This window comes from Sorex araneus, chromosome 1, assembly GCF_027595985.1.
Source record: "Sorex araneus isolate mSorAra2 chromosome 1, mSorAra2.pri, whole genome shotgun sequence".
Taxonomy (NCBI): Eukaryota; Metazoa; Chordata; class Mammalia; order Eulipotyphla; family Soricidae; genus Sorex; species Sorex araneus.
This window is the reverse complement of record NC_073302.1, coordinates 284,131,922-284,204,010: the sequence shown is the minus strand read 5'-3', so window position 1 is coordinate 284,204,010 and position 72,089 is coordinate 284,131,922.

Genomic DNA, 72,089 nt, shown 5'->3' with positions numbered 1-72,089 from the left:
CTACTTTTAATTGAAACAAAATTTAGATACCAAGTATGCGAAAGCATGGTACTGACAATTCTTTTAAAGGAAAGTTAAAAAAAAAAAGAATCAAATGGCCCTGTGAGAGGCGTTTCTATTAAAAACCAAACCCCAAGCCGCGTGCCAGAGTGCTAGTGCAGCAGGTAGACTCGGCATCCCATACGGTCCCCAAAGCACTACCACGAGGAATTCCTGGTGATAGCCAGGAGTAAGCACCAAGCACCACGTGATGTGGCCAAAAAACCAAAACAAACAAAAACCAAAAACTAAGCAAAAGAAAAGCCATGTCATGTACAACATACACCTGGTATTAAGCATCAAGCACATCTGCTAAAACATCACTGGAAGTTTAAGGAACATGCTGTAGACTTCAGAATCCAACCCTCAGTACTACTAGTCAAAGCACCATGGCTACAGAATAATAGGGCTTCCGCCTTGCATGCAGTACCAGCATTCTGGTCCCCAGTACCCTACATGGTTCCCCAAGCATCAGAAGTGACCCCTGAACAGAGCTATAAGTTATTCCTGAGCACTGCCAAAAAGGCCCACACAAAAAAACAGCTATTGAAATATCTGTACGGGAGACCTTCATGTAGATAATCTCCACCATTTTGGCAAATAGTCCCAACTCTTTTAAAACTTACCAGCTTAAACCACCTGTTTGTGACAGGGTTTTAACAATTTCACAAACATGTAGAGCTACTGGTACATGGTCACTCTTTCAATTTGAAGGCACAAATCCGAAATTTAGGCTACTTAATCATTCAAGGAGACACCACCTTGAATGCTTCAATTGGCACTACACTTGCTTCCATACCATGATGCCCTGGCAACTAGACCAAAATGAATGGGTGCATTTACCTGAAACCAAAATGGCTTTATTGGCATCAAGTACAACCTAGATATAATTTTTAAGTTATTTGAGAAGCTGGGAATAAAAGTCGGTGGCAGAACAGATACCTTGCCTGCATGTGTGCAAGTTTGATCCAAACTGTAACATGTGTTCATTATCCACTGAAAAGCAAAAAAAAGTGACAAACTAGGAAAAAAAAAAAAAGATCTCAACTGCCGAGGTTCAGTCACTCACATGATAAATTATCAATTCAAGTACCATCACTGAATTTTTATATTAAAACTCAAACCAGTCTAATTCAAGAAATTCACACATATTTGAACACATCAGAACACACCACACAATCACTCCCATAGCTTTGGAGTTCTGTCCAAAGGCTGCACACTGTTTTCCACGGCTGCGCTGTATCTCTGCGTGTAAGACACAAACGTTTAAGCCATACTTTCAAATAGATTAACCTGTCTTTCGTTCCCCAATTACTAAGATGTGTGGATCATTTTCATTTTCGGGGGGGAAAAAAAAAGTCAACACAATACCTTATGCTTTTTATTTCCACATGTTCATTCTGAACAATTTAAAAAGCAGTTTTAAATGTACAACTTTATTTACATTAAATGCTCTAAAAAACCTCAAATGTCTTGTCAACTACAAATATATAAGCAGGTATCTCTGCTGTATGTTACAGTTAGAAGAAAATTAGCCCTAAACCAATTTTTCTAGTTCAGTATTCTTTACAGCAAAATACACCCGGATTAACTTAACAAAGTGGAAAACCGCTTTGGCTCAGCTTTTAAGCAGAATAAGCGTCAAGACAAAGAAAAGGCTGCCCTGTCTCAACTAAGCATGACCTTAGCCACTGTCAAACACCAACATGGAGCTCTAAATTCTCCATGTCTCTCAACCTTTTCTGGCCCTAAAGACCTTCTCTCATCACGGCTTCCCATTTATGATTTCCACTTGAAATATCCTGGGATCCATAAGGAATATCCAGTTGAGAAACAGTGTTCTACCTTGATAAACCTACCAGGATTTGTAAACTACCAACACAGCAGTATTTCACTTGAAACTGAAATAACATCAGAATGAACTTTAAATGCGACTCGATTGTCCTCCAGGTTGTGGCAGCTTCAATTCAGGAATCCTGCAGAAATCTTCCAAGTACAGGGGAAAATCCAAAGTCTGGTTTGCCTGCTGAACAAGACTGCCTGCAAAACGAAGACCTGAAAACTTAGTCAAACAAAATAACATAAATACACCAGAACTTCACAGGCAGTTTTGAAAACCTCAAGTGTTTCCCATAAACCACAGGCTAGATATTTCACATGCATAACAAAACACAAAGGTCTTTTCCTGAAAACAGCTTTAAGGCCATCATATCTGTAGCGACAGTACCTAAGTCTTAAGCAATTTCAAGGCTAAAACACTAAAGGTCAGAGCTATTTTTTCCCAGAGTGAGACAATCATTAGCCACAATCAACGTGCTTAATTTTTCATCTCAAAATGGTTGAATTTAAAAAGCGAAAAAAAAAAAAAAAAAAAAACACAGAAAAACCCCACCTCATTTATACAGCGTGGTAGTGATGCTTGGAAAGCTAGTCAGATGTAAGAAAATAACGCAGTATTGGCCACAAATTTTAAAGCCAGAAATAAACCAGCACAATTTCTAATGAACCTTCCCCACTGGAATGTCAGGCTCTCTTCCACCAAAGGAACTAGTAACGTGTTTACTAAACAGACATTTCTGCTGGCAGCCCGACTGCATCCTAACTACAAGCACTGCTGTCGGGCATCTATGGAAAGCTAACCATTTATTTACTTTCACTTTGTTATTCAAAGTTACTTAGCACATTTTGGCATATTAATAAAAATCAAGCTTTCTTGTCACTGTCCTACCTTTGACAGTGGTTAGTTTCCTAAAAGTTTAGAATAAAATCATTTGGCTTAGGGAGACACTGGCTAACATATAAAACACGGAACCTGAGATTCTACAAGCCATGAAAAAAATTAAGGGATCTGGGGCTGGAGTGACAGTGCAGAGGGTAGGGCGTTTGCTTCACACACAGCCCACCCAGGTTTGATTCCCAGCATCCCATATAGTCCCCAGAGCTCCGCCAGGAGTGATTCCTAAGTGTAGAGCCAGGAGTAACACCTGTGCATTGTAGGTGTGGCCCCCCCCCAAAAAAGAAAAAAAAAATTAAGGAACCTTTAGAAAACCTGAATGTTCTGAACTGTCATTAACCCAAACCACTTTTTAGATTGTGTTCCACTCAAAGGAAAAGGCCAAATCTTTATTCCAGAAATGATTACCTCATGTAACTTCAAAACTGTGGAGCTCTTACCTTTTTACTCAGTTTCACGAACATGCCTCTTATTCTTTAAGGGATTAAAAAAAAAAAAAATCTAGTCAGATTTTACAGTATATTTAAAAAATTTCTAAACTTCACAGTCAATGTGTAGAAGTAACAGAAATTTCATACTTAACCAGCAACTTTCCTCTGAAACACAGCTTGGTCCAATACTGTATATTTCAATTGGTCTTTAAAGGATCACTCCCTTAATCAAAGCAGCTTTCTTTCTACATAAACAGAACAGGCTACAGATAAGAACCATTAAAGGCAAGGCAAAACTGTTAGCAATGCTGGCAGGGGCTGCAGAGTACAGGGGCAGGGCGCGTCGTCACACCACTCACCAGGTCTGATCCAGGGCGCCCTGTCGTTCTTCTGCACACCACCAGAGGCGGAGTCCTGAGTTGGGCCACTGGGTGTAGCTCCCCCAACCCCAAACAGCTCCTTCTTACATGCCACACCTCAGTGACTTGTCACATCAATCAGAATCAAAAATCATTGTTATCCAAGTTTGGAAAGCATAGAACAAGAAGTCAGACTTACTCTACTTCCACCCAAGTGGAAGTCTACTTTCGGCATGAGAGAAGTGTACCACATACATGTACTTATCGTTCCATTAGCACCAGCATGTACTGCTTCCTTTTAAGTTTTTAACTTCCACAGGCTAAAGAAGACTCTACGGACCACCAATTCAGGCATAATTAACAATTACAAAAACTGTATTTAACCAGTTACCCATTTGCTAATTGAGCTGTAATACACTGCAAAATACCAAACAGAAACAAGATAATCCCCCCAAATTTTCATTTTTAAAAATACAAAACAGAAAACCCCCTTTACACATTAAGTAAATTTAAATGCGCAAGTAAAATTTACTTTTAGATCAAATAAAACATTCTGAACAGACTCAATAAAGCAAAATGGCAGGCCCTAACTTTATAGATCACACGGATCAGTCCGATCAACTCATTACTTGATAACCCAGTAAGTGCACAAAAAAGTGTAACAGAGTCTCAAGAACATACAATCTCAGACGTAGAATGTTTTAGGATAAAAAGGACACACTTGGAATTCATGTGAGTAACCTTGCGCTGAGAAGGTTTTCCGGACTCGGCGTCTCTGGAATACTTAGGGGAGGCGGTCGGCATCTTCAGTACCATTTTCAGTTATCTTCTGGTCACAATCCCCACCAAACTCAACAGGCCGGGACAAGTGCAATACCATACAGAAACACAGCATTGCAACCGGTCCCGACCTGTGTAGAAAGGGGTTTGATTTTCCCTTACTTTTCTACAGACTTTTCACTACCACAGTCAGTTTTGCATGGATTTGCACAGCAGAATATCACACAGCTGGATGCAAACCTGCAAAACTAACCATAGAGCAGTGTTCAGTAACGGGGCAGTTTGACTGGGAGACAGGTCGAGGCCGGAGTTCTACAGCTAGCAGTACTTTAAGTGCTCATAATGCAGTAGATAACGAAACACTACCTGCACTATAAGCACTTTAGTGCTACAGAAGCTGTGACATCAGACACACCAGGCAGATTCTACATCACAATAAAAGCACACAAATTAGTTAAAAGAACCATTTGAAGGAAATAACAGGCCACCATCAGTTTTGCATAGATTTGCACAACTACATTCTTCTTGTAGTGCAACTATGCAAAACTAACAGAGGACTGCAAACAAAACTATTATAAACCTATATACTTGCTTGACTTGAATTATTGGATGAAAACATAACTTCTTATGCCAGAAGGAGCACTTAGGGCAGTAGATGCTAATCTACTTCACTATCTGCACTAGATGCACCTTAGAACAAAAAGCACTCAACACCAGCAGGCCTGCACGTGAAGGCACACCTTGGCTCCCCGAGGCAGCTGTCACCATAATGCTACAAGTGCCTTCACTGCAGTAGATGCACATATCACTACCTGCACTGTAAGCACTTTGACATTATTCTGACTGGTCACAATCTTCAGTTTTACAAGGTTGAGTTTCTCTGTATTCCTGCTAAATTTGAAATAAATAATTAGAAACCCCTACTTCATTAATGCCCAGGAAACACACAAAATTCTGCATAATCCAGACAAGGAAGGAGAAAATGAGTGTATCTCAAACCTGTTGAGTTCCATTATTAGCATAAACACATTTTGACCTCTCTTCATCCAAGGCCATCAGAGCCACCAATATTCCAATACTTCTAAACAAAGTGGTTGCTCTTTTAAAAAGGCATGCTGAAAATTCAAAATCAAACTGCGTGCAAATGAGAAAAATCAAAAGCAATTGAACTCATACCTTTAGAGAAATCTTCCCATCCACGTGGCAAAACACTCATTTCTTCTGGTGTCCAATTAGCAAATACCCAGCAAATTAATAAAAGTACCGTCCAGAATACACTGTGTGTATTGGCTGGCGGTAGCACTTACATTAAAAACAATATGAAATCTTCAAATTTTACTCTAGATTCACCCTTATCAGCCAAGCTTAAAAGCAGTTCTGAGAGTCACGTGCTGTGAATCGTTTTAGTTTCCAAAGACGTCTAAAGTTTGCTATAGCTTTTAGCAAAGTTAAAACACATACATATATGTGTATATATCTAAATATATACACCCCATACCGAGTTACTTTTCTGAAAGAGGTAAAAAATGTACAAAGTATTAAAAAGAGCCTATTTTGCACTTTGGAAGCCCAATTCCATTGATTTAAAAGATGAATGCGAAGAGAAACTTGTTTTAAAGAAGTCGGTAAAAAGAATTAGAATCCACTTACCCAACTGGGGCGGGCTCCGGGGGCCGCGAGGAGTCTAAGAAAAGCTGTGGATGCAGTTGGGTCCACGTGTCTGGCTGGCAGGGGTGGGGGGTGGGGGGCAGGGAGAGCAACAAACACGTTTGGCTGAGCATTAGGATCATCCTTCAAGTCCAGGCTGAAAAATGTGCTCTTTTCCCACCCCCTCCAAGGCCGATCAATACCACCCGTGTTGCAAACCCGAGGATTCCTGCAGCCAGGCCACTACTGGGGGGGCTGGGAAGGGCCAACAATGCACGGGGGTGGGGGTAGGGGGGTTCCGACGGGAACAGGCATAAAGTTGGGTGGTGGTGGGGGAGGGGAAAAAAAAAAGTAAAAACCGCCCAAGTGGTTTTCGGGTCTGGCTTAAAAAGCTCCCGAGACAGCGGCGCGGGACCCCCGCAGGACCCCGCCGACAGCGCGGGGACTCGGGGCCGCCGCCCCTCCCCCCGCCGAGACCTCGTGGCCGCGCGCCGGCATAAAGAGTTGTTTCCCCAACTGACGTGGTCCGCGCCGGCACGCGGCCGCGCGGGGCCCGCGCCGCCTCGCCGTGGCCCCCCGGGCCGGCGCCCACGAGGTACCTGCGCCGGGGGCCGCCCCCCACCCCTCCACCCGCCGGGAACCCCGGCCCCGAAGGCGCCCAAGCGCCCGCCTCGCTCCCTCCCGGGGCCCGGGCCGGCAGCACATGTCGCACAAGGGGGCGCGCGGCGCGGCGCTTCCCCGCGCGGCCGCCAGGGGGCGGCGGCGGCGGCTCCTGGGAGCGCGGGGCCTTGCCGGACGCGGCGGCGCCCCCGCCCCCCGCCCGCTGCCACACTCCCCGTTTCCCGGCGGCGGCCGCGCGCCGCGAACCGGCGGAGCCCGTGGCCCGGGCGCAGCGGCGGCGGCGGCGGCCGCCCCTCTCCCTTTGTGTCCCCCCGCCGGCTCCCCCCGAGGGGGCGGGGGCTCGGCGGCCGCGGTGGCCCGTCGCACGCGGCCCGCGGCCTAGCGCCGGAACAATCGGCGGCGGCGGCGCGCAGTCGCCGCCATGTCCCCCGCCCTCGGCCCCGCGCGCGGCCCGCCCCGCAGGAACATGGCGGCGCGGCGGCCGCCCCGCCGCCCGGCCCGCGCCCCGCGCCGCCCCCCGACGCGCCCCCGCCGGCGGCGCGGCCCGCCCGGGCCTGCGGGAAGGCGCGCGCCGAGGGCGGCCGCCCGCGGGGCCCGGGAAGTTGGGCGCGGGGCGCGCGGGGCCGGCGCCCACGCGGGGGGGGAACAAAGCCCACGCGGGGCCGCGGGCGGGACGGGAGGGCGGCGGGGGCGGGGAGGCGGCGCCCAGGCCGCGCCGGGCCCGGCGCCCCCCGCGCCCACACAAAGTTTGGGGGGGCCCCCGCGGGCTCCCGCCGGCGCGCAGGTACCTCGTGGGCGCGCCCCCTCCCGGCCCGCGGCCTGCCCCATGTGCCGCCGCCGCCGCTTTGTTCTGGCGCCGCTCGAACTCTCGCCCCCGGGACAAACTTTCCCGGGCCGGCCGGGGGCCGCGGGGAGGCCCCCCGCCCGACCCCCGAGTCCCGGCCCCCGAGCCGCGGGACCCCGCGCGTCCCGGCCCCGGGGGCCCATTGTGTGCGCGGCGCGCGCGGGCGCCCCGGCCAGCCCCGGGCTGGGGTCCGTGCGGGTCCCGGGCGCGGCCGCCGCCCCCCTGGCCGCCCGGCCCCGGCCCCGGCGCGCGCCCCCCGCCCCCCCGCCCCCGCGGGCCCGCCGCGTGCGAGCCGGCGCCTCGCCGCGGGCCCCCCGCCGGCGCGGCCCCCCGGGCCCCCGGAGACCCGCCCCGGCGCCCCCCGGGCCGCCCGGGCCCGCACACAACAGGTTTCCCTCCGGCGGCGGAGGGGCGGCCCGACTCACCGGCACGAGTAGCCGCCACCATCTTCCGCCGCGCCCGCCTCGCCCACCCGCCGCCGCGCCGCGACGACCCCGGGCGCCCCCCCCTCCCCGGGCCGGGGCGGGGGGTGCGGCCGGGCCGCCCCGCCGACGGGCCGCGCCGCGGGGGTGGGGGCGCGCGGGGCCGGGCGCGGCGCGGCGCGGCGCGGCGGGGGTCGGCGGGCGGCCCCGCGGGCCTGGCCCGAGGGCGCGAAGTGGCGCGAAGGCGCAGGCCGGCCGGCCGGCGGCGGAACCTCGAAGGACCATGTGGGTGAATGAAGGGCGGCGGCTCCCGCCTCAACGTAAATACGGACAAGCCCCACTCCCTCATTAGCATAAAAAACAAAGTACTTCCGACCTCCCCGCCCGCCCGCCAATCACCGCAGGCCCCGCCCCCGCGGCGGCTCGGCCCGGGCGGCCCGAAGAGCGGGAGCCGGGAGCCGCTCGCGGGCGCCGCGCCGCCCTGCCCCGGCGGCGCTCTCTCTCCCCCCCCCACCCCAACCCCAGCTCCCGCCCCCCGCCCCCTCGCCGCCCGCCCGCCCGCCCGCCCGCGCCGGGACCCCTCGCGCCACGCCTCCCGCCACGCCCTCCGTTAAGCAGCTCCGTCGGCGCGCGTGTGAGCCCCCCGCGCGCGCCGCACACCCTCCTGGAAGCGCACGCTTCCTGCGGCGGCCGGAGAGCGCCCCGGAGGGCTGCCCCGGAGCTGGGCGCGGCCGCCGTGGGGGACTTTTCCCGGCCCCGCGTGCGACTCCGGGGCGGGGGGCCAGCGAGCTGGGTGGGTGGGTCTGGGTGGGGGGGAGGTTGGGGGGCGCGGTGGGGCTCCGCCGCCCGTGCCCACGGCAGCCAAAGCCAAGTCAGATCCCGGGAGTCACGCTCGACGTTGCGGCGGGATGAGTCAGTGCCAGGATGGGGCGAGACAGCGAAACGCACGCAGCGGGGCAACGTGTTTCCTCCCGCCGGCCGCGTGTGCGCCCCGGCGCGGGGCCGAGCCCACGTTTCGCGGCTGCCCTGCCTCACCCTCGCCCTCCCCACCCCGCACCCCCTCCCCTGCAATTTACCAAGAACTCTTGGCGCCTGGGTAGAAATAGTAGATTCCGGAAAGAAACTCAGAAACAACCACAAAGCTGAAAGAGAGAGAGAGAGAGAAAGGAGCCCACGCAGGAGCACCTCCTTCTGTACTTCGTGGTTTAGCAAATTCCAGAATTCTCAGAAACCTAACTGTTCAGAAGAAGAGGGGATTGCAGAGCATGTTCTCCGAATACAGCCCATTTTAATTTGCTTTACAATCAGCCAGTATTTATTGGAAAGCACACCCCACTGTTTCGCGACCTTACAAGTCAACTATATATATATATATATATGTATATATATGAAATACCCATATTACCAGAAGATGTCTGCAAATATCCAAAGACTTTCCACATTCAAATCTCGACACCAGAATTATTTGCTATCTTTTTTACTAATTCGAAGCTGTGCTTCAATGGAATGAGCAAACTCGTGGTGCGGTAAAAACTAAAGCACCAACTCTTGTTTTTGCTCCTTTTTTTACATCAAGGGGCTATTTTCAGAGATTTCTGCTTTACACACCAAGAGATGACCAAATCCTTCAGTTAGGATAATCTTTGTCTTTTAGTCGTATATAAATCATGCAGAAGGGAAAACTTGTTTCGATCAGATACATTGATTGATGAAGAATTCCTTTTTCTTTAAACTTTATCTTCTGCTTTAAAGCGGAGTGGCTGGGGGGAGGGGTGCTGTGAGTAGGAGTTCCTCTCTGAATCATGGGAAATCCCACCTATATACCTTAAGGTTTCTTACCAGGAGAAAGTTCTTTATCTCAGGGTTTTTTTCCAAATACAGTGTACACTGCAATACTCTTTAGTTTTTTTTAAGCTGTTTTCTAGCATCTAACAGTATTTCTGTGGAGTTCTGTCATGCAAGGATCTATTTACTCTAACTACAAACTGAGGCTTTTAGTTTTCAGTGCATACTTTTTTGTGTTTTTTTTCTTCTTTTTTTTAACTGCAATCGGGATTTTTAAAGATGTAAATTGATTTCAACTTACTTGGAAATCCCAGAAAGTTTCACAATTAGTAGATTGCATTTTATTTTTAAGAGGCTTTCTCACATTTCCTCTCAAAATTAATAAACAAATGGTTATAAGTGTAATAAGAATAACTGAAATAGTTTCATTCCTAATAAATTGGAAGGTTTGTCAAATTTATAGGTTTTTAAAATCACATTAACTGACTTGAAACTCATCTCCAATTTTAGGAGCTACAGCTAGGCTTATTTTATAACTAAAAATTTTGTGATTATAATTTTGAAGACCAGAAAAGCATCTGAACAGTAAACAAATGCCTTCTGTAACTACGGAATGTAAAATTACAGCTATCTGAAATGCCCAAGCGGATGACCTGCTTTCCAAGTTTGGATAAAACACGCAGTATTATTTCACACAATTCATAAGGTTTTGGGGAGAATGAGATGTTCAGTTCAACATCAGAACATTCCCATAGAACTATTTATATATAACAAGTACTAAATAACTTTATTTTTCACTTTCACCCAAATGCTTCAGAGCCTATGGGTATACATATCATGAGTTGAAAACCAGTTAAAAGCGCGGAGTTGATTCATAACTTTCAGGATTTCATTCGCGCTGGTTTGCTATTTGACTATCCATGTTGATGAACAGAGCTGAGTTCAACTTTTAAAAGGCGAATTCAGTTAAAATATTCTTGTTTTGTAGCATAACTATGGGACTTTAAGAAATCAGTGAAGCAATTACATTCATGTTATAGACATGAAAACTTAAGAACAATGCAGAAACCGAAGGCAAATACAGTAATCAATATTATTTTGAAACTGTACTATATGTAATTCAAATACTAATTTGAAGATAGCCTGTAAGTTTGCTGTTGCAATTAAGTATATTTCATATTTGGGCAATTTGGCATTTTAACAGATTGCTACGGTTACTTATTGTTTTCTGGCAGTATTTAAATAGTATGGAAAAGGGAAATACGGTTTAAAATTTTTGACTTTGAAAAATCAGCTCATTATAAATTAAGAACATTCTTTTTAAAATGCAGCAAATTGTAAATGAAAAATTAATTATGAAAATTTGGGGGGTTTTACAAGATATATTTGTGTTTGAAAAATGTAAAAGCTGATATTACAATGTATGACACTTTATTGTATCAGACACTTAAAATTTTAAAAATATTCGGTCTAAATCAAGTCATCTATTAAATACTGGTTATTTTTGTGGTAGTGTTTGAAGTGAAAACAAGAAACAAGACAATATGTGCTAATGAAAATTTCCAGAGTTACAGAATATTACTCAGAAATCACCTGAAGGATTCACATCTCAGGTTTTAATTTTATTTGTTCCTTTCAAAGTTTAGTCAAATAATTCATCTGATGTCAGGTTATTTTATTTCCTTCGTCAATAATTTGGAACATATAAAATTTTGTATATGTTATTTGAGAAGTATTCATAACATGAATGTATGGATTATTTGCTGCATTTGCCATTCCAGAGGCATTATTACTGAGAGTAAATATATGTAAAATACTTGTAAACAGAAAGATTATAATAATTTAATGTGATATTTTCATCTATGGTTTTGAAATTAAGGAATTATAAGTTATGGAGCAAAAGATGTATCAAAGTGCTCCTTTGTTTAAGAAGCAATTTGAAGAAAGTGCTTTATGTATCTTTAAAATTGTCACTGTGATACTCTTAGATGGACAAGAAATGGTTGTCAAATTAAGAAAATCAGACATACTAGTACTGTTTGTCACGATACGACATTTTCTACACTTAAATTCAGTGTGCACTCTTTTTATCAATACTTACAGGAAACAAATCCAATACATCATTAAACATTTCAAAGTGATGTACCACCATGATACATGATTTTTTTTACTTATTTTCACAAGGATGCAACATCAAAATTACAAGGAAATTGTTTTAATTTTCTTGTTCTTAACTCAGTGATTCTCGATCTGACTGTACATCACAGTCCCCCCGGAGAACCTTTAAAACATGCCAAAGTCCAGCCCAAACTTGCAGGCATTTGAATATGATTGTTAAGAAATGAGACCTCAATATAATTTTTGTAAAAATTTCCAGGTCGTACTTAGTTAAATTGGAGCTAACAAACTCTAGCACTTGAATTTTGCTTTAGAAAATTTAGATTAATCAGTCCTATAAATTATTAGTCTTAGTAAGTATTATTCTGGGTGCATCCAAAATGCAAGTGGATGTTACACAGAGAAATTATGAGAAACTGACCCAGAATATTCCAAATCTTTCCATCAAAGTTTGGGAATAATGGTGAGAGGCAGAGAGAGAGGGAGAGAGAAACAGAGAGAGAGAGTGAGAGAGAGAGAGAGTGAGGAGAGAGAGAGAGAGGAGAGAGAGGGAAAATAAAATGGAAAGAAAGAAAAACATCCATAAATGTTTTGACAAACACATGTACTAATTATAGCTTATAAATTCATAAGCACATTGGATATTTTATACTGCTGCTTTACTTTTGTAATTTGTATTGCAGTTTAATTGAAGTTAAATAAAATCTTAACAATCAGAAGTTGCACCAATATGGATTCTGTTGTATTTGAAAAATAGCAATTCCTTATAGTGAATACTTAGATTTATTTTCTCCCCTTGTTTTGTGAGAAAGGAGAGCCATTGGGTTGTCTAAAATTTGAAAGAAATAGTAATTAGAAGGCAATAAGAAGAAGACAGTTGTGGGTAGGAGAAATGTTAATGCTCTTAGTCAATTTTATTTCATTTCTTTAAGAGTTGATGTTAAATATAGACTTTAACTCATTTATATTATAAGAAAAAATGTTGATTCTGCCTACAATCTAGGTTTATAATGTTAATAGTTCCTAAATATAACTTAGGATATTGATTCCATAACTACCTCTCTAAGATTTGTTAAAACAACACAATATCACAATTTTTATTTGTTTATAAAACCACACTAGAGTCCTTATATTGAGCTTTACATTCAGGCTTTTCCACATATATTGAGGTTATAAAATTGCATTCAAATGTGTCTGTAAGTTATAATTGCTTTCTGAACTATAACTTAAAATAATATTTGCTTTTTGGACTTTGAAGACAATGTGTTCACATACAAAATTTGTGATGGGTGCATTACTATATTTCCCAAAGTACCAAATGAATAATTTTTAAAATGCTTGCAATGATAAAAACACAGAAGCATTATTTACATGAGACTTCCAATGAAAAGGATCCAGTTTTGGAAAATCTGTAAATCAATGTACCCTCCTTCCCTTTAAATGCCAATTAATAAGCCCTTTCAATATGCAGACTGTAAATTTCAAAATGTCAGCTTACTTTTTACATTCCAAAGTTTAAGCAAGTAAGTATATTGCAAAGGTTTGATCAGGAAAAGCAAAGACTGAATTATAACAAAATGTGACCTTTCTATGTCTGAAATAATCAAAGAACAAAGTCAGTTTGAAAACATGTCAAATGAGCAGAGGGTTATGTTATAGCTGCCCAAAGAGGAATCAGTGGCGCACCCAAACTTTCAAAAGCTTTCTTGAGTCTCTGAATAATGTCTTTGTTTTGTGAGAGTGTGTGCTTGAAAGCACTGGGCTGGTAATGGCACCAACTCTACCTGACACATTTGGGTAGGAATCTCCTCTAAATCCTGTCGATGTGAATTTAGAAGAAAATACTAGTAGATCAAATTGTACATATTTCAGAGTACCTGATGTTATAGTTTTCTTGCAAGATCCTTAGAGCAAATTTTTCATTCTCCTAGTTGAGAGATCGAGGTAGCTATTACTCGGAGTTGCAAGTTCATTTAATTCAGGAGAGAAGGACAAAGTAAGATAGGAAGGAAAGAGGGAAGCTAAAGTTTATGAGCCGTGAAAGTCCACACAGGGTATCAAAATAAGGAAGAAGGCAGAGCTTAGAGGATGGAAAGGAGGCATGAGAAAGAATAAGAAGGTAGATGCTGAAAATATGTCATTCTTTAGACCATGTGATGGTCTAAATTCTTTAGAGATCCATGTGATGGATCTCTATTATACTAATTCATTTTATGCCCTTCATTCTACCTATGTTATCTCTCAACTTCCAAACAGTGGAGATAGCCAGCAGTGATGAAGGAGAATCAGTGTAAGAATCCAAGACAAGCTGAAGTACACGAATTAATGGTACAACGAGAAAAAAATGTGGTTAAATGCCTGCATATTGCCTGTTGCTGGCTTTTTGGTGTTTATTATGCATGGATAAGTTAGTTATGATGAAAGAGTCATGGACGGAAAATACAAATTAGTCACTAGTAATATTTAAGAAACTACTAATGGCTAACACTAACCAGAATAGCTGGCTTTTACAATATCAAATATTCAAGAAAAGATTAACCCCCAACCAGGTACAAGAGAATTCTCTTTTTCAATATTAAAAGTTTAAGCGATGAGTAACACCTTACATTGTCCAGGTGAGTTGGCTGCTTCAATAGGCTTTGTTCAGATCATCATTAAACATTAGCTACGACAGCTGGCTATTTCAATATCAAGTATTCTAGAAAGATTTGTGCCTTGTATTGAAAAATAAATAAGTTATTTTGAAGTCTAAAGTATTCCTCCGAAAGAATTGTCACAAAATATGTGCTCAAGAGTTGAGTAAATGAATGATTATGAAAATCTTAACTGAAAATGTATATAATTTCTATTTTATGAATATATCCATAAAGAAATTATAACAAATAAGTATAATTCTATTTGTAGTGGGAGGTGGAGTTTTGAATGTCTTAATTTACATTTATGTAGTATTAGACAGAGACTTATTGACGTTTTAGTAGGTACCAGTGGAGATCAAAAGAGATCAGAATTAAGGAACAGAGGAGATACTGATAGTAGATACCAGAATCTGTCAAGATGGTGAGACTATTTTGAACTACAAAATCAGGATTAAGTTGGAACCAAGCAGTGAAATGTTGATTGTAGGTAGGGGCTTTGAGAGTGTTCTAAAAATTACAATGATGAAAAAAAATACATTAAAAAGAGGTTGATTTTGATTTACCAGGAGTCCCAAGAAACAGAAGCAGAGGTAGGCACTGAATCAGGCTGTTATCATTTGATGCAATTTGTTATCAAATGTGAAGACACATTTTCTCTGGAATGTTTTAGTAGCTCCCACAGCATCTATCATCCCCAAATGAAAATTCTCTGTCTAATAAAATATTAGACATTGCCTCTTTCCACTGTTGGTGAGTCACTCACTAGATATCATTTGATATCATGTTATCAATATTAATTCTTCACAGGTGGGCGAATGGGTGAGTTTCAGGAGCAGACTAGGTATGGAATGATATGTCTAATTTTCTGTCGACTTCATGCTTGTATTGTAATCACCTGACACATAGCACTGTAGCACTGTCATCCTGTTGTTCATCAATTTGCTCAAGTGGGCACCAGTAACATCTCTATTGTGAGACTTGTTATTACTGTTTTTGACATATTGAATACGCCACAGGTAGCTTGCCAGGCTCTGCCATGCGGGCGGGATACTGTCAGTAGCTTGCCGGGCTCTCTGAGAGGGACGGAGGAATCAAACCCACATCGGTTATGTGCAAGGCAAACACCCTATCCAATGTGTTATCAGTCTAGTCCTGACACATAAGGGGATAAAAATGGCTGTTTCTAACTGAGCCACTTTTGAATAAAAATCTAGCAGATTATGGTAGATTGACTTTGACTGTTAGCCAAGTGAATAACTATTATTAATATAATCATTCACTCACATTATGAGCTGGTGAAGTTAAGTGATTGCATTCTTTAATTTGGGAAGCTGATACAAGTAATAGTGATAACCACTTATGGATTTGTCTGCCTGAGAACAGTCAAATGGTCAATAATCATTATCTGTGATTATAACACTGAACTCATCAAATTGGAGTCATGGGAAAAGAAAAAAAAAAGATAATGGAATTAGAAGAGACCTGAGCTGCATAATGACAACTACCAACCACAAGCCTACAGTTCCCTGAAGAACTGTGGGAAGTAGGTGAGGACTATGGCAAGCAGAAAGTCAGTGCAGAGTATCAGTGACCATAACACTACCTTATAAAACTAAAGTGGAGACAATTCTTTCCCAGTTTGAGTGTGTTACCTTTCTGGCGTATGTACTGATCACCGGCAGTTATTAGCCGAACAGGGTAAGTCAATACAGGCTATACCAGGGGTTCACAAACTTGTTTGGCCTATGCCCACTTCTCGGAAAAGAGATCACTCAGTGCATCATTGGAAATCTACCTTCTTGAAGTGAACAAACAGAAAGCACCTTCCATTTGCACCAGACACTACGACTGCTGCCCTTGGGTTATTTTAGTGCAACCCAAGGCCTGGAATCACCCACCTTGGGTTAGACAGTCAGATCAAATAAGAAGATACAAGTGGGTGAGTTCTAAGGCCCATACTTTAGAGACCCTCCTCTACTTATTCTCCCCCTTTTCTTGATTCTGGCGGCAGGACCCTCACTTGCACCTTTCAGTTTTTCCTGACAAGATGAATTTATTGCATCTAAGCAGAATTACATAGCCTATTCTCATATTTGATGTGGAGTACATTTGAACAATATCAGCTAAACTTGAGCTAGTCATTCAGAGATTTAACACACTTGACATCTTTTCAATTTTTGTGTAGACTTGAAATATCAAAGTTAGGCATGTCTTCTGTTCTATCAATTAAAAATTACCTAGCTAGGTCGAACAGTATGGCTAAGTTTATGTGGTATTGCTAGTCATTAGCTAATATGTGGTGCTTTAAAGAAAAATTAGACTATTTAAATAGAACTTTCCCAAGTCAACAAATGTTTCTTTGGTAAATCTTAAAAAGAAATAATAAAAATGTGCTGATTTATAAAAAGTCTCACATTTTTCAGATCCAACAGATACTCAATGGATAGCAATGAATAGTCGATGTTCTTTTTTGCTAAGCAAAAGACACAAATTATTCTCATATTGAAATTCTAGGCAACAGATAATTGAGATATAATATAGATTAAGTAATTTATTTAAACTTTTCCTAAAGTTTCAAAGGGATCTCAAAACCTTTTCAGGTGTTCCATAAATTAACTGACATTTTCATATGTGTATTAAAGTAGGAACTATGTATTCCAATGCTAAAATAATGAAATTTAGAGAAAAGAGTTCTGTGTTGGGGATCCTATCTGTTTCATTTACTAACCATTACATAGACAACCTTTGACCTCTAAAGTTTCTAATCTCCAAAAGAAGTGTATTAATAATTGATTGCTTTATCAAGGTTTTTAAAACATTAAATGAGATATACATGCAAGTTGCTGAAGACCATAATATATAAGAACTCAATATTAGTGATTATTATTAACAATGATAAATGCTATTTTATACATGTATATATACATATATGTATATATATGTATATATATATATACATATAAGAATTTTGGTCGCACCTGAAAATACTCAGGGCTTACTTCTAACTTTGTGAACAGGGTTTATTCCAGTGGTTCTCAGGAGACATATGCAGTATTGGGAACCTAACAGGATAAACCACATTCAAGGCAAGCACCACTATACTATCTCTGACCCCTATATATTTTTGATTAGATTGTTTGTCATGGGAATACTGCTCAGGAGTTCTCTATATTTTTTGGCTTTTGGGGTCACACCCGGTGATGTTCAAGAGTTACTCCTGACTCTTACTCCTGGTGGTACATGGGAGAACATACAGGATGCCAGGAATCAAGCCCCAGTTGGCCACATGCAAGGCAAATTCCCTACCCACTGTACTATTTCTCCGACTGCTACCCCCACTTTTTAAATTATTTTAAATTTTGTTATTGAATCACCATGTGGAAAGTTACAGAGCTTTCAGGCTTAAGTCTCAGTCATACAATGATCAAACACCCATCCCTTCACCAGTGCACATATTCCACCACCAAGAACCCCAGTATACCTCCCATCCCACCCCCACCCCCCGCCTGTGCGGCTGATGATTTTCACTTTACTTTCTCTTTACTTTGATTACATTCAACATTTCAACAGAAAACTCACTATTATCATTTGGAATTTCCCCCCAACAATCAGACCTGCCAAAAAGGCATCATTTGATCATTTGTTTTCCATTGCTGAGAATGAAGAGCATGTGATGATTTTGGATTTCTGGTATTTTAGTAGTTAAGTCCAGAGAAATTCCTGCCAGAAGTCGCATTATTGCAAGCTCATGCCTCTGTTTAGTGGGCCTTATGAGATGGCGGTCGCCATGCCACCGGGGAAAGGAAAGGCCGAGAGAGGAAAACCCTTTCCCCTCCCAGGGCGACATTGGGCCATGGCTTAGTTCACAGTCTAGAGGCATTTCTGCAAGAAGCCGCCAGGTGCCGAAAGTAGTTAGTGGGTCTCCGGGATTATGGGAGTTCAGGAACGGAGGAGCCATTTGTGTTGCAACCCCCACTTTTTAAAGAAAATGATTTAAGTAATTTAATTTACATGGTAAGGTCTAATGTATACAACATTCTAACATCACACTTCCCAGCAGAGTGTCTGTTTTCCTCTGACATTATCCCATGTCGCTTCCCATCCCCACACCCCCACAACACACCATGTGCACATGTGCGCACACACACACACACACACACACACACACACACACACCCCACCACCACCACCACACTCAGTTAGCTTTGTTCTGTATGTCAATCTTCATGTTTGGTTCCCTTTAATTATTGTTACTTGCTTATTATGTTTCTTTATATTCCTCACATCAGAGAGATGGTTAGGTGTCTGTTACTCTTCTGACTGACTTACCATGATTTCCTCCATTTCTATCCATGTAGCAGCAAACGGTAAGATTTCAACTTTTATTATAGCTGAATAGTATTCCACTATGTATATATACCACAGTTTCTTTGTCAAGTCACTTTGGAAAATCGGGTTTGTTTCCTAGCTTAGGCATTTGTGAATAGTGCTGCAATGAATATAGCCATGCAAATTTTTTTGAATGTTATTATTTTGGCTGTTGGGATAGATGGCAACAAGTAGAATCGCTGTTAGGAGACTCCCTTTATATTATCGGGGACTTCCTGCCTTTCTCCTTTCTATTTTCTGTTTTTAATTTTTTTTAAATTTTATAAAGGAGTTCACAATACTTGATTACATTTCATATTAAGTACCAATCCCACCACCATTACATCTTCCCACCACCATACTTCAAATGTTTCCATCTTGAACCCCAGTCCCTGACCCAAAGCAGAACTGAAATAACAGCACAGCAGGTAGGGTGTTTGCCTTGCACGTGGCCGGCCCAGGTTCAATTCCTCCATCCCTCTCAGACAGCCTGGCAAGCTACCAAGAGTATCCTGCCCACACGGCAGAGCCTGGCAAGCTACCTGTGGCATATTCGATATGCCAGAAACAGTAACAACAAGTCTCACAATGGAGACATTACTGGTACCTGCTCGAGCAAATCGATGAACAATGGGACGACAGTGCTGCAGTGCTACAAGATTGGTTGCCTCCTACTTTGAACCCCATCAAAAGTAGTACAGTACTCTTGGAGTATGAAGTGTTGCTTGGTCCAGGAATAGGATCACTCATGGGTGAGGCTTGGCCCAAGCATTTGGAGAGCAGCTGTGAGCATGGAAGCAGTTGAATTCTGGAGGTTTTGGCTGCTGGGGCAGGGTTCCTTGGGGCAGGGAGGGCTCTGACTCTCCCCCCTCCGGGGGATCTCCAAGTGAAAGAGCCTGGCATGGGGTTCGGTGTCATGCCATGTTCCCTTCCAGGAAAGAAGGACATGTGATCTGGACGGGGGCCGATGATGAGATTATCTGGTGCCAGCCAGAGGTGTATTATGGGAGTGAGGGCTGAGTTGTTGGAGACAGGGTGATAAGGGCAGAGGATCTTCATTCCCATCCCGTTGAGCCCAGAGTTCTCAATCACAAAGACCAGCATACCCGGGTTTTCCGGGGGTTCCCTCCTTGGTGAGGCTCGGCTCGGCTCAGGTGTGTGCTTTCTGTTTTCTTAAATAAAATATTTTATGGTTTTGGTTTGGTTTACAGAAACCAACCAAACAAGCAAAAGATTATTTGTCACATTTGGGTTCCTTTGAGTGTCATAAAGATAATAAATTATCTTGATACATATTGATTCCGTTTCTCAAAACATACTGTATTATAGAAGTAAATGGTCGAGTTGAAGAGACGAGCTAGGAGGTAAGGCGGTTGACTTGCAAGAAACAGAACCCTGTTCAGTTTCCGGATCTGCAGATGGCACCCTGAACACCGCCAGGGGGCACTTCCGAACACAGAGCTTGAAACAGTTCCTGAGATCCTCACACCCAGATGTTGGGCAACCACTACCCCAACATTAAATTATAATTGAAGAAGTTGTAGTTTTTTTTCTATATTATACATCTTCCAGGGACTGGAGTGATAACAAAGTGGGTAGGACGTTTTCCTTGCACGCGGCCGACTTGGGTTCCATTTCTCAGTCCCTCTCGAGAGCCCAGCAAGCTACGGAGAGTATCCTGCCTGCATAGCAGAGCCTGGCAAGCTATCTGTGGCGTGTTTGATATACCAAAAACAGTAACAACATGTCTCACAATGGAGACGTTACTGGTGCCTGCTTGAGCACATCGATGAACAACGGGACAACAGGGCTACTATTATACATCTTACTATCAAATTACCTTAAAGTCTCTCTATCTTGTCTTTTCTATGTACCTCTATACACATGCACATACAGTGCTCGACATATGATAGGATCATGAAGAAGGGCAGGCAACATACTTCAAGGTAAGGATATATTGAATGCAAATGGGTAAAAAATTATTTTCTCCCAAAGTCTTTTCTCTCTGGTTGAAGATTTATGGAAATGAAAAGAAAAAAATATTTTAAGTCGACTCTTCATGGATACTATTTACTCTCACTCTAACCTGACCTAACAGAACAAGTTGGGTTGTTTTTCCTCCCTCTGTCCAAGTCAACTGTTCAATAATGAATGACTGAATGAATTCACTTATTCATTCAACAAATACTCCTTGAGTAACATGCAGCAGTGCACAACACTGAGACCTTGTTTGCCAGTTGAAATATCCATAGACGAGACATGTGTGTGAGTATTATATGGGAAAATAGCCACCACAATGCCTTTCAGTGAGAAGATGCAGGGATCAAGAGGTTCTTTGTTTGCGTCTATACATTTTAAAAACAAATATACAAAAAAAAAAGTGGATCTTCACTGATTTGCCTGACCCATTTCAATTGATATGGAGGACAGAGATTCAAAAGTGTAGCCAGCATGTGCTGGGGAGTGAAGGGAGAGCCAGAAGGCCAGGCTACGCTCCCTGACTTCCTGCGGCTTCCAAATCTCTCAGGGTTCTGTCCCAGAATGCTGCTTCCCACCACTCCAACGTTGAAAGCAGCCGTTTCTCCTTGTTCTTTGTAGAACGCATTTGAAATGCCAATCTCCCCAATCTCTTCCTTGCTCTACTTTTCTTCTTAGTACTGTTATCTTAAAACATTCTATCTTGTTTACTTTTAGATCTGCTACTTCCTCTCTGCCTTTCTACTTGAATATAAGGTCTCTAAGGGTAGATTTTTTTTTCTTGAGTTTCTGCACACCGCAAAGATTCTCATTCTTTGATCTTTCTCTTAATTACAAATTTGTTTTACTCAAAGTCATTTCCACACCAATCTCCCTCTTGCGCCTCATACTAGCCCCTCCCCTGTCAAACAGGGAGCAGGAAAAGCTCACAGGAGAAAAACAACACAAAACAAACGTTCTAAGTGATATCGTAACTTTAAGTCGCTTAAAAAGGTATATGCGTGGATGAATGAAAAGGGCTTTATTGTTTCTATGATTATCTTCTCAACTGGGGAGTTGCTAATTTGTTATTACCTGTTGTTTGATTATAGTTCTGAGCATTTTAGTTTTAACATGGGTTTGTCCTTGGTCCTCTCACAAGGAGTTTGGATTAATTAAATTACACCCAGCACAGTGCTCCTGAGGCACACCCAGGTTCCATCTGGGCACTTCCATTTCTCTGTGTTCGAAAAATGTCAACTTTCCAGTTAGTTGGCAAAAATGATCTACTATGTTGTCCTCTTCACTTGAATTCTTTGATTTTTCCAAAGATTAATCTATGAATGCAGTGAAACAATCAGAGACGACAACTCATTGGATGCAGGAATATGAGTCAATGATACTCTTCAACGTGTCTCTTTGTATTAGTAGAGCCTCTAATTAAGTATTTTTAGAAATACAGTACATTTGCTAGCCAAAAATCTTTAAATAGTCCTCTAAAATGAACTGTGCATATAATCAGCTACCTTTGCAAATTTTGCTTATAAGCCATTAGTTTATAGTTGCAGACTATCAACCACAGTGTCAATATACTTTGAAAGAGGCTTTAGAAAAAGCCAATTTTATAATTCCCCTTAGTGGCTTACACTGAGGGAAACATATAATCTTTCTCTAAGGTTTCAAAACTTTGAGAAAATAAAGCAGCTCAGATGCTTACTTTGGTCGGCACCTAATCATTTGGGCTGACTTTTAATTCCTTACATGGAAGACATACCACAAGACTGTCACCAAAGATGCAGGGAGAATTCAGGAGTTTCATTTAAAACTAGGGGAAAAAAAAACCTTATTTTCTTTTGAATTGCTAAGGCTGTGCATAAGCACAGATGCATGCTTGTTAAATTATGAGTTTCTATAATTAAACACAAATGAAATATATATTGTATAACCCATAATGAAATATACTATATATGTGTATATATGTATTATATACATACACATATATGTATATAACACACATATGTATATAATACATATATAATAATAAATATATAATACAGCACAATAATCATATAATATATAATTACATAATATAATAGTGATATAATATATAATACATGTTTTATGGTTACACTCAGTGGTGCTCAGAGCTTACTCCTGGCTCTGCACTCAGGAATTACTCCTGGTGGTACTCAGGTGACCATATGGGATGCTGGGATTGAACTTGGGTTGGCTGAATGCAAGGCAAATACTCTACCTGCTGTACTATGGTGTCTGGCCCAAATGAAATATACTTTAAACATAAGACTTGTTTGGAAATGTAAGGCTATAAATAAATTAACTTATTAAAATTAGCTTACTAAGGTCTAGGGAGGTGGTCCAAATGGCTGGAACATTTATTTGGGAGCACTTCCCAAGTAACCAAACAACTGAAAACTGTGATACAATATTTGCAACACGGTAATGGTAGGGATGGGGGGCTAGCTTAAAAAAGAAGCTCAGAAGCTTTGCATGAAGGAAGTCTGGGTTCAGTCCCCAGCACTGTCCTCCAAGCGGTACTGGAAATAATAACCTGTGTGCCCTGAGCTGCAAGTGTCCCCAAAATACAAAAGCAAAAAATAAGTTTTTAAGAGTAACGTCATCTCCAAATTTGTGGAATCAAATAGATACACATATTTATAAATATTTGTGTATTATATATGTACACGAATATACATGTGTGTATACACACATAAATTAAAGGCTATAAATAACTTATTAAAATTGGCTTATTAAGATCTAGGGTCTTATAAAGGTCTATAGCCTTTAAGTCTTGGGTTAAAGAATTAAATTTTCCTTTTTGGTGGGAGTGTAAGGGGCCACACCTGGGTGCACTGGGGATCACTTGCTGGCCACTTCCCAGTGGTTGCTGGGAATTGAGTTGGGATCGGCCACATGCAAAATAACTTAATTTTAAAAATCTTGGTAGTTTCCTTTTTTGCTTATTGAAAGAAAATAAAACAGGAACCTCCCCCTCCAAATAAAGTGTAGCTGATATGGTACATATATAAAATAGAATATTACTGTGTCCTAGGAGAAGATAAAATCATGCCATTTATTCCTACATTGTGGATATACCAGGAAGGATCATGCTGAGTGAACTTAGAGAGAGAGAGAGAGACAGACACAGTATAATCTCTCTCATACTCTGGTTATAAAGACACATAGTAGTAGAGGAACAACAAAAACCCAAAGGCAATGGAAACAGAGAACTGGATTTCAGTAGGAAGCATGTGGTGGTGCAGGGGGCTAGGGGAGATGAGAGGGACTGGGGGGGGAAGTTAGTTAAGAGGGGGAAGGGGGCTAAGACAGTAAGGAAACACTACAATAATGGTGGGGGGAGACTGGAAGGATGGGGTGTTGGAAGGTGATACAATTTTATGGGTGAAACCCTATCAGTAGCTGTATTGTAAGCCACAGTGACAAAAGGTACTTAGAAAAAATAACACACATGTCTTTCATAGGGGCAGGTTGATGGGTGGGAGAAAATCAGAGGGTCGGGTAAAAGGCGTTGCTGGAGGGAAATAGACACTAGTGAAGGGAGTGGTGTTGAAACATATGCCTGAAACTCAATCATAAATTTGTAAATCAGGGTGACTAAATACATTTTTTAAAAGGGCAATTTATGTAATTTGAAAGTCAAAGGAAGAAAAAATTGCCAGAAAATTATTGAAAACTATTACTTGAACAATACGGATATGTGTACCATTGTTTTTTAACCTAGATTTCAGTTCCAATGTATCAATAATTTAATGGTACTTTCTAGAAACTGGAATGACTTGAAGTTGAAGTTAGTAAGAGAGAGGAAGTAAGGGTTTCAGTTGTGTGGAGAGAGAACTTTGTATTTGGGGGCTTTTGTTTGCTTCAGAATTTGTCTCTCGGTTTTTGGGGAATTGGTACCAGAGGCTTATAGATTATAGGTGCTTATTTTTAAGAGTGTAACAATGGCTCTAAGAATAGCATCTTTGAACTTAAAATGAGATCTACAGTCCTCTATAAATGATACATCAATCAATCAATCAATCACAATATCCCGTTAATCACCGATTTCTCGGGCGGGCTTTGTAACATCTCATTTCGTCCTTTCCCTGAGATCTTAGAAGTCTATTTCGACTTGGCCCTCCTAACACTGTTGCACTGGGGGCTCTTCAGGGTCAGGGGAATGAGATCCATCTAGTTACTGGATTTAGCATGATGAATACACCATGAAGAGCTTGCAAGGCTGTCTCATGAGGGCAGGAAACTCTCAGAAGATTGCCAGTTTCTCCTAGAGGGAGAAGTAGGCAAGCAGCCGCGCGCTTCTGAGAGCTTGCTTTTAAGTCTCTCTCTGGATGTTGGCCGTTGATGGGATTACACACACCTGGCTTCCTCTGCCGGTACCTTCATGCATGAGGCCTGTCCGAATGTGTAGAGAAGAGCCTCCAGCACGGCTGCAGCTAGGTTCTGGTGGTCTTCGGCTGCCGGGAACTCTGCTCGAGGTGGGGAGGGAAGCTGGAGCCCATCCCCTCCGAGGGGCCCTGGGGAAGACAGCCAGGTGTGCAGGCAAGAGACTCTGCATCATTTGCTTCTGAGAGTGATACATAGTTGATACATATTTCCCTGAAAATTCATACTTTAATAAACATGGCAAACATATGCACACTTACATACATAAACCCATGTATGCACACACTGAAAAACACATTAAGGATCAAAACAAAATAAAAAAAATTTGAGTTTTACATGTAAGTTGTGAATATATCATTGGCAGATATATTTACATATATGTCTTTGTTGCACAAAATTATGAATTGGCCCTAATGATTAGATTAGACAACACTCAGAAATAATATTAATATTTAAGCCTATTAAGAAGGCACAGTTACTAAAAAAATTCTCTCCCAAATCCTGTCTTCCATAAAAACTATTAAAAATCCTTACTGTTAATCACACTTATTTTGGTGAGAGATTATGATTCCTGTTAAAATCCATATGTTTGTAGGATAGCTTGCTAATCCATGAGCATATGTTAGCTATTCTTCTTAGGAACCACACTGACAAACTCCGATTACTGTATCTTATTAGCAACTAACCTATTAACCTAGTGGAAACGCTTTTGATGCGTGTTTGTTTGCCTGCGTTTGGCTTTGAGACCACTTCTGGCTGGGCTCTCCGTGCATATGCTTGGATTGTGCTCAGGGATCACTTCTGGCAATGCCGGTGATGAAACAGATTAGGCACTGCAAGGTAAAGGTTGCGCTATCTCTCTGGGCCAAGGAGAATTTTAGATGTCAAAAATTAAAGTCAGTTGGGGCTGGAGCAATAGCACAGTGGGTAGGGCGTTTGCCTTGCATGCAGCCGACCTGGGCTCGATTCCCAGCATCCCATATGGTCCCCTGAGCACCACCAGGAGTGATTCCTGAGTGCAGAGCCTGTAGTAAACCCTGTGCATCGCCAGGTGTGACCCAAAAAGCAAATAAATAAATAAATAAATAAATAAATAAATAAATAAAATAATGTCAGTTGATCAGGTAGAAAGTCTTGAAAAATTTTATGGGATTGGTAGACATAGTAACAAGACTGGGAAGGGCATAGAAGGAAGGGCAGAGAAGCAGTAAGATCAGGGCCAGGGTTGATATAGATGGGGAGAACACTGTGGGCGTGAGATCCAACTCTAATTACCAAACTTCAAAAACAGGTGCATGTTAAGGAGTGAGGCTGGAAGGGTGGGAGAAACCTTGGGCTATCAGTGGAGGGAAGGTCCCACTGTTGGTGGGATTGGTGTTGGAACATTAGCACTGTAGCACTGTATCACTGTCGTCCCGTTCATCAATTTGCTCGAGCGGGCACAAGCAACATCTCCATTGTGAGACTTGTTGTTACCATTTTTGGCATATTGAATATGCCAAGGCGAGCTTGCCAGGCTCTGCCAGCAGGCAGGATACTCTCGGTAGCTTGCCGGGCTCTCCGAGAGGGACAGAAGACTCGAACCGAGGTCAGCTCATGCAAGGTAAACGCCCTACCCACTGTGCTATCGCTCCATATATAGTTGGAACATTATATACCTAAAACTTTGTTACAAACAACTTCGTAAATTATGGTCCCATAATTAAAAAAAAAATTTTGAAAGAAGCCATGTGGAAGAAGGACCAAATGAGACTCACTCTAGGTTATGGTTTGTCTGAGACAGTCTCTCTCTCCTCTCTCTCTCTTTCTCTCTCTCTCTCTCTGTAGTTTTTTCGACATGCTCAGCTGTGCTAAGAAATCATTCCCTGGCTATCTTGGGGGACATATGGGATGCCGGGGATGGAGGCCTGAGACAGGTGCGTGCAAGGCAAGCAAGTTACCCCCGGTACTATCCATCCAGTCCAGATTGTCTCTTTTTTGATGTCAGAATACTATAGATACGATTTGTTTAAATATTGTATTGTCAAGTATGTAGAAAAGTCTGTCATTAACAGTATGATAAATCACAGTGTCTCGATAAGAAATGGGAGTGCAGGAAGAATGTCATTTGTACAGCTGTTATTTAATGATGTGGAAATGCATAAATGTTAGTGTTTCTTAATGAGTGGCTTTTCTAGTAGTTAATGAAATTACACGAGAATGTCCATCACTCAAGCATATTTTTTTAAATATTCAATACATGAGTCAAAGCTGTCTATTTTCCTCTGCAAGACACTGAGCCGAGGCCAGGTTATTCAGTAGAGCTAGTAATATTCCTTTCAGTGAGCTCTGTCTCTGCTCCCACCAGTCTGAGCTGAGGGCTGGCCAAAAAGCAGTTACGTTTGTTTCCAAACAGGTTTATGCTAGTCAATGCTATTATTCTTTTATTGCACTATATGTTATATAAACTAATAAAATGAGTGTTGGAAGAGAAAATTATTGTTTCTAGGAAAGCTAAGTTGAATATTTTAGAAAGATTCCTTACAGACCATATGAGTAAAAAAATAACATGTAAAAAATGGTATATAGTGAGGACAAGCAAATAAAAAAAAGTTAATGTGCTCATGTTATTTTCCCAATTTTTAATATTTTTCTCCTTTTTATAGAAACCTAATATTAGAAATCTCAGAAGATGTATTGAAATATGGTTTCTATGTGAAGAATATGATCTAATTAATAAAATCCTAATTTCCCTAGGAACTAGACTTTACATGGAAGAATTTCTGAATAAGAGTTAGATTTAAATATTTTAAATTAATGTATTTGAAATATGTATTATTAATACAGCTAGAATGTAAATTGACATTTGAATTTGTTTGTATACTAATGCACACAATTTGCATCACATTACTAATTATGTCACACCTTTTATAAAGCCTAATTTCCATCATGAATGGTAAAACACTGATTATAGTAGCATTTAACAAGTTTGTGTGTATAATATTTTAAAGGGAACTTGATTGACTTAGGCCTAAAATGTAATGAAGACCGGTTCCTTGTAAGATTTTTGTAAAGTTGAGGTCAGTATAAGACCTGGTATATCTCAAGCAGGAGTGGAAATGAGCTCATGAGATGTGGGATGGTACATGCCTATATGGTTTCTGTGCTTAGAATTGACTCCTGGCTCTGTGCTCAGGGTCCTCCTTTGAGACTGTAAAAGGTGCTGGGATGGGTCCTGGTTTCGCCATGTCAAGGAAAGCAAATACCTTACCCATTGGATTATCTCTGTAGACTCGCTGTGGGGTTTTGATTGGTGATTTTTTTTTTTTGTCAGTGACCATTTGGATACTTAAAGCATCATTAATGAGTCATGAGCAACCAACCACCACCAACAAAATATGTTTCTATTCTGCCATGTACCGGGACCAGACCAGGAATTCATTGACCTTACCTGGCCTCCGAATCAGATGTTCCTCATTTGTGCCTTACAGTCTGATCTCGGTCTCCCTGCCAAACTGGAGTTCCCTAGTCTCTTCTCCAGGTGAGGGCACTGCACTGATGCCATCCATGAGCCCAGGGAGTGGGTTTCTAAGAAACAAAATCCATTGACAGCTTGATCTTAGAGTTCACAGCCCCCCAGGGATGTGAGAAATAGATGTCTGTAATTTGCCTTGCTTAAGTCACCCAGCCTGATGTTTCTGCCATGGCATCCCGAACAAAGACAACTGTGTGGTAGCAACATGTCTCCAGCCAACAAGGCTCTCAGTGGCCTTCCATCAGATGACAGGAGGTTCCTATCATCTCATGATAGAAAGAAGAAAGAAAAGATAAGGGCATGGCAGTTACTTTAAAAGTCCTAAAGAGGCACTGGAAAGAGAGTACAGAGAAGGGTTAAGGCACTTTACTTGCACCCTATTGAACACTCATTTAGAATCCCGAGTACCAAATATAATCCCCTAAGTCCAGCCAGGGAACATATTTGAACATAGAGCCAGAAAAACCCCCTGAGCACCATAGACTTTAGCCCCCCCCCAAGCAAACAAACAAACAAACAAACAAGTCCTAATGACATACCAAGGACTTAAATTTTCTTAGATATATGTTCCTTTAATTGTTTTGTATATAAGATTGCGTTTGTTTTTAGAAATTAGTATGCAACTATTTTTTGTTAAGGCCTTAATGGACAAAATAAAAGTTTAAATCTTTTGGATATTCATTGTTAGGCTTTTTCTTTTCTCCCTCTTATTGATTGTGTTAGAAGAGTAAAAGATCAGTCAGATTTTGGAATTGCACAAAGACTATTTTCTCTTATTTTTACTGGTATATGAAAATATGAATACGGGCCTTCAAAGTAGGATTCAAGCAGGTAGACTCTTTGATGTGTGTCTTAGAAGAGTCTGACTAAAGGCCTTTCTACAATGTACAAAAATAGAAACATAAAGGGAATTTTGAATAGTTTTAAATGCTTATAGAAGGAAAGAATGAGTCTTATGCGTTAAGACTAGGATGAGGAGAGTTACTATTACACATTATGCTTTAAATTGGTTCCAAACGCTGTTGTCTTTGGTAACAGTAAGGAGAGAGAACATCAAGCTGTCAAGCTGTAATTATATGTTTATTATATATATCAACGAGCTTTGGAGAGGAAGCATCTCTCCATACCCCATATACCCCCTGTTGATTGTGGGCTTTGTCAATAAAACTATGTGCACCATCCATATAAGAAACAACTCTGCCCAAACAGAACACTTACTAATGATCCCAGCCTGACATAGGAATCTCCTTAGAAATTACTGGAAAAACTAAATAGAATGGAAACTTGGTTAATAAAACTGATTAAAGATTTTCCTAGTTCAGTTTGGGTGGGAAGGTTTGGGTTACACCTGGCAATGTTCAAGGTTTATTCCTAGCTCTGTGCTCAAGGATCATTCCTGGTGATGATCAGGAGAACTATATTTAATGCCAGGAATGAACTATGGCCAAAGTGTGTGAGGCAAGTGTCTTAACCCCTGGATTCTCTTTCCAGCCTCTCAATCAGAGTTTGAGACTTTTGAGAGTAATTCAGAAAATACTGAAAAAAGAAGAAACCCTAATGCTAACAGCAAAACTCCATGAAACAGAACGAGTGTTGGCAATAATAAAAGGACACCTTAAGCATCTCATTCACTAGATTATTATACAGTCTTCTAGGAAGTATAGCTTTTTTGTTTGTTTGTTTTGGGGGCACCCCTGGTGTTGCTCAGGGACATATTCCTGGCTCTGCACTCAGGAATTACTCCTGGGGAAGCTACAGGGACCATATAACATGTTGGGGATCAAACTGGATTGGCCGCACTCGTGATACTATCTCTCTGGTTCCAGAAGTCTAACTTTTTTTTAGCAATCAAATATTTGTATCTAGTATCACTTTTGATACTTGTATCAAGTGTAACTTTTTAGCAATCAAATAACTTTTTTGGCAATCAAATATTCACACGATGTGTACATTTTTATAGGGACTCTACAACTATTAACTCACTTAGTCCTCACCAAAACTGTCTAAAGTGAGGATTATGGTCTCCATTTTAGAAAGGAGGACTCTGGGGCCTGAGAGAGAGTACAGGGAACTGCATGTGGTTGAGACTCATTCAATCCCTGGCACTGCATATGGTCCTTGGAGCACTGCCAGAAGTGGCCCCTGAGTACTACCAGTACTACCCGTGTCTGCCTTCCACAATTGAGCACACTAACACAGAACACAGAGAGGTCAACTAATGATGATGCCAGGATTTACATTCAATTCAGTCTGGGACCAGAGTCGGTGCTTCAAGCCTCTACATGTTACTGTCACAAGTAAGTTGTGACAGCCTTTGAGAGAGGTAAGTTTTTGCTGCCATCTTCTTCCTGACTGCATCAAGACCACAGCTATTCCCACTAATGCTTGGCAAACACAGTTGTGTCTGACAAGCACAATGCTGGCCTCTTCCATGACCTTGCTTTAAATTATCTATTCAGAACACATTGGTCAGGGGAAGGCACAGGGAAGAAAGAGGAACCTGATGGTCTGTGCATCTGTGCATTTGTCCACACCCTCTGAAATGGTAATTCTGGTGACAAAAAGGAACAACTAGGAGCTTTGCTTTTTCATTTTTCTCCCTCCCTAAAGTGAAATGGGAAGCTAGGGATGAGTTTACTTTACTTTGCTCACTTTTAGAGTCTTTGGACCCATATTTTGCTATCATTCCTGAACAGAGTCCCAGTTCTTCTACCCAATTCTTGCAATAAGACTGAGATCAGAAAGCTTGTCTTGGCTGAATCAAGAAACTATGGTCCATTTACAATGTGGAATACTATGCAGTCACCAGGTAAAAGGAAGTCGTGAAATTTGTTTATTATAAATGGATGGATATGGAGGGTATCATGCTGAGTGGGATGAGTCAGAAGTAGAGGGACAGACATAGAATGATAGCACACATCTGTAAGGTAAAAACAAACAAACAAACAAACAAACAAACAAAAAACATAGTATGAGTAGAAACAAGGGCCAGGAAGTTTGCCAGCAGTGGTGGGTTGGGGAGAAGAGCAGTTAGGACAGAGAAGGGTCCACTATGACAATGATTGTTGGAAATGATCACACTGGACAAGAACTGAGTGCTGAAAGTAGATAAAGGGACAAACATGATAATCTTTCAGTACCGGTAATGCAAATCATAATGCCCCAAAGAGAACAGAGATAGAGAGCAAGAGAAAGAAAGAAAAGTGCCTGCCATAGAAGCAGGCTGCGTGGGGGAGTAGGAGGGAAACTTGGGACACCAGTGGTGGAAAATGTGCACTGGTAAAGGGATGGGTGTTGGAACATTGTATGACTGAAACCCAATCATGATCAACTTTGTAACTGTATATCTTATAGTTATTAAAAAGAAAAGTTTGTCTTTGAAGACTCATGTATATTCCCAGTCCAGACATACATATATCTTTTATTTTAAATTTATTTATTTATTTATTTATTTATTTATCTTTATGAATCACCATGAGGTACAGTTACAGACTTACAAATGTTTGTGCTTATGTTTCAGTCATACAATGACCGAGTACTCATCCCTCTACCAGTGCCCATTCTCCACCACCAATATTCCCACTATCCCTCCCACCACCCCCACCCTGCCCCACCCCGCCTCTGTGGCAGGCACATTCCCTTTCACTCTCTCTCTCCTTTAGCGTGTTGTGGTTTGCAATGCAAGTATTACGTGACCATTATGTTCGGTCTATTGTCTACTTTCAGCACACATCTTTCATCCTAAGCAGGTCCTCCAAGCATCCTTTACTTGGTGGTCCCTTCTCTATCTGAGCTGCCTTTTCTCCCAGCATGTGAGGCTGGCTTCCAAGACATGGAGAATCCTTCTGGTCTTTGTCTTGACTATCCTTGGGTGTTAGTCTCCCATTCTGTTACTTTATATTCCATAAATGAGTGTAGTCTTTCTATGTCTGTCCCTCTCTTCCTGACTCATTTCACTTAGCATGATACTCTCCATGTTGATCCACTTATATACAAATTTCATGACTTCATCTTTTCTAACAGCTGCATAATATTCCATTGTTTAGGGCTACCAAAGTTTCTTTAACCAGTCATATATCTTATCCTGTAAAAAATTAAGTTACTTTCTGATGTTAGTGCTTGAGAGCTCATTCTCATGTCTAATTTTATGCACAAATCGATATATCATCGTGTCAAGAAGATATTCTACCTAATAATACCTAATATTAATTTATACTTGGATTTAGTGAACTAAAGATGGTCAATGTTCTACAGAAGATGAAACTGAGGGGCCAGAGTGATAGTACAGTGGATAGAGCTAGCACAGGGCAAACTGGGATTCTATCCCTTGTATCCCTATGGTACTCTGATCTCTGCTAGAAGTAATCCTAAAGTGCGGAGCCAGGTGTAAGCCCTGAGCATATCCATTGCTAAAACAAATAAACAAACAAACAAAAGATGAAACCGAAGCTTTATCAAGTGCCAGAACTTTCTTACTCACGTTCTCTGCACAATCACATAACTGAGCCAAGATTCCAGTCCAGATCTGCAGGATTTTTTTTCTTTTTTGGTCACACCTGGCAATGCACAGGGCTTACTCCTGGCTCTTCACTCAGGAATCACCCCTCGCAGTGCTCAGAAGACCATATGGAATGCTGGGAATCAAACCCGGGTCAGCCGCGTGCAAGGCAAATGCCCTACCTGCTGTACTATTTCTCCAACCCCAAGATCTGCCAGATTTCATCATGATGAACTCATTTCAGTAAGTACCTTCATGTGGTAAACATGTACAAATTTCAAAATGTCATATAGCAGACACAGCCCGACACATGGGTGAGTTAGTTTATCGACAACTGTTGGTCAACTTTCCCAAGTGGACTGCTGTCAAAATATGTCGGGAATAAGTCCTTTTCCGCTCCACCTGCACTGTCCAAGTCAGGGACCTGCATGTTCACTCGTTTGCACCCTAAATAAGAACCTACCGCTGTGTCAAGTGGTTCAATTTATGTTTTAAAAGTTGTTATTATTATTGTTTTGTTTAGTTTTATTTGGGGGCCAGACCTGGTGGAGCCCAGTGCTTACTCCAGGCTCTGCTCTCAAGGGTCACTCTGATGGATCTGAGGGAGCCAAATGCAGTGCTCAGGATTCAATCCAGATGGGCTGCATGCAAGGCAAGCATCCTATCCACTGTGCTCTCTCTCCAGCTCTAGAATGGTAAAACTTCTAATAAGTATTCTTTTTCTCTGAATCATACATATTCTATAAGGCAGGTTGAAGAAGACATTTCTGAAACAGACAAGTCAAGTTTGTTTTCTTCTTATTATTAGTGTATATGGCTCTATCTATAAAGGAGGGATAGAGCTTCTCCTCAGTGATGTTGGCTGGTGGGCAAGGGCTATGATGGAAGCCAGCATCCCAGCACATCCTGGCTTACATATTTAGCCATCAAAATGATGTAGAACAATGTTGCTAATAAAAACTAACCACCATACTATAATGCTATTCTGAGCCAAAATTTACACTTGGAAGGGCAAAGATATGAAGCATATGCAGAATGTCAGGTTTTTGGTAAGATTTAAATTCATTTGATTCAGTGTTTTAGAAGACAGTGAAATTATAACTTTCCTAGTACTGATGAGAAACAATGTCATTTAGAAAAAAAATTCCAATATTTGGGTTAGCAGCATTTGTTTTTATCAAACAAAAATATTTTAAATAAAAACTAAAGGTGCTGGGAGTGTGATGCCACCAGCAGGTCACCCTGTACCTGCAGGGTGAGTGCACCAGCGGCCTGATGGTGCCTCAGGCTTCTTGATATCTCCAAATTGCTGCTGTGCTTCTGGCCGGACACCAACAACTCAGGACCAAGTTTCCCTAGAAATTAAACAGTCCAAAGTTAGGTATGTAGGAACCACACCCACAAGCCACCTGAGGCTCAGCTATACAATCTCATTTACCAGCCTTGCTTCAGAGACCCACAAATTAATCTTGAAAGACATCAAAAGCTGCAATTAATTTTGGACCAGGGCTGGAGTGATAGCACAGCTGTAGGGCATTTGTCTTGCATGCGGCCAACTTGGGTTCGATTCCTTCGCCCCTCTCGGAGAGCTCGGCAAGCTACTGAGAGTATCTCACCCACAAGGGAGAGCCTGGCAAGCTCCTCATGGCTTATTCAATATTCAAAAAACAGTGACAACGATTCTCACAATGGAGAAGTTACTGGTGCCCACTCGAGCAAATTGACGAGCAATGGGATGACAGTGACAATTTTGGACCCTGACAAAGCCAAACAGACCAGGGTAAATTGGAGGAGGGGGACGGTGGATTAGCCTGGTACTGTCCAGGCAGAGCCCCAGCAGCCACTTGCTTCCAAAAACCAAAATCACTGCATGCCCCTGGCCAGACTTCAACATCTCAGGATGATCCTCACGGAGGTACAATTTGCTGAAAATTACAGTACGTAGGTTTTGTGACTGAAATCTCCAGGCTTTCTTGGAGTTGGGATGGGCTACCTCTCCCCACTTCCCTATACTCCTGGAAGCACTGGCGATCATCCCTATGGACCAACTCCCAGTGTCACCATGTACGCTCTTCTACCAGCCTTGTTTCAGAGACCCATAAATAAATCTCAAAAGAGATCAAAGCCGCAGCTTATCTCGGACCTGTGCAAAGCTGAAAAAACTGGGGTAAAATGGAGGGGGATGGGTCAGCCTGGAGCCCGCCCAAGTAGGGTCCCTGGCAGCTGCTTGCTTCCACAATCCAAAATCGCCACCATGACCCCAGCCAAACTCCACCATCTTGGGATGGACTTCACAGATATATAATCTGCTAAAAATTTATGTATACCAGTTTTGTGACTGAAATCTCCAGGCTTTCTTGTGGCTGGGATGGGCTTTGTCCTCCTCATTTCCCTACCTCCGATGCCTTGGCAGTTATATCCACACCCCAAAGCTGCCACCCAGTTAAAAAAGCTACTCCACTTTTCCCTTTTGGAAAAAAAAATACTAAACGCCCTGAACAAACACCATGACCTCTTAGTACCTGTATTGCAAACCATAGTGCACAAAAGGAGAGAGAGAAAGAAGCCAACCTCGATGGCAGGGAAAGGCCGGAGGTGGAGATGGGGGTGGTGGGAGGGAAAAGGGAGACAATGATGGTGGGAAATGTACACTGGTGGAGGGATGGGTGTTGGATCATTGTATGACTGAAGCACAACATGTACAGCTTTGTAAGGTCATGGATATTCAAGAAAAACTTAAAAAAAATCAAAGATGTAAACAAATCAAAGGAAGATGTGAGATTCAGATACTTAGAATCCTAAGTATGTGCATGATACAAAAATCTGTTTTTTCTTCAAAACTTTTACTTCACAGAATAATATCTTAATTATTCTTTCAAGTACTATTATTATTTTAAAATGTAGTTCAATGGAGAATAGATCTCTGTGCCATTTGACACTTCTAAGATTTCAAGGAAGAAAACTAGTAGGTCTGAAACAGTGTATGGCACAGAGCTGGGTGAGCAGGTTCTGGAGAAGCTTCTATTCATAACTGGAGTTCAGCTGGCTGGTGGAAGCATGCCCACAGATGTTGGAGGAAGGCACTAACCTCTTCAAATGCCACTGGATAAGGGCCTAGGGACAGGGTCATGCGGGTCATCAAAACCATCTCTTCCCTTCTATCTGTAGTGCATACCACTGCAAACTCCTGGACAAAATCCAATAGCAAAATTCAGGTGAGCTTTGGAAACTGTCAGAGATTCTCAGATAAACTCCTGGGAAGATACGGTTTGTGAATACTTGTGTGTATCTACATGGGTCGGACAGGAAAAGACTTGACTGGGAGGAACAGTGAAAGGAAGAAGCATGCCTTTGTAATTTTGGGTCTGCTAAGCAGTGCTTAGAGTCCCTCTTGAGGGCCTCTCCTGACCCATTGCAGTCAAATGAGCCAGTGGTTCAGCTCATGATGAGGGCCCAAGGATGCTGATTGGGTCCTGCAGTGTCAGGCCACCTCAGGAGTGCGTGGAGACCTCCAGGTTGTACCCAGTAGTGCTTAGAGGGACCTTGTGGTGGTGGGGACTGAACCAAGGTCAATTGCATGTTAAGTCAACACTTTTACCTGTGTACTCTCTCTTGAAAACACACGTTAAAAAACAAAATATGATGAATCTATTTATATATTCTATGTGAGATTTTAGAATAGGCAAAACCGAGATACAACGATAGAAGTTATCGGTTGCCGCGACCAGGATGGATGGATGGAGGGGAAATTGACCTGAAAGAAGGAAGTTTTTAAAAGGCTTCTATTCACTTTAATTTTACCTGCTGACTTGTTTAATTTTTATTTATTTTTGATACATTTAAAATGTAAGTGGTGAAGAGGACAAAGAACCTTCAGCTCCGGGCACATCTTTTCCACTCCACTGTTCTTCTTGCATTAACATACGCCCCAGAGACCTGGGCCCTAGGAGAACAGGATGAGATCGCTATTTGAGTATCCCAAAGAGGAATCAAAGAGCTATGCTTGGAGTATCATGTTTCACTCAAGTGAGAGAAGGAATCTGGAGTTCTGACCTCCGTCCACGGTCAGGAATCAGGGATGCTGTCTCATTTGCCAAGGCATCAAAAATCAGATGGGCTGGTCATGTAATGTGATTTAGAGATGACCACTGGACTAGAGCTGTAACCGACTGGATTCCAGGGGATGTCAAAAGAATGTCTGGCCGCCCACCTACAAGATGGTCAGGCTTCTTCATCAAAATCCTGAACTTTTGTGTTCCTGGAGTGAGCAGAGATACCTTCTGGCTGCACTGGCATGCAACAGGGACGAATGCAAACGTTGCTGGTGCCCACTCAAGCAAATCGAAGATCAATGGGATGACAAGTGATACATAAACTAAAATTTTTTTTAAATCATCATGAATTACAGAGTTACAAAGTTATTCATTGTTAATTTTCGGGCATACAATGTTCCAACAACAATTCTTTCACCAGTATACACTTCTCTCCACCAATGTGCCCAATTTCTCTCCTGTCCCCAGACTCCCTCTAGAACAGGCAGTTTCCCCCTCCACTTTTGTCCCCTTCCCTAATTCAACCTCCGCCCCTCTCCCATACCTCCAAGCCAGTGGTATGCATCCTACTGAATAACAGTTTTCTTGCTCTTCATTTCTATTGCCATTGAGCATTAAATATTCCTGTATGAGGTTTCTGTATATCCCCGATATGAGAGTGATCATTCTGTCGAAACAAACTTTTAAAAAGATTCTGGATTCAGTTGCTCTAGGAGCACCAAAATGGACAATAGTTCAATAATTCAAAGCTGGTCAACAAGATAAGGTTGAGGGCGGAGGAGTGACACAAAGTCAGGAGGTTGCTGGGTCCAAAAGGTGAGCTGGAAACTCTAGTGCCCCTAACACAGTCTGTATAGGGCCCAACATGCCAATAAGATACGCCCGTGGTCCTGTAGATGTCACTGCAGAGGGACCTGCGGGTACCAGAGGCCATGCTTACAATCACAGTGTGGCATCAACAGGATAGTGATAAGAATCAAAGATAAAGGCACCAGACTTCAGTGCTTGGAGGGTATAAGCAATGGACCCCCAACAAGGTTCAGTCTCTCATCTCCCTGGTCCAGGCTGCACCCAGGTCCTTGACTGAGGCACTTCCCGGGATTGTCGTCCCAGATTCCCTGTTCTATTCAGTTCATGCTTTATGTAGGTAGGAGGAGGGAGAGGAAAAGGAGGCAAGGGAGGGTGTTGAGCATGAAGGGAGGTGAAAGAGACAGAGAGTGCAGGAGAACTAACTGCACATGCCTCTTTTCACTTTTACAAGGGTTTAATTTTTAAATGTATTAAAATGTATTCATTTCAGATGAAAATATTAATGATAGTATAAAGCACAGAATCACAGTAAAGTAAAGGAATAGGAAATTAAAAAAATTAATGAAACAAAATAGATCAAAGTAAAAAAAAAGTGCATTTGTTTCCATAATTTTGGTTTCGCAATTTGATGTGTGTGTGTTTTTCCCCCCCTTAAAAACAGTTTCAAAATGACTGATTTCCAGAGACATCAGTAGCGGTCTCTGATGCAAAGGCTCGACCCCGTCTGGCAGCTCACTGAGGAGGAAGCTCCTGCCTCCATGTGTTCTCAGTTTGTCACCAGGAGAGAGCACAGACTTGCCACCTCAATGGAAAATATCCTGAGTTGAAAGCACTTCTAACACATGTAACAGTAGAGCTTAGCTTAACTTCCCGAAGATGTGCTCAAAACACTTCGGTCTGCCGAGGGCTGGGCAAAAGGATCTAACGAGAGTCTCTTTTAAAAGAAAGTGTTGACTAATTTCAGGCAGAGATGGGTGCGTTGTAGACATGACGGGACATGAAAACACAAAGCAGTATCTAAAAACAAAGCCAAGACAGCATCTTATGAAGTATCTGGCGTCTGCCCTTGTGATAGGCTGATGAACTGGGCATCGTGGTTGCTACTGGCCAGCCTGAGGAGTAAGCACCAGCTCATCACAGTGCAGGAAATGAGCATGGTTCAAAATTAAAAACTGGGTTTCCACAAAAGTGTTTGTTTTGGCATCATAAGGAAAACTATGAAATCATTACTGGAAACACAGCAATTTGGGGACTAGCAGTATTTGTCCCTAATTGAATTGCTCACAGTCCTTCCCCTCCTATTTCTGCTAGGTTCCTTGGCCCTTCTTTCTGTTTCTTTCCTTGCTCATGCCTGACTTTACTCTTGAGGCAAACTGTTGGTGCAAATTCCACATTTTCCCCAGTGTACCATGTAGCTTCTACTACGCTAATTCTTTCTTTTGTTTGTTTGTTTTGTTTTTGTTTTGGGGACACACCAGTCTCTTCACCAGTATACATTTCTCGTCACCAATGTACCAAGTTTCCCATCAGCCTGCCTCTCTGCCTCTTCTTTCTTTTTCTCTCTCCTTCTCTTCTTCTTCTTCCTCTTCCTCTTCCTCTTCTTCTTCTTCTTCTTCTTCTTCTTCTTCTTCTTCTTCTTCTTCTTCTTCTTCTTCTTCTTCTTCTTCTTCTTCTTCTTCTTCTTCTTCTTCTTCTTCTTCTTCTTCTTCTTCTTTTCCTTCTCCTTCTCCTCCTCCTCCATCTTCGTCGTCTTCTTCTTCTTCTTCTTCTTCTTCTTCTTCTTCTTCTTCTTCTTCTTCTTCTTCTTCTTCTTCTTCTTCTTCTTCTTCTTCTTCTTCTTCTTCTTCTTCTTCTTCTCTCCTCCTTCTTCTTTCTTCTTCTTTCCCCTCCTTTCTTCTTCTTCTCCTCATTTTGGTTTGCAATACAGATACTAAAAGGTTATTTTGGTGTATCCTTTACCTATTTTCAACACTCAGTTTCTATCCAAAATGATCATTTCCAACTACTATTATCATATGGTCCCTTCTCTATCATAACTGTTCTTTGCCCCCCACACACTTGTGGCAAATATCCAACCACTGACCAGTCTTCCTGGACCCTTTTTTCTCTAGATATTAGTTTCATACTATTTTTTATATCCCACATTAAATTTACTTTTTAATTAAAAATTTTTAAATTTTTTTTTTGGTTTTTGGGGTCACACTCAGCTGTGCTCAGGACATACTCCTGGCTCTGTGTTCAGGGATCATTTCTGGCAGGGCTGAAGGGAACACATGGGATCCCAGGGAGCAAATCCTGGTCAGTCCCATGCAGGACAAGCGTCCAACCTGCTGTACTATTGCTCTAGCCCTTAAAATAACTTTTTTATTTTAGACTCTGATACACAATACTGCTAATGGTGGAGTTTTGTCACCCCCCCACCCCCCAGTCTCTCACCATGGTAAGCTCAGTTCTACAGACCGGTTCTCAGGTTTTACTGACTTCAGGTATTTGTTATTTCCTTACTAAGTTTCTTTGTGCTCTGCACATGAGAGGGGTCATTCTGTGTCTGTCCCTCTCTTTTTGACTAACTTCACTCAATATGAGACTCTCCAAATCCATCCATGTGGCAGCAAATTGTGTGATTTCCTCTTTTTTTAGAGTGGAATAGAATTCCATTTTGTGTGTATATGATATATATACATATATATATAATTATGTGACACACACATACACACCGCATCATTTCTTTATCCAGTTGTTTGTTTTTGGATGCAAGGGTTATTCCCAGATTTTTGCTGTTGTGAAGAGTGCTGCTTTGCGCAAACTCATCTGAAAAGGGGTTAAAATCCAAGATATAAAAGCCCTTGTGAAACTTAACAACAGCAACACTAAAATCCCCTAACTAACCCCATCAGAAAATGGTTGGAAGATATGAATCGAAACTTTCTCAAAGAAGTCTTTCTGATAGTCAATCAGCACATGAAAAAAATAGTCTATATCATTTAGCATCAGGGAAATGCAAATCAAAACAATGAGATACCACCTCACATCAGTTAAGACTGACAAACTTCACGAAGAACAAAAACAACCTGTGCTGGCTCAGGCAGGTGGAATGAGACCTTTCTTCATTACTGTGGGAATGTGGACCAATGCAAACTTTTTGAACAGTATGAACACTTCAAAAAACTAGAAATTGGACTTCTATATGACCCGGCAATTCTACTTCTTGGTATCTACCCCAAGAACTCAAAACTATTCCAAAAAATCTGTCTAGTGTTGTAAGTTCCTAAGCCTATCACACTTGCAATTTTCATAATTTAATTAAAATCACACAAGTAAATAAAAGATAAGTTTGGAAAGACAATAGTTATTCTAGGGAAACCAATTCAAATATATCAGAATGTTCTATGAAATCATTTGTGAGAAATGGATGCTGGGAGAAAATGACAACATCCCCAAAACTATTTTCCTTCACATGTAAACACTCAAGGAAAAAGACTTGCATGTTTCTCAAAAGATTGGTTAGATGAAATGTCGATATCTATCAATAGAACTTAAGGAATTAATTGAAAAACACAGATATGTTTTTCATTACCAGATTAACCATTGGTATTAATTTGGTGGTAAGTGCCTACTTTATTGAGATATTTTTGAATTTTTGGTTTTTGTTTGTTTTATTCACTTATTTATTTGGCAAGTTCCTGGAGATGCTATGCAAATTCTCAATAAGTCATTATTGAATTTTTCAATGAATATAATGACTGGACTCTCTTATTTAAGATAAGAAACTGTGCAGGTGAGTATACTGAAGGTTGTCCTCTAGACCGGACTGGTCAAAAGCAGGGGATTGGTGAAGGTGAAGACATGGAAGATAATCTTGTTCTTTTACAAACACACTGCAACCGAGAATCTGCCTTTTCTTTTGGACTCTTAATCATCCTCTTTCTGATTTTTAGCATCATCGTGTAACATCAGTTCTCAGCTTCTTCCTTCCCTTGGCTGAGATCCATTGTAATTTGGTTGGGTCTATTGCTCTCAGCTCTCATAGATATTGTAATTTAGCAATGACAAACTTAGATTTAGTTCCATGTACATTAGGATTAATACCTCTCTTAGTTCACTCTGCCAGTTAGCATAGACTATTTTTCCCTTTATATATTTGTTTGTTTATTGTTCGGGAGCAAAACAAAATGTTACTCAATAGACTATTCTCAAACTAATCAGATAGTTGCTAGCAATTTTATAACCAGTTATGTGACTACATTCAATTTCATTTCCCCTTGTTTTATTTTTAATTTCATTGTGAAGTATGGTAGTATGCAAATCTCAAATACCGAGTGCCATTATGGAAAACAAAAACAAACAAGACAAAAAACTGAACACTGAATCTCATCATCTGCCATGATCCAGAGTCACAGGTCCTTCTCTCCTGGAAGGGAGTGTAACATGACACATGCCACAACCATGTCGCCTGGACCCCGTGCGGGGCTTTCATTCAGGGGGCCCCAAAGGGGGATGGGTGAGACCTCTTCCCACTCCAAGGGACCCAGCCCCGGCAGCTGAAAACCTCACGAACTCAACCCTCGCCGTGCTCCTGGCTGACCTCCACACTCCTGGCCGAGCCTCACCCGTGAGTGAACATTTTCCTGGACTCTTCATATCACACACCCGACCCATACTCCAAAAGTACTGCATGCCATTTGATGGGGTTTAAAGGAGGAGACAACCAATTTTGGAGGGAAATATTTTTATTTTTTTTACAAATACATATGTATAGACAAAGCTCAACCTTTAACAACATGTTAGTGATCTCTTATAGAAGGGCTTAATGACCCCTGGGTGAATTATAACAATCTTCACACTCTTTCCTCTATGGAAACTTTTTTGTAGCATTTTCAGAGGTTTTTCATAACAAACAATACGATATTAATTATTTCGGTTCTGCTCTGGGGCAGGAGTTGGGGTTCAGGATGGAAACATCCAAAATATGGTGGTGGGAAGGTGTAATGGTGGTGGGATTGGTGTTCACATATTAAATGTAATCAAATATTGTGAACTACTTTATAAAATAAAAAAATCCAAAAAACCTGAACACCCAGGTGCTTATCACCTTGCTGGAGAAATACATTTTAGACATCTTTGGTGTCACCTGAATCACTTCCCTTGATTTCTAGAAGTAAAGCAATGTTAGTCATTGTCCTACTTTCACTTATAGCTTTTTTGCATTTGAATGTTTCCCAAACTATATGTTTAGTTTGTCTTTTTTAAATCTGGAAATAAATGGACCCTCCCTCTAATGCTGTACTTAGTTTAATATTTAAAATTATTCCTTGTTGAGGGTCAGATTTGTAGTTTATTGATGTTCTATTCCATAAAAGGTTTTACTGTGTATCTTGTCCACTTTCATTGAGCTTTTTTACAAATGTGAAAAGAAATTTTTACAAGTGTGAAAAAAACATACTTACAGTATTTTTTATTATGTACAATATGACTATAAACTTGAATCTATCTCCCAAGGCACAAGAAGAAGAATTTCTGCACAAAATAGTATAGTAATTGAAATGGTCATATGGTATGCATATACTCAACTCTTCCAAGTAAAGTAAAATTATTTCTCCACATTGGCTCTGGCAGTTTACACTCCCACCAGCTGTGCATGGATGTTTAAATTCAACTTTTCAAAACAGCACAGGCATGTGGAGATTTATCTATATCCTGAATTGCTGTGGAATAGTTGCAGTGGGAAGAGAAAAGCATTTGATGGCGATTTCCTTTTAGTCTCAGGCTCCCTGTAGGAAGAGGAGAGAGAGGGAATACATATGATTCTATTTATGCTAATCTAAGATACGTTGTTAAGTAAGGAAAAATAAAAAAGTGGAGCTTTAAAAGAAGGGAAAACATTTCCTTGTTCCTCCTAATAAAATTTCTGAACCTAAGTGCTCAAGGTGCTGGCATCCCACTTATTCTAAGTGTGGTAAGAACAACGTAGTCCAATGTCATTTTCCCTTTATTTGTTAAAACTGTAGTAATGCAAAAGTGGTTGTGACTACAGATATTTTTTGAAATTCTTTAATTGTATTATGCCAAATACAGTAACAATAACAGGTCTCATTCCCCTGACCCTGAAAAGAGCCTCCAATCATTGGGAAAGATGAGTAAGGAGAGGCTGCTAAAACTTCAGGGCTGGAACTAATGGAGACAGTACTGGTGCCCACTCAAGCAAATCAATGGACAATGGGATGACAGAGATACAGTGACAGTAATACAGTGATTGTTTTTCTTTTATGTTATCGGACTGTCAAGTATATTCCAATTTGAACGTTTTATAAAATTGTATATCTCTTCATTTTATTAATTTCTCCAGATGTTTGTTTGAGGAAATATAAATACCTGCATGTTTAACATCTTTGGACTATTAGCTATTATTAGCTATTATTTTCTCATTATTCCAAATTATGTCAACAGAATATTTTTTATTGTGAGAATTTTTTGACAAATGTGAAAAAAAAAGCATTTTACTCCAGAGCCTGGATTCAATTGTCCTATCCGATACTTCTAATTTCAAGTTTCTCATACATCTTGGGGAAAGACAATTTTAACTTTAGTTTCCAAATTAGACAAAAATGGATATTTCCAAGAGAAATAGAACATACAACAACAACAAAAATTTAAATGATCAGGTCTAAATAAACACATCTTTATTGTTCATTAAACAATACTGTTTCTGGGGCTACAGAGATAGTACAGCAGGCAGGGCACTTTCCTTGCACTTGACCCACCTGGGTTCCATCCCTAGCACCCCATATTCCAGTACTGTCAAGAGTATCCTTGAGCATAGAACCAGGAATAAACTCTGTGTACAGTCAGGGGTGGCCCATAAACCCAAAGTCAAAACCAAGTCCAACTGACACTATTTATTTTTATTTTTTTAAAAAAATGTATTAAAGAACCATGATTTACAAAGTTACTCATAGTTGAGTTTTACAAATACAATAATTCAACACTAATCCCTTCATCAGTGTCAACTACCCTCTCCCACTGTTCCCAGATTCCCTGCCGTCCCAATCCTGACTCCACTTCCACCAGTCAACTTGACAGGCACATTACAAGTTTCAGTGGTGGCCACTTAGATCTCATGTTTTTCGTTCTCTTGAATCTGTGTTGGATATACCCCTTACTCATATCACTGGTATGACTGAAGCTTTGCTGACCCATTACTTCTTGTTCTCTTCTTCCCCCTTGATTTCTTTCCTTCTCTGTCAGTCTCCTTTCTAAATACTGGCGTCAAGGATGATCTAAGCATCCTCCTTTTGCTACATTACATTTCCTCATCCAGTAGTCTCTACTCTACAGATGAGTGAGATCATCCTGTGTTTGTCTTTTATCACTCAACATAATAACTTCCAGTTCCACCCATGTTGCAGCAAATCCCATGATTTCATGGTTCTTTGTAGTTACACAATATTCCACTGTGTATATATACCACATCTTTATATTCTGTCGTTGGAACCTAGGTTGATTCCATATCTTAGCTATTGTGCTAAGTACAGCAATGAATAGTGGTGTGTGTATGTTCTAAAATTTTTTTAATGAAATCACCATGAGATACACAGTTACAAAGCTTTCATGATTGGGTTTTAGTTATACAATATTTCAATACCCATAATCCACCAGTATACATTTCCCACCACCAGTGTCAACTGTTTCCCTCCTGCTCCTTCCTGCCAAACTATCTCTATGCCAGGTACTTCTCTTCCTTCTCTCTTTCTCTCTCTCTCTCACTCACTCTCTGTCTACCTTTTGGGCATTATGGTTTGCAATACATATACTTAAAGGCCATCAAGTTTGGTCCTTTAGCCACTTTCAGCACACATCTCCCATCCAAAGTGATAACTTCTAACCATCATTGTCATAGTGGTCTCTTCTCTATCCGAAAACTACCCTTTCCCCCAGCACTTCAGGCAGCCTTCTAATTGTGGACCAATCCTCCTGGCCCTTGTTTTTATGGTCCTTGGGTGTTAGTCTCATACTATATATTTTTTATATTCCACAAATGAATAAAATCATTCTATGTATGTCCCTCTCCTTCTGAGTCATTTTACTCAGTATGATACACTTTATATTCATCCATTTATAAGCAAATTTCATGACTTAATTTTTTCTAACAGTTGCATAGTATTCCATTGTGTAGATGTACCATGTTTCTTTAACCAGTCATCTGATCTCGTGTACTCAGGTTGTTTTCAGATTCTGGCTATTGTGAACAGTGCTGCAATGAACATGCAAGTGCAGATGTCATTTCTGCTGTGTATTTTTTGCATCCTCAGGGTATATTCCCAGAAGTGGTAATGCTGAATCATATGGAAATTCAATTTCTAAGTTTTTGAGGAATGCCCATATTGTTTGCCAAATAGCCTAGGACCAATCAGCATGTCCACCGACAATGAATGAGAATACTTTTCTCCTTGTATATGCACCAGAACTAGTTGTTCTTCTTTTTTTTTTCCAAAAGAAAATGTTTCCTTGTGTCTTATAGCTTTTATTTTTTTTATTTTTTTTATTTAATAGTTCATTTTTAATTAGTGAGTCAACGTGAGGGTACAGTTACAGATTTATACATTTTTGTGCTCATGTTTCTCCCTTACAAAGTTTGATAACCCATCCCTTCACCAGTGCCCATTCTCTACCAAAAGTAAACCCAACATCCCTCCCCCCCTCCCCAGTCCTGTCTCCCCCCACCCCACACTGCCACTATGGCAGGGTGTTCCCTTTTGTTCTCTCTTTCTGATTAGGTGTTGTGGTTTGCAATAAAGGTGTTGAGTGGCCATTGTGTTCAGTCTCTAGTCTATATTGGGCCCGCATCATCTTTCTCCCACATAACCTCCAATCACATTTTACTTGGTGTTCCCTTCTCTGAGTTGCCCAGAATGAGAGACCAGCCTCCAAGCCATGGAGACAACCTCCTGATACTCATTTCTACTATTCTTGGGTGTTAGTCTTATAGTCTGTTATTCTATAGTCCACAGATGAGTGCAATCTTCTTTTTGATGTGTGCTAGAGGGAAATGTAGGCAGAACCTTCCATGACACTGAAGCTAAAAGCATCTTTAAAGATGAAACAGCACTGACCAAGCACAAATGGAACCACATTAAACTAAGAAGCTTCTGAACCTCAAAAGAAATAGTGATACAGAGACAGCCCACGGAATGGGAAAAATTATTTAGCCAATATCTATCAGATAAGGGGTTAATATCCAAGATATATAAGACACTAGTAGAACTCTACAAGAAAAAATCCTCCAACCCCATAGAAAAGTGGGGAGAAGAAATGAACAGAAACTTCCTCAAAAATTAAATACAAATGCCTGAAAGGCACATGAAAGATGCTCTACATCACCAGTCATCAGGAAGATGCAAATCTAAACAACAATGAGATATCATCTTACACCACAGAGACTAGGGTATGTCCTTTTGAGAGTGTTTTTATGACCTGGGGATAGATGCCCCAAAGTGGAATTGCTTGGTAATACAGTAAATTCAACTAGAATTACTGAGAACTCCCCTCTCTGTTTTCTACAGGGCTTGCATCAGACAACATTCCCACCAGCACTGAATAATAAGAGTTCCTTTTTCACCACATCCCTGCCAACACAGACTGTTCCTACTAGTTTTGATATGTGCCATACTCTCTGGTGTGAGATGGTAATTCATTGAGCCATGACCTTACTTTGACTTCCCCCATCTCTCCTAAGCTTCAGCACACACAGCTTGACCATTTAAAGTAATAGAGCAGCTGCCAATTAGTGGCTTTATTAGTCACTAGTCGCTAATTAGTCACTAAGGAAAGAGTGAAGCATATTGTACATTTACACAGAGCCTAAATTATTTTATTTTTTCTTTCTGAATAGGGTTGCATAAGAAAAAGGATTTAATATTTCCCATCCCACTACGCTGTCCACAATATACCACTCTTCAAATCTCAATCTCCTTGTGTTTCCTAACTCATCTTTCACAATGCTCAGAAAATGTATAGTTTGGCATAATTTTCAAAGCAAAGATTTCTATATAATTACTAGTAGGTACACAAAAATAAATATGAGAACTATCTACCAGAAAAGCATTGTAGCTGAAATATATATATTTATATATATTCATATGTATATAAATCCCCCTCAATGGTTCACCACCTCATTGTGACAGGGGATGGCAGTGGTGCCAACGGGCGAAGAGTGAACCAACAGGTGCTACCCAGAGATGCAGGCAGGTACATGTTTGTCAGTATATGGATTGTTACAACATGCTAGTCGACCAAAAGCTTGCATTCAGTATACTGGGAACACCTGTAAGAATGATTAGAGGCTGCCCCAAAAGCCTCCATTCCTTTGGGAGAGCCCGGCAAGTTACTGAGGGTATCGTGCCTGTACGGCAGAGCCAGGTAAGCTATCTGTGGCATATTCAATATGCCAAAAACAGTAATAATAATGGGCCCCATTCCTCAGACCCTGAAAGATCCCCCAGTATGGCAGTGTTGGGAAGGATGAGTAAGTAGAGGCTGATAAAATCTCAGGGCCGAACTAGGCCACCCAAACAAAGAAGGACTAAAATGACTGTCGGTACTTTCAATGCACAGATGCTGGCTTCGGAAGCATCCATCCAGGACCTGATGGTGCAAGTGCAGAAGATCAAGTATGACATCATTGATCTGATGGATATGAGAAGATATTGATCACATCACACCATTTTTGACACTGGAGAACTTTCTCGGAACATGTGACAGTAGAGGCATCAGTGGTGTCGGTGTCCTCATCAACATGAAATTGGCTGTGAGCATTGATTCGTTGGAATGCCTAACAACCCGAATCAGATGCTTACATTTGAATAGATGTGACTCATTGCCGGCAGTTTCTATCTTGGTCGTCTACGAACCAGCATCCAATTATGACAAAGAAGAAATTGAGAAGTTCTACATGGAGCTGGAGAAGTCCTATGGAGAAGACCACAACTTCTGCATGGTCATTGTTGGTGATTTTAATGCCAAGATAAGACCAAGAAGGTCTCCCGAAGAACTTACATTGGGACCTAAGGCCTAAATTGGAATGAACAGGGTGAGAGACTGTATGAGTTCAACATGTCAACCAAGACCGTGCATGGTAACTCGCAGTTCCAGAAGGCTGAATTTAAATGTTGGACATGGGAGTCTCCCGGTGGAAAGTTCCACAATGAAATTGATCACATCATACTCAATCGACAGTTTTGCCTGACCAATGTTGCTGTTGTCCCAAAATTCCAAACGGGATCAGACTACTGACTCCTTCATGTGAAATTCTACTTCATGGAGTGGGAGAAAGGTCTGCAAAGCTTAAGAAGAGAACTCCCAGAACGAACACCAGCTGGGAGCTCTTTGGCACTATTGTGGCAATATGGGAAGATGCTGTCTTTGACGTCGATGAGGAATATGATTGACTGGTTCAGCACCTCTATGACTGTGCAAGGAATGCTGACAGTGAGAAAGCCACAAAAAGACGCCTGTCTTCATAAACTCTCAAGCTCATTTGCCAATGTGGTTTGGCATGAGCCTCAGGCAATCACAAGACAATGTCCGAGCTCACAAAGCTGTGCAGAGAAGCAATAAAGGAAGACCTCAAAGAGAAAAGAGCAGCAGTGTTGGCCAATGCAGCAGAAGCCGAGAAAGTATTTGCAATGCCCGCCTGTCCTTCTACAAGTACAAGACCAAGATGACTGCCCTCCGATGCCCTGATGGATCTATCACATCTTCCAGAAGGGCAATGGAGAAGGTTATTCACAACTTCTACTCTGATCTCTTCGATAACCACGTCCACCTGCCCACATATCAAATTCCGCAGGATGTATATGTTGTTCCCAGAATTCTCCCTTCCAAAATCGGACACACCATTTCGTTGGTAAAAAAGCATATAATGCCCGGTCCAGACAAGGTCAGACCCGAATACCTGAAGAATCTGCTGCTAGTACTTCTCAATACACTGACTCAGCTCTTCACATGCTACCTGTCCGAATGCAAGGTTCTGTCCCAATGGAAAACCCGCAGGACCATTTTGTTGTACAAGAAGGCATTCATCCACAACATTGGCAACTATCGCCTGCCCAATCTGCCTGTTATCTGTTGTTTACAAGTTGTTCACTCAAGTCATCCTAAATAGGATTGGCAGAACACTAGACGAAGGACAACCATATGAGCAAATTGGGTTCTGAAAAGAATTCAGCATGATCAACCATATCCACATGGTGACCAAGCTCATTGAGGTTTTGGGAGAGTTCAAGATGATACTCTGCCTAACATTCATGGATTTAAAGAAGGCCTTCGATTCTGTTGATTCTGTTGAGACTGAAGCAGTCAACGAAGCCCTAGCCAAATAAGGCATTCAAACATCAGGATCCTCCATGAGCTATTTTACTAATTGACCATTAGGATCTCACCATTCTACAAAAAAGTGATCATCGACGTAAAGAAAGGGGTTCAGCAGGGCAACAACATTTCACCAAAACTCTTCAGTGCCACCCTGGAGAACATCATGCGACGACAGGAATGGGAAGGAATAAGAGAGAAGATAGATGGTCAGCAACTACACCATCTCCACTTCGCTGATGACATTGTTTAATAACACCAAACATTAGCCAAGAGGCACAAATACTGGCTGACTTCAACCATGAGTGTGGAAAGGTCGGACTGCAGGTGACTCTCATGAAGACAATGGTCATGAGAAATGGACTAGTTTCTGACGTTCCATTTTCTCTCAACAGAATGAACATCTCCGAATGCAGCAGCTATGTGTACCTGGGTCGAGAAATCAACATGAGGAATGACTTGGTGCCAGAACTGCGCAGGAGGAAGAGAGCAGCATGGAATGCCTTCAAGAGCATCGAAGAAGTGGTTAAGAGAACAAAGAACCTCTGACTCCAGGCACATCTTTTCGATTTCACCGTTCTTCCTGCACTAACATATGCCTCAGAGACCTGGGCCCTATGCAAACAGCATGAGAACGTTATTCAGGTATTCCAAAGAGGAATCAAAAGAGCTATGCTAGGAGTATCATGTCTCACTCAAGTGAGAGAAGGAATCCGGAGTTCTGGCCTCCATCGACGATCAAGAATCAGGGATGCTGTCTCGTTTGCCAAGGCATCAAAAATCAGATGGGCCTGTCATGTAATTTGATTCAGAGACGACCGCTGGACTAGAGCTGTTACTGACTGTATTCCACAGGACATCAGAAGACCATGTGGCCACCCACCAACTAGATGGTCAGATTTCTTCGTAATATAAATGAATGATTTGAGGCTCTCCCTGTTCCTGGAGCAATCAAATATCATTGGGCTGCACTAGCATGCGACAGGGACAAATGGAGACATTACTGGCGCTGCTCGAGCACATCAAAGATCAATGGGACAACAAGTGATACAAGTGATACAAGTCGCTTTCCATAAAACACTTCTATAATTTCCTAACTAATGTAAATATAAAAAAGTCATTAAAATTTTTTTCTAGAATGATATATTCAGAATTACTGGCAAGTTTGTAATCTAGCTTGAAAGCTTAAAAGTATTTTATTTTCTGTTCTCAACTGTGTTGTACATGGGACATTGGACCTCCTACTAGTTATATCAGCTTCAAAATTCTAGAAGCCTTAAAAATTGTTTAAAACACAGAATTGAGCATTTGTTGTCATTTTGTGTCAAGTGCCAGCTTTGTGGTTTCCTTGAGAGCAGAAGGAAAGGGTTAGATTAAGCCCTACATATGTGTTTATAAGAAAATATTTCTTGGTTCAACAAAACCAAAGTTTGAAATGCCTAAAACTTTGTGAAATTCCACAAAAAGGTAAATGAAAGTGTCTTTTTTAATTGATGAAAATAAAGAAGAAATCCAACAATAACAAATCAATTAACATTTGCTCTATCTGAAAAACTTGTATTGAGTTGCACTTTGGAACAATCAAAATCCCATGCTTGTCAGGCTGCACCAAGAAATGTCTGTTGAGGGACGAAAGAGAAAATATAACCGATTTAACAGAACACTCTGATGCATTTGATTTGGTTGCCCTAGAATAACTATTGTCTTTTCAAACTTTTCTTCTATTTACTTGTGTGATTTTAACTAATTTATGAAAAGTGCAGCTGGAGAGAAAGTTTAAAGGTAAGGGAGTTTTAAATGGCTTCTGCTGTTGTGCATTTGACACAGAGATTCTTATGACAATCAGTAGGTCCCAACTTGTTTCCAAACTTTCTGTCACAGCAGTTTTCCATTGGAGATCTTAAGTACCAAGTTTTAGGGAAGGAAAATATCATCATCATCAATATCATCGTCATCATCATCATCATCATCATCATCATCATCATCATCATCATCATCATCATCCCGTTGATCGTCGAATTTCTTGAGCCGTCTCAGTAACGTCTCCATTCGTCCTAACCCTGAGATTTTAGAAGCCTCTCTCTACTCTACTCGTCCTTCCCAACGATGCCACATTGGAGGCTCTTTCAGGGTCAGTTGAATGAGACCCAGCATTGTTACTGGTTTTGGCATATGAGTACATTACGGGGAGCTTGCCAGGCTCTCTCAGGAGGGCAGAAAACTCTCGGTAGCTTGCCAGTTTCTCTCAGATGGAGAAGTAGGCTATAAACTGTCTTCCAGGAGCTTGGTTTTAAGTCTCTGGATGTTGGCCATTGGTGGGATAACACGGTGCCAGGGACAGTCCCTGGGTGTGACAGCCTAGCTATTGGAAAATGGAAATATGGGCGGAAGAGGCCCAATCCTGATCTGAGCAGGCTTGGAGGTCTCAGCCCCAAGTCCCACATACCTGGTTTCCTCTGCCGGTACGTTCATGTGTGAGGCTCATCCGAATGTGTGGAGAGGGGCCTTGAGCATGGCTGTGGCTAGGCTCCGGAGGTCTTCGGCCACTGGAAGCTCTGCTCGGGGCTAGGAGGAAAGCTGGAGCCCACCCCCTCTGAGGGCTCCCAGGGAAGACAGTCAGGCGCTCGGGCAAGAGACTTTCTGTAAAAGTACCAAGTTTTAGGGAAGAAAAATATAGGAGGTATAATATATCTAAACTGGGCAGTTTCATGGGTGCCATCCAATTTAATTTGGTTTTAGTACAAACACTTCAACAAAGACTGAAAACAAAATAAAGCAAAATAAAAAACTACCTACAGGAGAGAGTATAGGTGTAAGGCATTAGGCTTGCATACAGCTGGTTGAATCTCCTGCCTCACATAAAATTCTTGAATCATTGTCAGGAGTTTTCCCTAAGCATGGATCCGGGATAAACCCTGAGCACAGATGGCAGTGACCCCAGGACTGCCCCTAACCCCTACACACACCCCTATACTGCAATGATTCAGTTGATGGTGATTAAACTGTTGATAGTAATTTGGAAAGCAAAGGACATTTACCCATTCAAACAAAATTAAAAATAGTATTCCTTCTCGTGATCTACAATGAGAATTTTTATTTTGGTCTTAATTTTCATATGTTTAAACCTTAAGCACAATTTAAGTACTTAGAACAGGATATAGTTCTAAGTACTATATTTAAACTAATAGTTTAAATATTCAGATAGACTTCTAATTATAATAGGAACACCATAAAAGATATTTTAAAAAATAAAGTAACCGATTCAGAGAAAACAGACATATTTGAGGCTTGTTGAATATTACTTTTTTGTGTGCCACTAACTTTGTTTTTCCTGTATCTACACTAAAACATTTCAAAAATTTTAATAAGAGCTTATATTCACAGCTGGGCCTGCCAGATATTTGAAAGTTTTCTTGATAGATATCATTATTCTGCTCTGGAAGTTGGTACTGTGGTGTGTGTGTGTGTGTGTGTGTGTGAGTGTGTATGTATGTGTGTGTGTGTGCATGTGTGTGTACGCATATGTGTGCACGACTCTCCTATGTATAGGTTTTTGAGGGTTCTGGGATTAACCAGAACTGTTGCAGAGAGAGAAACAGCTGCCATCCCTGTAAATTACGATGATGGTTAGATTAGTAGGCAGACTTGGTCATTTGTCAATAGATTTCTCCATAATCTGCAATTATGTGTTTTTGGGTACCAGGAGAGTGAGCTAGCTCTAGTCTAATTTTAGTATCAAATCCAAGTTAAGCACCATGTGTTAGAGATGGATTTCTACAGATCTGACATTAAAGTAAAAGTCACTATCTTTGGGATTCAGGCAAGTGGTTTAATGTTTCTGGGCCAATTTCCATATTTATGAATTGGTAGCAATAGTGACAACTCATCTTACAAGAAACTTGGGAGGCTCAAAATGTGACAATAGAGAGATTCATGCTATCATGTTAAATATTATAAATGAAGGGTATTTTATCCTAACTACTCAGGGCCCTGAGTTTCTGGGCCTTTATCCATGAGCAGAACTTCTTGATGTCTCTTTTCTTTGCTTCTCTTCTTGTTACACAACACAGCTTCTCGAACATAGTGGTTTTAATTTCTGCTATCTAAGCTAGGGCTTGTGATAACTTCCTTCTAGCACACACTTTCAATATATCTTCAATTGCTAGTTTTGCCAGTTATCAATGATTACATCTCAGCTCTCAATTCACACTTCATAACCTGTTCACAGAGAACTTATTGATCTTTTAGCATCTATGCACAATGTGTATTTAATATGTATTTAGCCAGTAGGGGGAAAGGGAAGGATATGGCAAGGAAAAAGAAATAATGCTTCCTCTGTGTGTGTGTGTGTGTGAGAGAGAGAGAGAGAGAGAGAGAGAGGTGAGAGAGAGAGAGAGAGAGAGAGAGAGAGAGAGAGAGAGAGAGAGAACTTGCTCAGGCACAGTAGTAGATTAATAATGGTGGTATGTGGGGCTGGAGTGATAGCACAGCGGGTAGGGTGTTTGCCTTGCACGCGGTCGACCCGGGTTTGATTCCCAGAATACCATATTGTCCCCTGAGCACCACCAGGGGTAGTTCCTGAGTGCAGAGACAGGAGTGACCCCTGTGCATCACCAGGTGTGGCCAAAAGAGCAAAAAAAAAAAAATGGTGGTATGTGTTGTGTGTTATGTGTTAGAACACAGCATGCTGCTTTATGCCTCCTAAATATTAGTTTCCAGCCACCTTGTCTCTAGTCTGGTTAAGGAACCAACTTTTCTGCAGTGATCCCGTGTTAACGCTGCACATGCAGCTTCTCTCCCTCGCCAGCATTCTTATTTCCTTTGCACACTCTCCTGCACATCGTGTCTGTTCTTCACCCCAGCTGGTCGTTGATCATTTTAAGAGACTCTGACTGAGCAATGCGACACACTTCTCTGCTGTCTTGATGTCTACCATCGCGCCATTTCTAGTTAAGAACTGGGTAAAACTTTGAATCTTGGAAGACTGCTCTTTTTCATTTTTTAAATTGGTTTGCAAGATTACGGAGTTGGGGTTGTCTCGTTGTATGCCTTTCTATTTGTATAAGACTCACCACACAGCCCTTAAGATCCAGCGCCATCCCACCACCCAAAAGACCCTTTCACTCATTTTTCCCTCACCCACTTCCCTCCTATATACACAATAGATTTTATTGAGCCTTGGAGTTATTTTTGTTGTTGTTTAGCCAGTTAGTTTGCCTCGTAATTCATGTTTAGATGGGCTCCATGTGTTAGCTGTTGTGAAGAATGTTGCTCTGAACTTACAAGTGAAAATACCCTATCAAATTAGTGTTTATATGTCCTTTGGACATATGCCTAAGAATTGTATTGTTGGATCCTATGAAATTTCTAGTTTTATTTTTTAAATAAATCTCTAAACCATTTTTCATAGAGGTTGCACTAATACATTTCTCTCAATAATATATCAGATTATCTTTTTGTCCATATATATATCTCCTTTTTGGAAAACTGCCTAGATCTTCAGCATATTTTTGGCTTGAGTTTATTACTTTATTTGGTATTGAGTTGTGCGAATTTAGAAGTATACATACACAGGATAAGTAACTCCTTATTTTCTGGTTGCCCTGCCAGCTCTATGGAATGCACACTGCTTTTAGCTGTAGACCTTTTCCTAAGTTTTTCCTTCCTTCAGTACTTTTCCTCAACCTTTGAGTAACTTTCACTATTCCTTTATATATTTATAGATGCTTTTTGATTACAAGCAAATAATTTTTTGTATCTAACATAACTTGTTTGAATCGATATGTTACTTTCATCTCTTAATTGGACCCATACTAATGCATTGGCTCATGAAGTATAACTATTCACATAAATATTTATAACTGTTATAGTATTATTCCATTATAATTTATATTTATTTTTATTAAAAATGGATCACTATTACGATCACAAAATACGTTGATCATCGAGTTGCTTGAGTGGTCTCAGTAACCTCTCCATTCGTCCTTTCCCTGATGTTTTAGAAGCCTCTCTTCTTGGCCTTCCCAACGATGATGCGTTGGAGGCTCTTTCAGGGTCAGGGGAATGAGATCCAGCTTGTTACTGGCTTTGGCATATGAATACACCATGGGAAGCTTGCAAGGCTGTCCCATGTGGGCAGGAAACTCTCAGTAGCTTGCCAGTTTCTCCCAGAGGGAAAAGTAGGTTATAAGATATCTTTTAGGAGCTTGCTTTTAAGTCTCTGGATGTTGGTCATTGATGGGATTACACACACCTGGCTTCCTCTGCCGGTACCTTCATGCATGAGGCCCGTCCGAACGTGTGAGAGGGGCTTTGAGCATGGCTGTGGCTAGGTTCCAGTGGTCTTCAGCCAGTGGTGGGAAGGGAAGCTGGAGCCCATCCCCTCAGAGGGGCCCCAGGGAAGACAACCAGGCATGCGGGCAAGAGATGTTAATGGATATTAAGGTAAATTAAAATATTAATTCATATTTTCTTGTATCAGTGAAATAATTCACATGATGGCAAAGATCAGTGACACAAATGGTATTAGTATTTGAATTTTGTTTTTAATTTTACTTGAATTTTTACCTTGCCCATTATTATTTGCTTAAGACTACTATTCGTAAAACAATACATCATAATAATGAATGCCACTAAATTCTTAAAATATTTGGAAACATTAAAAGTATAATTCCAGTAATGAATATTTTCCTGTATAGTGTTTCATAACTAAGAGGTATTTTTTCTTTTGCTGTCTCTGAGTTCAGTTAGTACTGAATTCCATTGCTCTGCTCAAACTTTGTCACTTTGACCTGGAAAGTGGTAATTTATTTATGACAAAGCACATGATGGGCCATTATCTAGATAATTGAAAAAATGCCGTAAGCTTAATATATATTATATATGCTATATATATTATATATGTAGAGGTACTATTGACTGTAAGGCATACTTTATTCATTTAATGTATAGTGAAAAAAAGAGTGTTGAAATAAATTATAATACAGTGAGATGCAAGAGATCTTATAACTCAAATATATTAAAATATGAAGCAAACATGCCTCTAAGAATTGATGAAATAGGGAAATGAGGTGATTTTTCTTAGTGAATCAGGCATTGTTGCCATGCCATAATCATTAACATTCAGTAGAAAGATATTTTCTTTGTAGAGTTACAATATCGTACTTGTAGAACTAGGTAGTTTGATATGTGAGTACAGCAGTCAGCTGTATTCAGATTGCTCGGGCATCATCAGAGCCCACTATATTTTCAGTGCCCTGCCCTATTCGTGAATTAAATCTTGCAGAAATGCCTGCCTGCTTTCAGTGTTTGCTGGTGGGCCTGCTACGATTCCAGTGAGCAGCATAGAACAATTTGAACATTTATTATTCTGAGAGTTATGAAGCTCATCATTCTCTCTGTTCTGGTCTTTCAGATGCCGATTCCATCTGGATCTCTTAAGGTTTTATCGTAGCTTTTTACCCCTAAGTGCCCTCATTCTGAGTTGGTGGTTGGGCCATACCCTGAGATACTTAAGGGTTACTCCTGACTCTGTGCTCAGGAGTGACCCCTAGTGGTGCTTCTGGAACCATATACAGTGCAGGGAATTCAATTTAGGGTCAGTGGGGCACGAAGCAAGTACCTTTAACCTCGTATGACTTTTCTGACCCTAAAGTGATTTCTTGAACTTATGGTATATAGGAATCTGCAATTTGAAAACAATTTGGTTCATAATTAGTCCAGTCAGTAGTCCATAGTTGTAAGTCATGAAATATAAATAAAAATATCATTTCTTTATGCAAAATTTTACACTCAAGTGTTTTTCTCTTTGGAGATGTGTTTTTAAGGTGATGCCTTCCCAATACTGCTCTGAAATTATTATTAGTCTGATTTCTATATACATAAATAGAAAATCTGCTTCATTTTTTTTCATCCCATTGTTCATCGATTTGCTCAAGCGGGCACCAGTAACATTTCCATTGTGAGACTTGTTGTTACTGTTTTTGGCATATCAAATACGCCATGGGTAGCTTGCCAGGCTCTGCTGTGTGGGCGGGATACTCTTGGTAGCTTGCCGGGCTCTCCGAGAGAGATGGAGGAATTGAACCAGGGTCGACCTCGTGCAAGGCAAACGCCCTACCTGCTGCACTATAGTTCCAGTCAGGCTATCGCTCAAAAATAATAAAAACTGACACCCAGACCGGACCGTGCTGTTTCATAGCCCCTTAACTGTCATAGAGTCATTTTCATGGGGCAGTTTTTGTTTATGCTATATATGTTTGCTTTTGGTGATGTGCCTGTGTTTCTTATAAAGGCCTTGTTATTATTGTACTTTTCTAATTTGTATCTTCTAAACAAATGACTATAGGATTCTTTTGTGCTTCAGAACTTAGATTCAGAACTTGTCAATTGTCTTGATCCTTACTTAAATAATGCACAAAAAATAATTTATATTTTAGATATAAATAAGCAAAATGCATGATATGCTTAAGTTTTTAAAATATGAGTCAAGATAATTATACTCATATTAAAGTGTTAGATATTAGGTTTTAATAATGAGCTAGTAAAACAAATATTCTAAAATTTTCTGCTTACTTTTTAAAAAATTTTTTATTTTTAAAAATTTTATTAGTGAAACACCGTGAGGTACAGTTACAAACTTATGAACTTTCATGTTTGCATTTTGTTTACATCCCTCCACTAGTGCCCATTCTCCTCCACCAATGTTCCCAGTATCCCTCCCACCACCCCCACCCCAACCCCTGACACCTCACCCTACGTCTGCCGCAGGGCATTCCCTTTTGTTCTCTCTCCTGTTGGATGTTGTAGTTTGCAACAGAGGTATTGAGTGGCCATCATGTTCGGTCAATAGTCTACTTTCGGCACGCAGTTTTCAACCCGAGTTGGTCCTCCCAACATCCTCTACTAGGTGTTCCCTTCTCTATCTCAGCTGCCGTTTCTGCTTATTTTATGTGGCTGAGACATATTTTTCTCATTTTATTCATTTTCTACTTGTGAGAGTCCTCTGTATTCAATATTGATGATAATAGTGAAATAAGTATAAGAACATGAAAAGAAAAAGGCAAGTTTTGGGCTGAAATCTTTTATATTTTTAGTTATAATTTAGTGAGAAGTCTTGGTTCTCTCTCGTATCAAACAGTAATTCATAATTTTACTTTCATTAGTTGAATTTTTCCTAGAAAAGGGGCAATTTCTGAAAGATATTTGAATATTACTTAATAACTTGCACAAGGCTGTCTGACTGTATTTAATATGCTGAGATTTCAATATGTTTGAAACTCTTCTTTTAAATAGAAATACCTTTGCTGATCTTGTCTTAATTTGGTGAAAGTATTATCCCAAGAAATACAAAGTTGAAACTTGATATCTGTTTTTCAGACTATCATTATAAATTTTTCTGATCATTTCCTTTGAAGAAAACATACTTTGTTTTTAAAGGAAAACATTTTATTAGGAATTTCATGATCAAAGTAAAAAATTTATGAGATGTTTTGATTTTATGATGTGCCATTTTGAGTGAAATAGTATAAAATTTCCTGAAAGTAAACATTGGTGATGAGGCTAATTTTAGAAGTACATTTAATAACCATACAATTCTCCAGACTTATCTGAGCCTTTCAAATGCCGACTGAACTGTATTACTACCTTATTCTATGGGAAACAGTGATTCAGACATTGGTTAAGAAGGAACTGATAGGAATGGAACTGACAGAATTTAAATCAAGAGGTGTAGTGGGAATTAGAACGAAAGAGTAGCAACAGAAGGAAAGGGAGATTTTACTCTAGTTTCGGGCACCAGGTTATGACTAGACTAGCACAGATAAGGATGTATTTCAGAAAGTAGGGCTAGGGTCAACTAAAGACCCATGTTACAGATGTCGACTGATCCTTAGAAGCTTGGCCTGGGGTATAATTGAAAAATTGACATTAAAGGAACACACTTGTAGGACAAAAGATGTGTAAGTAAGTAAACATCGCAGTTGAAGTAGTGTGCCAACACAGTGATGTGATAAAATGAATAAACAAGCAGTGATTATAGAAAAAGACAAGGAACATCAAATGATCAAAATGAGCCAAGAGTATGCGTTGGAGAGAAAGCTTTTCATTGCTTTCTTTTTTGCTTTTGCAACATGCCCATTTCCTAGTTAAGTGGCCACTACGGGGCTCATTCACGTTGGCTCCAGTGGTTGGCCTAGTGACATGTTTTGTCTAGTTTTTTTGGAGGAGAACAAAGGATCCTTCTTTGTGCAAACTTCAAACCTTCAACTTCAGAATTAGCTTTAGTTCTCACTCTGCATGAAGAGTTAGGCTGGAGGATTTGGCTGATTTTCAGAGTACTAGAATTCTAATAAACCTAAAATCTGGGATTAAGTGTCGTCAGAGCGTTCACATCTAATATACTTTGATGACATGCCTCCAAGGCAGAGAAAGAAGAAGACCAGTTCTATAATTAACTCAATTTCTCTTAGCCACGCCCAAGAAGAACAGAACAAATCCTGCCGCTCACACTGGTCTCCCTGAAGATGATCTTTTATGGCAGTGAAAGTAAACTTGCATCTTATTGAATTCACTCAAAATAAAAGGTATATATTTATATTCATAGAGATACAGTTCGGTTCTCCAGGCAATCTGTCTCTTGAGTTTAGAGGGCGTATCCTAGGAAGCCAGGCCTTCATGGGAAACAACAAAACAACATATTGAGCGGGTTAATCCTCCGACTTACAAAATAGTTGATTAATAAGAATTTTCTCAAAATGATATTGCAGGTCTCCTGCAATTCAAAGGAAATTATAGACAAAGTGCTTCCTTTCCCCACAGCAAATGATAATTTAGAATTAGAATTACACCACCGAAGAGGTCCTGAAATACATAATCACCCGCCACCTTCACTTTGCAGGCTGACAGGTGACAAGACTGTTGCTTTCGTTTCTGTTGCAATTCAATTTTATCTTAAAATTATGAGAATATTATTTTTCTTAATACACTTTAAAACACTAGAATCAAATTCTATTTTTGCAATGTATGTATTGTCTTTATAATTGCACAGGAATGTTAAGACTCTCTTGTTTCTTTGGGTTTTTTTTTGGGGGGGGGCGGGTGATGCGAGGCAGGGCCCCATTCAACCTGACATTACTTCTGGCTCTGAGCTCAGGGTGATACTACGGGGGCATTAAACCTGAGACCAAACCAGAGATGGCTGTGTACAAGGCAAATACTATCTCTCTGCCCCTAGACTGTCTTTTATTTTAACTGAACTAATGGCTGGTACATGGTTGTGGTTTAATACATTCAGATTTCTTGTCCCGGGCAGTAAAGAGTAAAAGCAGAGGAATAGAAAGGAAATGGCTTAATTCAGTAGAAACTTCCTTAAGGGAAGGGTTGGGAAGCTGGGATATGGGTATCCTTAAGCAGAATGTCAGGAAAACACATACTGGTCTCTAATACCATGCTACAACATAAGGAACCATATACTGCAGCTTAGAGAAATGATTGATTCCTGGGAGGATATAGGATAAGAAAAGATATACTTATAAAAATATCTCTTATGCCATAAGTAAAGGAAAAATTTCCTATCTTCCTCTTTCCTTCCTTCCTTCCTTCCTTCCTTCCTTCCTTCCTTCCTTCCTTCCTTCCTTCCTTCCTTCCTTCCTTCCTTCCTTCCTTCCTTCCTTCCTTCCTTCCTTCCTTCCTCTCTCCCTCTTTTCCTCTCTCTTTTCCTCCTTCCCTCCTCCTTCCTTCCTTCAGCAGAAGTAAAGAAAAAGAAAGAGAAAATATTTTTTAAATGGACTAGTTACAAGATGGCAAGATGCAGAATCCAATTTGAAGTGGGCTCTAATTGACCAGATATGGAGGAGTTTTAAGACACCTAAAGAATTTTCTGCAATAATCGTAAACCAGTTGGAAAAGCCAACATAATGCATGAGTAATAAGCAGAAGATAAAAAATGTGTGAATAAATAATGAATGAATGTTGGAAAAAGGAAGATTCTTACAGTCACATCCTCAGGGTTATTTGTAAATGTGGAGTTTTTGCAATAATCATAGTAAAGATGTGATGAGATTGCCATTTCAAGAAATTAAATGAATAACATTCAAATGTAGGTACTGTTTAAAACAGTCTTTAACAACTATTTCATAGATACATGGAAAAATTACCCAATATAGATAACAGATAGTCCCTTGATTAGTGACTGAAATTAATATCACAAAGGACAGATGGACATTGTATGCTACCCACAGAGGTCATTACACCACTAATGCAGTTTCCTTACTGAAATGCATTTAACTCCATATAATCATAAGGAAATAGCAGATCGATCTAAAATCAGCAATATCTTATTGGACAAAAAGAGGATTACTTAAAAAAATATCAATGTCATAGTAGAGAAAGAAAGATAAAGCCAAATGTCCTATTCCTAGTTTTCCTAAAGGAGGTTAATATGTCTAATTACAAAATTAGATCCTATATTATACCTGACTCTACTCTAGATCCTATATTAAAGGAGAAAATACAATAAATATTATTGGATCAACTAAAAATTTTGGAAGTATGATGGTTGATTACATAAAAGTGGTTTACTGAAATTGATGAAGCTAAAATTGTCCCATGGTTAAGTAAGATGCTACCGCTATTCAATGTAGGTAAAAATACTGAATTATTTTGGGAGTGCTGAAGTTTATTATTTACTAATAGATATTTAAAAAATACACACATATATTTACACTTATACTCAGATTTAATTATAAATTAATGTGACCAAATTTTAACAACAGGTAAAAAGGCATATAGATTTTTTTTGTCCTCAGCATTGCAGTTTTTATAGATCTGAAATTATTTCCAGAAGAGAATTAAAACATATCTATATGACAAAACTTTTAAAAGAATAACTCATAAAATTATTTCATGAAATAAGTCTAGGTGAAAATGAAGTTTAATAACCATAGAAAATTTGGAAGAATTAGCATGTAACATTCTTCTTATGAAGCATTGCTCTATATTACTGTTGAATGATATTTTTTAAATGATTATATGCCATTTATATTTTTGTATATTATATAAGAAATACTGATTTCAGAATAGTTACATCACTGTTTCAATTGATACAAAATATTTCAAGAAAATTCATGAAAGATATTTGTTTCATTGAATTCTCTTTCTTGGGGAACTAATAATAGGATGATAACTATTGGAGAGGATTTTAAAAAGGCATTAAAATTTGAAGTTTTCACCCACTGATTTTATTTCAGCTTTTTACTTTTTTGCTTGAAAAATTATTTACTAGTGCCTCTGACTAATATATTCAGTACAATACCTCTTAGCTTAACCAAACACAGGACTGATGGTTGAAAATATATTGAAATACAACTTTTTCTTTTATACACACTAGATTCCCTTATCATTTGTAACAAATAGCTCTTCTGTTCATTGATATTCTGTTCATAAATGAATGTTTCTGTCCCATAATTTACATAAAAAGAGTTCAGCTGAGCTAACTGCATGACACTCTGTACTTAGCCAAAGATAAAAGCTCAGATATTATGCTCATTTGGAGAATATGAAAAATGATTGACACTTTGGAAATATTTCCATTTAATTTTCAAAAAGACATCTAAAGTATCATCAGTGTTGAGAGTTTTGAAACCAGACTCATAGTAGGTTAGCTCTTTAAATTCTTTATAAACCATATCCTCAACATTAATGGTTTTAGAGTGCCCTCTTACAGCACAATGCTAGACAAAATAATAGAGGCAAAACATTGAATTTCTAGTCTTCAGTCTAAAATCTACTAGAGAAAATAAACAGCACACATTTGTAATAAATGGGTATCTTTAAAACTTACTGGGGCTGGAGAGATAGCACAGCGGGTAGGGCGTTTGCCTTGCACGCGGCCGACCCGGGTTCAAATCCCAGCATCCCATATGGTCCCCTGAGCACGGCCAGGGGTGATTCCTGAGTGCATAGCCAGGAGTAACCCCTGTGCATCGCCAGGTGTGACCCAAAAAGCAAAAAAAAAAAAAAAAAAATTAAAAATTAAAACTTACTAAATATTTTGAAAAACCTTACACATACTGAGTAAATTGCACAAAAACGCTGATTCAATTTTGTTATATTATCACATAGAAAGTAGTAACATATTTTGAAACCAAACCTACTTCATAGCGCTATAATTTTAAATTGTGTATATAGTTAGTAGTCAGGTAATTTAATTAATAGCTCAAATATATAATATTATCTGATCAGCATTGAAGAACTAAAATTAGTTGCGAATATACAGAAAATTGATAGCTACTGCATTATATACATTATATACATTAGATCCTCAGGACATATTCATCTTGCAGTTGATGTTCGATTTGAGTTTGATTTTGGGGGGTGTGGATTTCAAATGTAAGTGATACTATATGTGTTTCTTTGTTTAAATTAAATTCTCATGATTAACCGCTAAGTTCATTTATGTTGTCACAACTGGAAAAATTTTTCTTTTGTGATGCTTGTATAAGATTTTATTGTATGTGTACTTGTTTGTGTATATTAACAGGCATCACATAACACCAGAGGTACCTTTTGATAAATTCATTGCTCAGCAATTTTTTTATGCAAACATCATAGCATGTGACTGAACAAGTTAGATGGTAGTGGTTACTAAACATCTAAGTTATGTAGTATACACTACATGGTTGTTATGAATCAATTAATTGTTAACCAATACATTGTAAATTCTGCATGACTTTATGAACACACTGACATTTTCTTTAGCTGCTGACCTGTCAATAGACTTCGGTAGTTCCTATATCAAAATTATTGGAAAGATGCTGCAATAACCATGGAAGTACAGATATCCCATTGAAATACTTGCTTCTGGTATCGGTTTATAGGTAGTATTGCTGGATTCCATGCTGTTTTGATTTTTAATTTCTTGAGGAATATGCACACAGTTTTTCATGGTATCTGTAACTATTTACATTCCCACCAATACTGTACAATGGTTTCTTTTCTTCATACGCATACTCTTGCCAACATGCCTTTGCTTGACTTTATTGATTGTCGGCATCCTAACAGTGAAGTGAATCTCACTTTGATTTGTGATGTGCAATATCCAGATGTTACATAAATTAGAACACTTTTTCATGCTCTAGTTAACCTTTTGTAAATTTCTTTGGAAAAATATCTATTTAAGACCTGTGACGATTTTAAGATTGCTGTCATTACTACCAGTACTACAATTTTCAATTGTATTGAAATGAATATGTCCTAAGGATCTAATGTATATAATGTATATAATGCAGTAGCTATCAATTTTCTGTATATTCGCAACTAATTTCAGTTCTTCAACACTGATCAGATAATATTTATATATTTGAGCTATTAATTAAATTACCTACTAACTATATAGACAATTTAAAATTATAGCACTATGAAGTAGGTTTGGTTTCAAAACATGTTACTACTTTCTATGTGATAACAAAACAAAATTGAAAATTGAGTTGTATGAGTTCTTTACACATTTAGATGTAAATTCCTTATCATATATATAGTTTTCAAACAGTTTCTTTTATTTTACAGATGGTCTTTTTCATTTTTTTTCATTTTGTTGATTATTTTTTGTGTGCAGAAGCTTTAAAATTTGTTGTAGTTCCAAATTTGTTGTAGTTCCACCAAATGTTTGTTGGATTTTCTATTTAGTTTCTTATCAACTTAGTGTTCTATCCATAAATTTTTGTAAGATCAATGCTAAGAAGGTTTTTCTTATTTTTTACTAAGAGTTTAATGTCAGTATTAAATTTAAGTGCTGAATCTATTTTTGGTGGAAAACCTAATCTAATCTAAGATAATCTAATCTGCTGGAAAACCAGCAGGACCATTCTGTTGTACAAGGAGGGAGACATCCACCACATTGGCAACTATCGCCCCATCTGCCTGTTGTCCGTAGTCTACAAGTTATTCACTTGAGTCATCCTGAATAGGATTGGCTGAACACTAGATGAAGGACAAACATACGAGCAAGGTGGGTTCCAAAAAAGATTCGGCATGATTGACAATATCCACATGGTGACCAAGCTCATTGAGGTTTTGTGAGAGTGAAAGAAGCCGCTCTGTTTAACGTTCATTGAATTAAAGAAGGCCTTTGATTCTGTTGAGACTGAAGCAGTGATTGAAGCCCTAGCCAAACAGGGCGTTCAAACTCAATACATCAGGATCATTCATGAGGTGTATTACAGATTCACCACCAGGATCTCACCATTCTATAAGGAAGTGATCATCGATGTAAAGAGAGGGTTCGACAGGACGACACCATTTCACTGAAACTCTTCAGTGTCACCCTCGAGAACATCATGGAACTAGAATGGTAAGGAATGGGAGTTAAGATAGACGACGGTCGGCAACACCACCACCTCCGCTTCGCTGATGACATCGTTCTAATAACACCAAATGTCAGCCAAGTGGCACGAATGCTGACCAACTTCGACCGTGAGTGTGGAAAGGTCGGACTGCAACTGAATCTGACCAAGACAATGTTCATGAGAAACGAACTAGTTCCTGACGTTCCATTTGCCCTCAACAGAATGAATATCTCCGGATGCAGTAGTTATGTGTACCTAGGTTGAGAACTCAGCATAATAAACAACCTGACACCAGAGCTGTACAGGAGGAAGAGTGCATCGTGGCACGACTTCAAGAGCGTCGAAGAAGTTGTTAGGAGGACAAAGAATCTCCAGTTTCAGCACATCTTCTTGACTCCACCATTCTTCCTCCACTAACATATGCTTCAGACACCTGGACCCTACGAAAACAGGATAAGAACTCTATTCGGATCTCCCAAAGAGGAATTAAAAGAGCTATGCTTGGAGTATCATCTTTTACTCAAGTGAGAGAAGGAATCTGGAGTTCCAAACTCTGTTGACGATCAAGAATCAAGGATGCTGTCTCGTTTGCATGCTGTCTCGTTTGCCAAGGCATCAAAAATCAGATGGGCCAAACACATAATGTGATTTGGAGATGACCAATGGACCAGAGCCATTACCAACTGGATTCCACAGGATGTCAAAAGACTGCGTGGCCACCCACCTACAAGATGGTTAGACTTCTTCGTCAAGACCCTGAACAAACAGATTGAGGCTCTTTGCTTTCCTGGAGTGAGCAAACACCATTGGGCTACACTAGCATGCAACAGGGACAGGGACAAATGGAGACGTTACTGGCACCTGATGGAGCAAATTGATGAGCAATGGGATGACAAGTAATACAACTGAATCTATATCATGTTAATTTTGCTACTGGCCTAAGCCTGAGCCATCCATTATTTATATATAGTCAGTTTCCCCAGTACCTTTTGTTGAAGAGACTACCATTTCCCTTTTGTGTGTGTTTTGCATCCTTGTTAAAGATTTGACCATATGTGTGCCAGTTTGTTCCTGAAATCTCTAGTTTGGTATTCTGAACTGTCCAGAGCTATTTTTCTTTAATGATAGCTGTCAGACTGTGTGTGTAGAACAGTACTAGAATATGATCTCCCTTAAAAAAAATTTACACTAGAAATTTCTAAGATCATTAAACAATTACAGAATACCTATTTTTTTTTACACAGTTCAAAACTTTCCTGATTGGGTTTAGTCATACATGTTTTGACACCCATCCCTCCACCAGTGTACATTTCCTACCACTAATGTACCCATTATTTTTCCTGCCAAACCCACCCCACTATTAGTTCTCGCACCTATCTACATGTATCACTTGTATCTCTTGTTTTCCCATTGATCTTCAATTTGCTTGAGCAGGTGCCAATAATGCCTCCATTTGTCCCTGTCGCATGCTAGTGTAGCCCAATGATATCTGCTCACTCCAGGAACAGGAAGAGCCTCAAACAATTTATTCAGGGTTTTAACAAAGAAGTCTGACCATCTCGTTGGTGGGCGGCCACGCAGTCTTTTGATGTCCCATCAATATGGAATCCAGTTGATAACAACTCTAGTCCAGCAATCATCTCTAAATCGCATTACGTGACTGGCCCATCTGATTTTTGATGCCCTGGCAAATGAGACAGCGTCCCTGTTTCTTGATTGTCGATGGAGGTCGGAACTCCAGATTCCTTCTCTCACTTGAGTGAAATGTGATATTCCAAACACAGCACTTTCGATTCCTCTTTGGGATACCCGAATAGCGTTCTCATCCTGTTTGTGTGGAGCCCAGGTCTCTGAGGCATATGTTAGTGCAGGAAGAATGATGGAATCGAAAAGATTATACCTACCTACATGGCAGACACTTTTCTTCTTACTCTCTCTCTCTCTCTGCTTTTGGGCATTATGGTTGGCAGCACATATACTGAGAGCCATCATATTTGGTCTTTTACCTGCTTTTAGCAGGCATCTCTCATCCAAAGCGATCCCTCCAACCATCATTTTCATAGTTAGAATACCATCTGATGTCATTCCTGGGAAATTTTATTAGGACTACATGAAAATTCCAAGGATACATAGATGTATGTATTTTTCCACACTGTCAAGTTTATTTTAAAGAGAGAAGAGCAGCAGTGTTGACCAATGTGGCAGAAGCTGTGAAAAGTATTCACAACGCCCGCCTGTCCTTCGCCAACTATAAGACCAAGATGACTGCCCTATGATGTCCTGATGGATCTATCACATCTTCCATCAGGGCAATGGTAAAGGTTATGCACAATTTCTACTCAGATCTTTTTGGTAGCCACATCCACCTGCCCACATGCCAAATTCTACAGGATGAATATGTCACTCCCAGCAACCTCCCTTCCAAAATTCAACAAGCCATTTCGTTGGTAAAGACGTATACAGCACTTGGTCCAGACAAGGTCAGACCAGAACACCTGAAGAATCTGCTGCCAGTACTCGTCAACACACTGGCTCAGCTCTTCACACACTACCTGTCTGAATGCAAGATTCCATTCCAATGAAAAACCAGCAGGACTGTCCTGTTGTACAAGAAGGGAGACAGCCACGACATTGGCAACTATCACCCCATCTGCCTGTTGTCCATAGTCTATAAGTTATTCACTCGAGTCATCCTGATAGGATTGGCAGAACACCAGATGAAGGACAACCATGCGAGCAAGCCGGGTTCCAAAAAGGATTCAGCATGATCGACCATATCCACATGGTGACCAAGTTCATTGAGGTTTCGCAAAAGTTCAAGATGCAGCTCTGTCTAACGTTCATCGATTTAAAGAAGGCCTTTGATTCTGTTGAGACTGAAGCAGTCATCAAAACCCTAGCCAAACAAGGTGTTCAAAATCAATCCATCAAGATCCTCTGAGAGCTGTATTGTGGATTTACCATCAGGATCTCACCATTCTACAAGGAAGTGATCATCGATGTAAAGAGAGGGGTTCAGCAGGGCGACACCATTTCACCGAAACTCTTCAGTGTCACCCTTGAGAACATCATTAAACTAGAATGGTAAGGAATGGGAGTTAAGATAGACGACGGTCAGCAACACCACCACCTCCGCTTCGCTGATGACATCGTTCTAATAACACCAAATATCAGCCAAGAGGCATGAATGCTGGCCGACTTCGAACGTGAGTGTAGAAAGGTCTGACTGCAACTGAATCTCACCAAGACAATGTTCATGAGAAACAAATTATTTCCTGTTGTTCCATTTGTCCTCAACAGAACAAACATCTCCGAATGCAGCAGTTATGTGTACCAAGGTCGAGAACTCAACATGACAAATGACCTGACACCTGAGCTGTGCAGTAGGAAGAGAACAGCTTGGAACGCCTTCAAGAGCGTCAAACACAAGGTTAAGAGGATGAAGAACCTTCGGCTCTGGGTACATCTTTTCAACTTCTGTTCTTCCTGCACTAACATATGCCTCAGAGAACTGGGCCCAACGAAAACAGGACGAGAACGCAATTCGGGTATCCCAAAGAGGAATCAAAGGAGCTATGCTTAGAATATCACATTTCACTCGAGTGAGAGAAGCAATCCGGAGTTCCACCTCTGTCGACGATCATGAATCAGGAATGCTGTCTCATTTGCCATGGCATCGAAAATCAGATGGGCCGGAAACATAATGTGATTTGGAGACGACCAGTGGACTAGAGCTGTTACTGACTGGATTCCACAGGACATCAAAAGACTGCGTGGTTGCCCACCTACAAGATGGTCAGACTTCTTTGTCAAGACCCTAGATGAACAGTTTGATGCTCTTCGTGTTCCTGGAGTGAGCAGACGCCATTGGGCTACGCTAGCATGCAACAGGGATGAATGGAGATGTTACTTGAGTCCACTTGAGCAAATCAATGAACAATAGGATGACAAATGATACAAGTGAATTTTTTTTTTCAGTTTTGGGGCCATGGTCAGTGATGCTCAGATTGATTCCTGGCTCTGCATTCAGGAATCACTCCTGACAGTGCTTTTAGAATCTCATGGGATACTGGGGATTGAAGTTAGGTCAGCTGTGTGCAAGGCAAGTAACCTACCAGCTGTACTGTTTCTTCAGCCTCTGTCTAGTTTATTATAATTATATGAGAAACTCTGATGGATATACACCTATACTTGTATATAGTGGGTTTACTCACTTATTTAATAAATATTGATTAAATAACTACCTTAGGCACTGGTAGTTGAAGATAGTTCAACTATCTTCAACCTGAAGACAGTTCTATGAAAACTTTCAACAGCTAAAATGACACAAACAACCTTATCATTGATATATGCAGAGAATTTTGAAAATTCACATACCTACCACTAACCAAACAAATCATGCCAACAATATCTAAGATCTTAAATAGCACTAATAAGCAGTACTAGCAGGAATGATATGATGAACAAGCAACCTGTTAAGCCAATTCTTAAGGATGAATTTGCAGGAGCTATTCTCACTAGCTGCATACGTAAAACCTCTGTAATAGCTTGCTGTTAAAAAATACTAAATATATTTTACCTTTTTATCAGTTAAAAAAATCTTGCAAATGTTTCTCTGTCAGCAGAATGCAGGCACGCATTTGTAAAGTGGTGTAATGAGAACTGTGGTGTAATGAGAAAGTTCAAAAAAAAAGGGGGGGGCATATATATATATATATAACAACTTACAAGAAGAAGTGGGAGGAAATCCTAAAGAGTAAGTTCGGACATCCTTAAAATACAATCCGATGGAGGATTTCTAGAAACCTTGACTTTTGGGTATGTTCTGCAATATTAGCTAGGTTGAGACGCATCCCAAACAAGCTGAAAATGCCCTCTACTGGAGAATACAGGTTTACCATATCTGAGCTCAGGCCCGTCTGTCACACAGCATCCTTCAAGTCTTCAGGTAGGGTTTGGAGAACTTAATTTGGGTGCGGAAGCTGAACATTGATATGAAGACTGCAACAACCTTTTAGAGGAACAATATTTCCCTTGTTCTGTCTTAGTAATTTTAAACCATAGTTGTACTTGTTTTGATTTTTTATTTTACACTTCTAGGTACTTGGTTTTATTTTTTGCAAATAGAAACTTGTAAACACATTCAAGCTGGATGAAAGAATATACACCATTTCACCTTCATTCCATAATTTTCAGTCAATGCTTAGCTGTATCTATTTCTCATTCTTCAACTCTTAAAATATTTAGGCATGATAATATTTTAAGATTCATGGAAAATTGGATTTTTTCTTTGATTGTTTCTCTTCTTCCATTTTAGTGCATTCATTCATTATTTAGAAAGCAA